The sequence below is a fragment of the Homarus americanus genome, unplaced genomic scaffold, assembly GCF_018991925.1.
Source record: "Homarus americanus isolate GMGI-L3 unplaced genomic scaffold, GMGI_Hamer_2.0 scaffold7626, whole genome shotgun sequence".
Classification (NCBI taxonomy): domain Eukaryota; kingdom Metazoa; phylum Arthropoda; class Malacostraca; order Decapoda; family Nephropidae; genus Homarus; species Homarus americanus.
The window spans coordinates 16,042,788-16,114,876 of NW_024718273.1; the positions used below are offsets into that span (position 1 = coordinate 16,042,788).

The 72,089-nt window shown below is 38.0% G+C and overlaps 1 protein-coding gene across 7 annotated transcripts; it reads right to left on the reverse strand.

Annotated features, from left to right (window-relative positions):
- Positions 1-4,920: 4,920 nt before the first annotated feature.
- Positions 4,921-56,804, reverse strand: LOC121859458 (arf-GAP with SH3 domain, ANK repeat and PH domain-containing protein 1-like). 7 transcript variants are annotated; one of them, XM_042356279.1, is made up of 21 exons: positions 56,704-56,804; positions 50,838-50,983; positions 50,200-50,355; positions 49,633-49,731; positions 49,390-49,475; positions 48,708-48,873; positions 47,819-47,915; positions 46,229-46,390; positions 45,963-46,043; positions 45,188-45,331; positions 44,768-44,880; positions 40,940-41,043; positions 38,830-38,859; positions 36,144-36,291; positions 35,499-35,795; positions 26,641-26,658; positions 25,685-25,795; positions 23,783-23,999; positions 15,939-15,976; positions 12,033-12,178; positions 4,921-5,812 (listed from the first exon to the last, which is right to left on the reverse strand). In XM_042356279.1, exons 1-21 carry the CDS (start codon positions 56,747-56,749, stop codon positions 5,740-5,742), a joined length of 2,478 nt encoding a protein of 825 aa, XP_042212213.1. In that variant the 5' UTR covers positions 56,750-56,804; the 3' UTR covers positions 4,921-5,739. The 7 variants fall into 7 exon arrangements, with proteins under 7 accessions (XP_042212213.1, XP_042212211.1, XP_042212210.1 ...); XM_042356277.1 differs by having other exon boundaries at positions 15,920-15,976; XM_042356276.1 differs by lacking the exon at positions 15,939-15,976 and adding an exon at positions 16,699-16,932.
- Between the last annotated feature and the right edge of the window lie 15,285 nt (positions 56,805-72,089).

The following is a 72,089-nucleotide window of genomic DNA, read 5'->3' on the forward strand; positions in this document are numbered from 1 at the left end:
CCTTCTAAATTCCCTCTGAGACTTTATATGTACAATTAATGGTAATACTTATAATACAAGGATGGTACATAAAACCTGGCAATCCTTTAAGAGGCAGGATGACTTAATTAAAACTGGGCACTAACACTGTTCCTTACCTCTACTGGAATATAGTAAGAGAATACATTACAAGATAATTATTTGTCTTCATCAAATAGAACTTTAGTACAGTAATTCTATACATCATTTTCTTAAGTTCACTAAATGGTCCTTAAAGTCATTTCTTTTTAATAACCTTTAATACACTAATGATACTGGAACACTGGTATCAGTTATAAATAAATTGTTAAAATAAAGATATCTGATCACGAGAAATGTGTTGGTTTCATTACTGTCACCTATATTCACACTGTACTAATGCTATGGTAAAAAATAACAATTGATTATATGTAAAATCATATAATTTGCATATGAGGTCAAATGGATCTCATAAGACTGTTAATCAATGTGATTTATTAATTTCCATTAAATAACTTTTAAATGTTAAAATTTTTGCCCATCGAACATTTAATGACAAGAAGATTAATAAAACATGAAATTTGTTTATTTCACTTCCTGCTCAATAGATAAGTTGTTACACACTCCTTATTATACACTGGATCTATTATCAAGGATGAATGCCATTCACCTTCAATGATAATTTTCTCAAATAAAAAATTGTGTAACATTCTCCTGGTGGGGTAACATCTGGTTCCACCATGGAGGGCCAGGTTGAGACATTTATTTTTGCCTCTCTGACATATAATTGCAGAGCCATCCTGCTGTATACAGTACCAGAAAAATCTTAAAAGGGTATAGATATATAGATAGAAAATCTCCTCTAATGAACAACAAATTACAACATCACTAATACAGTATCTAATTTGGCGTCAGGATTGAGCTCTGCATTCTCAACTCAAGGAGACGGGTAAAAATCCTAGAGTGTGGCAGAGCTAAGAAGTCATTAACTGCTGCAGCACATTCAAGTTGGATTACTATGTTTTGTCACATGTAGCCAACAAATTGTCACTTGGAGAGGCTGCCACCCTATGATAGAATATAACAGGGTATGCTAATTTGTCTCATATTATACGTGCACACACACACACTCAAGTCCCCCCTCCCTAGACTCGCACCTACCTAAGGCACACTCTGATTTATACCTCTGATTCCTAATACAACCACATTAACATGTCTATATAACTAAATACAGACATCTCTTAAGTCCATTGATTCATACCCAGATATTGTATACAGGTATTAACTTTTTAAACAGGCATGCCCATATTTTTTTATATTTAAATACTTGGATACCATAATACTGCACAGACTCCATACATTCATTTGCATCACCAATGTACATTTGCACTCAAAGAATAACATTCATATATATTGACCAATGTAATTTGCAGCCTCTGATTTGGCTTCCTGGACAAACTATTATCCATTTTCACTAAAGTAAATATGTAAGGTAAAGTATTTTGCCCCAAATAAATTACCTTGACAAGGGCTTGAACTCATCCTAGGAATTATAGTACAATATTGTACCTTAACTATTCTTATGATTTGTTCAAAAACACCAACACCACACACACACACACACACAAATGCATATATCCTAACACAAACAAAAATATTCTTCCACAATACACACATAAAAAAACAGAAAGCGCAGGTACACAAACTCATTTGGAAACAATGCATCAAGATCAGCAATGTAAGTTGCTAAATTTGCCATTGTGTCCATAGTCTGTATTTTGGGTAATAGAATAAAATGGGAATATTAGTCTTTAAAGCAGAATCATAATTAATATCAAGTACGTATAGTATTCAGTTATTTCCCTACCAAATCAATCACATCCTATGCCACTGATGTTATCACCATGTTGTATTAACTTTGAAAGGTTCCTTAACTGCAAATATTCATAGAATCAGATATAGAGTACAGTGGTGTCTCATTTTGCCAGGGTATATCGTACTGGTACACGTCCGCGCATCGGAAATCCGCGCATGCAATGCCTTTAACATGTGTTAAAATGGCTATATTGTACAACTTTGGGTAACCCACTTAATCTTTCAAAAAGGATACACAATGTCATATAAACTGCATCTACATTATTAAATAAATATTTTAAGAAATCCCCAAAGTTAATTATGCGATAACCACTGTTTCCACCGAATAGTGGAGGTGTGCAAAGCTCTGGGAGATGATGGGGGTCCGAAACAGGGGGTGAAAGTTAGTCAGATTCAAAGCCTTCAAAATCAAGTGCAGACACTTGTAAAGTGACTTCACCTTCATCACCAATCTCCAGAGTGGCAGGGTCATCGTCACTGGATTCCTCTTGAATTGTTGAGGCATAAAATAGGCAGTGATGAGAGCTTGGCGGTGCCATTAATCCCAGTAATGTTGCCTGTAGGGTCCCTTGATCTGCTCTGGTACCACCACACCACCAACACTGATTTAGCTTGTCATATTATTTATGATGAAACACACAGCATAATAGGCTAATCATACGAGAATATAATAATGAATACATAAAAACACTGGTGAATGAGTCAATAGCCAGGCGCATACACTCGGTCACAAGGAGGAAAGGACAAGAGACCCTTGTGGGGGAGGGGGATATCAACCCTCCATCCCGTCACCACACCCTGCCTCTACCACTCTACTCCACCTTCCACCTACTATCTATACCCTCTATACAGTAATTGTTTAAGTATATAAGAACAAGAATATGAGATAAGGTATGAGAAATTATGTTCAGAAATTAAAAGAAAAATAGAGAAAGAAATAGAGCAATTATAGAATAAATAGAAAACCGAGATAAGAAAGAAACATTGTCCGTGGGAAAAAAGTAAATTTCTCATTCTCTCATGCTACTGACCTCATACGATATCAGGTCACCCATTGTATATAAACTCTTCTCTCATTTGTGGTGAAGATGGAGTGAGGGATTAGTGGTCTCATATTACTGACTTGATGCATTGTCAGGTCACCCATTGTCCGGGTGTAGAATTAGGGAGTTTCATGACCTGAAGACATCTTGAATAAAGACAAAAGTAATATACAGTACACTGTGACCTTGTTAATTCAGATTTTGGCTTAATTCTTATGTTTGTTTGTTTGTTTTTTTAATACGGCTTTGAAATGTTGATTATTATTTCATATAGGAATATACAGTATTACGAAAAAGATTAAGATTAATGACTTTTATGAATTATATTAAGATACAAAACTACGTTTGGGTGCGTTGTTGGTGGGGGGTGGTGGAAGAGGGAGGAGGGAACAACTCACCACCTGCACTCGTCATCCCGTGATCCCTCTACAACGACTGCATGCAATTTCACCATAATTCCCATATTACATGTATTTAGTTTCATTTGGTGCGAGGTTAATAAAACATTATCAAAAAATAATTAATCCCCCAAAAAAAATTCAATACCCAATCCCAGATAAGTTATTACAGTCTCTTGTTTACAGTACACAGCGGTATCAGCTGATTGTTCCTGCTCTCCCAAACAATGTTGCCAGCATTCACCATCTTTCAAGCACCAGATTTTTCAGTAATTTGAGTGACCCAGAGCCCATTTTTTGTTGAATTAATCTAAATAAGCAAAAGATCACTAAATTAATTCTATACCATTACCCGTGCTACCCTTGGCTTTCTGTATAAGCTACAACTATGGTCACATTTCAACCGATCGCGAAGGCGATAACCTCGCACGTGAGATCCACGTAAAATGAGACTCCACTGTACAGTTAATTATTCATTATTCAACAGCATGAATGTGCTGTTAAATGTTGCTCCAATGGCTGTTTAACCTCAGGTTGTCCCATCATCACCTCTCACATTAGGACTTGCTATGCTCTACTGTCTCCAGCTTTTCTGATGTGATAATCTGCATATCTATTGACTCTGCAATCACTTTTTAACATTAATGTTTTTTATCGTAACTGAAAATAACTTTTATTTGAACACTGATTAATATCATCTTGATATAGTACAAGAACAGAATCTAACAGCCTGTCTTATGTATATGAAGATAGTAAACTCTATCTACATGGGCATAAAGAGAAGGAACTAGACAAAATTTGTCTTCATTGCAAATTAATAGTCACAAAGGAAAATTCAATGAAACCTAATAGCAGTTTCCAAGACCTTCATAAGCATACATATTAAGATACAATACAAACACACAAGCAAACACAATCACACCGACAGACTTTTCTAAATCATCACATGAGACTATGATACATTTGTACATTGCTTCCTGTTTACTCAAGTTCAGGAATGACAAAACAACAGGAAATGCAGTTTAATAATAAATTGGAATGTGAGGGGGATGGACATCCATGGGGTGATGAATAATGTGTGTCAGTGACCAGAGTGTGTGTCATTGAGTAATTTTGGGGGATGTATATGTTGCTGATAGGCGGTGATAGGTTGTGTCAAGCAAAAGGTATATTTGGAACCTTGTTATGGAAGGGGAATACCATTGTAGATCACTCTATTACTGTAGTGAGAATAAATGACAGCAAATGAGAGAAGCGTCTATTCTTCCTCTTGATTCTGGCCACCCAACATAATAGTAAGTAAGGAGTTGAAAGAGAGAAGAAAATAAGTTGGAATGTCCTTTTACCCTTACAAGAAGTCATGTCTGACAATATACACAAAGAAATTTCATCAAGTTTACCATAGCAACTTGCAGTAATTAGGACTTATGAGAGAATGATTTGAATAGCAGAGTATAATGAGCTTATAAATTAACTACACGAACACACATCCAAATGAGAACTAGAAAATGCACACGAGGAATAAGGAGGGAGGAAACAAGCCCCATTTGAAATTCAATCATAGTCCAAGCATAGCTTGATGCATATTTCTCCTTTCTGTTAATTGCTATTATTATTTTTTTTTTTTAATTTGACCCTATTTAGATACAGTGTTAAGCTTTTTCATGGGAGATACACTTCTCCATGAGCTCTACCTATGAATATACCTTTATTTAAGTTTGCTTTTTAAATAGTTGTTTTGTATTTCCACCATCTGACTAAACTGACAACTTGGGATATCTGAAGGTGGAATGGGTTGAGTCAGGTCAGGTTAATAATGTAATTGAATTCCATATGAGTCCTGATCAACTCCACCCTAATGAGGAACTTAGTTTGACTAATCATTCCACTTTAAGAGGCAATCTGTAGTATCATATACATTCCACCCAATTGCTCTTCATCACTTAATAAATTAAGTGGTAATCTTGATTTTCCATTTACTGTACTGTATATGACTTTCAATAATACAAAAATTTAATGTATCTAAAATAACATACGATGATTCAACTGGATAGTCATGAATTAACTGGTGATATCAACATCAGCTCCATGAAACACATGAAGATTATCATGCTGATAAACATATGATTGTATCAATTGAACACTAGTAAAAGAAAACACTGTTTACAGCAGCAGCAACTGGATGCACTGTAAATGATATTAAAAGATGTTTTATTATCATATTACTCACAAGTTGGTCTATAAATTGAGCCAGCTACTTTTTTGTTATACTAAGTCTTGAGCTTCCTGTTAGTCAGATAACATGTGGACAAAATTTATTGGGATTTTGCCTCGACGTTCTGGATGTCCTTCAATCATTCCCTCCATCCAGTCCCCATCTTCTGTCTCTGCTTTCAGTACAATAATTATTTCCCCCTCGGTGAAACTCAATTCGTCATCCAAGTCAGCATCACAGTCATATAATGCTTGGCATCTTCGCTGACGAACTGATCCCATTCTCTGTTGAAGATACAAATATAATCTAAATTTTATACAAAGATTAACGGAGGCCTAAAAAACACAAAAACAGCAGTGGTACAGTCACAGTCAAAAGAATTATCCATCCCTCATACTACCATATCCATGAGCTCAAGACGTTTCTACACGACGGGTCACAAGCGGGTGGGGGAGGAATTGGTGGGGGGAGATGTAGGGGTGGCAGATCCAGCTAAGGTTGGAGGGTGCAAGCCACATAAATAGAGAGTGTGTATGTGGTCTTATATATATCCTTAACAACTGAAGAAGGTGTTAAGGTTGGTGGATGTAACTTGATGATGATGACCTTAATGACCTTGGCAGTTGATGGGCCTAAAAGCCTAAACAACCCAACCAACCAGGAGGGCGGGTGTTGGGGAAGTGTCATATGGATTTAACTTTCCCTTAGTTATCTTTGTCTTTACTTGAGATTCTGGGGAGGAATGCAAGTGAGATTTTGTCAGGTAATGTATCATTAGAGTTGATAAAGTGTCTGGCTTTTGTGAAGGAAAGCCCCTGATATGAAGGAAAGCCCCTGATATGACAACATAAGAGAGGAGGGATGTGGCTTGCTCACCACCAGTAACACTAAACTAGCCTGTTACTTGATCACTTCCACCTCCCACCACTTCCGTTCTTGAAAAAAAAAATACCACTAATTGATAAAAAAAAAAAAAAAATTAATTATTGGATAGAATGTGACTTGGCCACTCTTGTGTCCTCTGTCCCAAGAAGACTCCAGGAGGTTATAGAAAAGGGAGGCCAATGGATGGGTTACTTTCTGTATGACCTGTGTTGGTAAATATTAAAAATAAATGTGACTTCCACCTTCATTTTCAACATTTCCCCTCATATCAACGTTATCGTAAATATACCTAAGGAGTGTTAGTTACAAGACTAGCGAGGTTATTCTAAAATTATATCTTGCACTTGTGAGACCTCACTTGGATTAGGCAGTTCAGTTCTGGTCACCGTACTACAGAATGGATAGAGAATCCATTGAAAGAATTCAGAGGAGAATGACAAGACTAATCTCGGACATTAGGAACATTGAGTACAGAGACAGGTTAAAGCATCTTAATTTACACTCCCTCGAGAGGCGTAGAGTGAGGGGTGATATGATCGAGGTGTATAAATGGAAGTCAGGGCTAAACAAAGGGGATATAACAAAAGTACTCAAACTATCCAACCAGGAGCGAACTCGTAGCAATGGTTTTAAATTAGAAAAATTTAGATTTAGGTGCGAGGTAGGTAAACATTGGTTTGGAAATAGAGTAGTGGATGAGTGGAACAAATTACCAAACATCATCATTAATTCAAATACACTGGATAGCTTCAAACATAGGTTGGGTGGATATATGAGCAATAGGGGTTGGGTGTAAACGGGACTGCCCAGTATGGACCAATAGGCCCACTGCAGTTTCCTACATTCTTATGTTCTTAACACCCTGAAAAAAAAACAATAAATAAAGAAATGGATGGTACATTATAATAATCATAAAACAAGGGTCCTCATCTATGACTTTGAAGCATGTAAACCTAAGACAATATAGTAGAACCTCGATAAATTGGACTAATTGGGTAATTGGGGCAGACCCTAGTCCGAAAATTGTGAAAGTCTGGAAAAAGCAACGAGGAGTGGGGGGGTTGTTGTGGTTTGGAAATAACACTGCTTATCTGGACTTTTACTTTTTAAAGACATTCAGTTGTTGTTATAATGTTATCACTGCGCTCCAACCACTAAGGTCTTAAGTGCATAACAAGGTTATTAAAACACTATTACATTGACAATAATAAAAAATATGAAACAGAACTCTCTGGGTTGAAAATTAGACACAAGTTTGGTTGCCGCCAACTGTTTTCACCGAGATGATTCTTACGTATTGTAAAGTGTTATATGTAGTATGTGACTACAGAATTTGTCTTACAAATAATGAGAAAACTGTATACTGTACAGTACCGTAGAGATAAAAATTAGAAAAAATAATTGTAGGGGTATATTGTGTGTGGATGATGAGGGTTATCTGGGAGCAGCAGATGGGGGCACAGGTTCAACTTTCCTGAAAAAAGAATCCCACACTAACACCATGAGTCGTTTGTTTACAAAGGGGAAACAATGGCTTAGCTCTTTCACCACTCATGCTTACCACAACATCTGTCTTCAGCACTTAGTAAATTAGTACAATACTGTAGTGTATTTATCATCACAAAGTAAATTATGTTGAAGTGTATTTATCAGCACTCAATAAGTAATATTGTAGTGTACAGTACAGTGTTATGCATCTGCATATACGGTACCCTGGTTTATTCATTAATCAGTTGTCTAGGTGTACAAGTAGCCAAATTGAGCCATCATGTATCACTCAAAGGTAATAAATAATGTTGTTATGAAGATACCTTCATATCAAATACTAAAGACCCTGTTGCAAGCTGATTTGCTTACACCACCACTTAAAATATGTACTGTACAGCACTTACATAAACTTAACCCATTTCTTAAAACCCTCTCATACTGTATCTTCATTAAAGATATTATGTACTCTACAAAAAAAAAAGGTCATGTAAATGAGTGTAGGTAGCGAAGTGCAGCACACTGATACTATACATATGAAGGCAGGACACAGACTGAGACTTAGAATCTGAGACAGTGAGACATCCACGCACAGATGTTCAACCGCATGTACGAACACACAAACCGTTCAGACCGATATTGTATTTTCCACTTTAAAAAAAAATATTTCTGGTGAATAGAAGAGCAACCCAGTGCACCTCAGAGTCAGAAAAAAGTGAATTCCAATACAGTACAGTGAACCTCAAAGATTCGGACCCAGTAAATCCGGATTTCAGAAGATTCAGACAAAATTTGGGGGATCCAGGGGCTAAGAAGACTCCATAAGAAGCATTCCCAAAACAAGGCAAAGATCATCTTAGGCCCGTGTAACTAAGATGTCAGCGTGTGGGACACAGGTGCCCGAGAGTTATCAATTGATGTTTGTGGGAATATTATTTCATTCACTCTAATAATGATACAATGTTTTTTATTATGTTATCGTAGGTAAATGTATGGTTTATATAATTCGTTAATCACTGTGCCCATCACCGTTTCCAAATTAGACTACAAGATATGTATTTCTCTCATACACACTTCGATCATACACCTGGCAACGGGAGCAATTAAGGGGAATGAGTGACCGCTAGTTAGCTTGCTATCTGCTGTTGCAACTCGCCTCGCTCCCTGCCATATTTCATTGGATTTACTGTTATTATTAGTGTTTACAGATATATTAGTGCTTAATAGTGATTAATCATGGCATTATTAGACTTGTCACTGTAACCACCAGGCTACTGGGCCTAGGTGCGAGGTGTTATGGTTGGTTTTCAACTCGTATTTTCAGGTAGATAGACGTAATTTCTTCATTTTTTTTTACTCAGTTACAGACACACACCATCCTACATACATATTGTGAAAAAACTAAAAAAGAAATAATTAACTAAGGGCAAACACAAAAGGGGAATATACATTTCTTTGCACAAAAGTTAGCTGGATCAGTGAGGGAGTGGGAGGAGGGCTCAGAGTGTAGGGTATGGGGAGCGTTACAAGGAAGTCGGTGTCCCAGATGGTATCTGTTGCTATGAAGAAGCAGGGAGTGTATGCAAATGGCAACTGTATTAAACTTTCATTTGGTTTTTATTTACTGGTTTGACAATACAGTATTTTTTGTTATAACTTATTTATTGGTATTATATTTATTTATTCCTCACATTTCCTAGTACTATATATATATTATTTTAAGAAAACTATGGCTACAGGAGGAAAATACACACAAAAGTTTTTCCAAAATACTCCCTGCTAAAATGGGGGTTGCATCTTATATGCCATAAAATACAGTACTGTATTTTTGGTGTTTTATATACAGTAATATATATCAAATCTGAAGATATTCTAATGGGATCCATCCATTTTGCTTATGATATCAAGAGCATCTGGTTTCTGGTGCCAATCTCCCTCTTAAAAGTCTCCAGCCTGAAAAGACATACTCACATCTTATCTGTAAATATTGTTTCTACATCTGGTCATTGACTCCTAAATTTAGCTCTAAATATCAGCTATGTCATTACCGAACAGCTTAGGGCACTTGATACTTTAGATGGGGGTGGGTATAGTGGACATACGAGTGAAAAAATGGGCGAGTTCAACTCTCATGTGATTAAAATCACCACACTGATTACACATGGTCCTTACGAACCTGATAAACTGGATTATCATCATTCGTTCTTCAATATAAATAGGTAGAAATATCTTCAACATTCCTGCCATCATTATTTTGACTTCCTATTGGCAAAATTTCATGATAAATCTCCTAATAACTTTTGTTTCAGCCATAATTTGACTCACTTAAGCTTTATTAGGTTTTTAGTAATTTTATAGGAAATAAACTTATACAGTTAACCCTCACTTTACGCGGTTAATGTAACCCGGAGGGTACCGCGGAAAGCGAGAAACGCGTAAAGTGAATAACATAACATATGGGATTAATTGAAATGGAGTCCAGGCCGATCCCCAAACTCCACTTTTTGACGACACATAACTATGTTGTAGTAAAAATAACATCTTAATTTTATGATGGTACATGCACACAATTAATACTTAAGAGAAATAGAGAAATACAGTCGCCAAGTTAATGTCCATTCAAATAATGGACACGACTCCCTCCCCCTTCTCACACTACACTGCCGGCTCTTCCCTCTCTGAGAAATTTTGGGGGAAAACCAGGTATAGTAATAAATAATACCTCAAACTAAAGTTAGGATAATATAATTGACATTGCTGGATTCCTTGTAAGACCAGGAATATTTTGAATATAAATGTCATATATTTTTCACAAAAGATAACATACTTACTCAGATTAAACATTTTATCTAAAAATTTTATGTCTAATGCAAAATATATGATGTTTATATTCAAAATGATCACCAAATTGTAAGAATTCCAGCAATGTAAATTATATTCTGGCCGGGTAATTTGTATGAATTTTATGAGCTAAAATAAAAATCTTCAGTTAATAAAAAAAAAAATATTCTTCACACAGTAACAGATGGTCGGTCGCCGGTCCCTCCCTCCCTCCCCCCCACCCCCCACCAACGTCCCTACTAGATAAATGTGTGGGAATACCAGACTGTTTACCTTTTTAGTAATAAATAATAAATCAGACTAAAGTTAGGATAATATAATTGACATTGCTGGATTCCTTGTAAGACCAGGAATATTTTGAATATAAATATCATATATTTTGCACAAAAGATAACATATTTACTCAAGAGTAAACATTATATCTAAAATTTGTATGTCTAATGCAAAATCTATGATGTTTATATTCAAAATGATCATCAAATTGTAAGAATTCCAGCAATGTAAATTATATTCTGGCCGGATAATTTGTATGAATTTTATGAGCTAAATTAAAAAAAATTATACTTCACCGTGTAAAGGGGTACACCCACCGCGGAATGTGAGCATCCTGGGTTCTGGCAGGGCACCGCGTAAACGTGGAAACGCGGAATGTGGGACCGCGTAAAGTGAGGGTTGACTGTATTTGATTTTAATTACAATCAATATCTAAATCACTTCTAAATTAGTCAATGGCCACAAAAAGTAGTTACTAACACTAGGTTTTGGTACCTGGCCATACAGGCAGTTATTTGGCTCCTTCAACACCCAAAATTTTCTCGGATGAATTTATAACAAACTAATTTTCAATATAATTGTGATTTATATACATTTAATTGCCAAGATGTCTGAATATCTGTTGGATATATTAACGCAGGCAAAGGAATTAGGATTACGGTAAGTGCTGAGGGAAATCACAAATTAATAGATGACAGTAATGCACGAGATGAACGTGAAGATGAATGTGAAGAGCATAATACGAGTTAAAATTATTAGAATTACAAAGTAAAGAGGTGAGAATGTGAAATCACTCCAGCCCAAATTAAATCACAATCCACTAACAATGTAATTAAACTACCACACTTGTCAGTGCCTAAACTTGATGGAGAGCCCATGCAGTGGACGGGGTTCTGGGACGTGCATAGTGATCTACATAACAGATATTTTCTAAACTCATGTCTGACCCAAGGAACTCATGTCTATTCCTACAAATTCTGTAAAGACAAACCAAGTAAACCCCTTGCAAATTTCCCTCACCCTTCTAGGAGGTGGCCGAGGATCATCAGACACCAGAGAAGACAGAGACTCAGTTGATCGGCCATTAATGAAGGTGTTGGGAGATTCTTGGGGAGACGATGATGGTGAAGTGTCAGTGTCCAGAGGTCTTCCATCACTTGTACTACCTGGAATATTATTAGTTGTAAAACGTTTACATTCACATAATGAAAAAAAAAAGTTATTACTTCATTTATGATCACACTTATAAAAAAAAAAAAAGTAAACTTTACATAATTCTCATAATTTCTTTAACAGGTACACTACCACAATAATGTTACATAATAACATTTACTAAAATTATAACTGAAGAAATCAAACTGTATACAATATTATACTTATCAGTTTATACTTTGTTGCAATCCAAGTTCAAGACTATTCTTCAAATTCATGTAATACATAATACATATGTAGAAAACGTATAGGGTAAGGGCATGCATTGACAATCGATGCATTAATAGTAAGCGCACAAATATAAAAGCATTTTTAAAATATTAAGGAGTTACAGAATCAGTGACGCAAGTATCACAAGTGTTGACACTTCTGATGAGTTAAGAAAGGCAGCGTTCTGAGGAGACTACTCTAGAATAAGTTAGATGATGTGACAGAATAATATATAAGTATGAAGAAAAGTGAGGTATAAAGTGATAGGTCCGAGTGGAATTCCAGAGTAGTGCCGATTTTAAAACAAATTTTAGTTTTGTTATAACAACTGTAGTGGTTAATTCATTCACAATTATTTATATCTAAAGTTGTAATTCTTATAAAAAAATGGAAAGCTGAGCATCACCATTGTGCCAGCATGGCTCATTTGACATAAAATATGGCATCACTAGAAAATAAAGTAAGCTTGAGCCTTTGTTGAGGATAATATTCGTTATAGTTCTCTATTTGTTTGTCCTCACCTATATGATGAAGAAAGTGTAGCCAGGTATTTGATATTGCATATACTCATATACTGTATGCATGTATCTCTTTATCAACAAAATTGTTGAGGATTTTCTGATCTCACCAGAAGCATAATTGCCACTTGGCAAAGTCATCATAGCTATATATTTTATTAATCTTCTTTGTAGTTTAACTTATCTATTCCACTTTGCCTTTAATTTCGTCTTTGTTCTCCCCATCAGTGTCAAGCACTCCGATTCATAAATAAAAAAGACTACTCCTGTAGTGAGAGTTAGTTACCAACAAGGTGAGTGAGTGGAACTCTGCATTTACCAACTCAACATATCTTGGCTATCGCTTTAACAGTATTATACAGAAGACGTTATGACCTATCCTAAGAATTTAAATGATTATGATGTACAGTACAGACACTCCTCAACTTACATAAGCGTTATGTTTCCGGAACCATTATGTAACTCAAACTTTAAGTAAATCCGACTTTACTCAGTATAGTTTGGACCTCGCTAATCCGGGAAGCTTGGGACCAGACCGGTTACGGATTAGTGAAAATTCCGAACCATCGAAGCCCAGGTTAAAAAAGGTAAATTAATGCATAAATGTACTATTACTGGTACCAATACAACTTACATCAGAACAAATTTAGCCCAGACTTACTGACCCTCTTTATGACAGAGTACTGTGACACAGAAGTAAGTAGATTAGCAGAAAAAGCAAAGAGAAAATTGCATATTATAGGCCTTGGAATCTAAAGACAGCCAGATTCAAACACCGTCCCGAACCATCGAAACTGCAGGACTATCAAATCCTAGATTAGCGGGGTCCAACCTGTAACATTAAGTGGGTAGCCTGCCTACTGAACATATTATGTTCTGTATATGTTGAATTGAAATAAAATAAACTACTGTATCAAGAAATGATTAAATGATCAATTAGAGTACAGTACTGTACTTGCTAATTTGAAAGGACGGCAGAGGTAGCATGTTACAATACTACATGACCACAACTAATACCGGAGTTTGCCCAAACGTAACACAATGTAGAAAACCAATGAATGTCAGACATTTTCATTACAGTAAAAAACCCCATATTCGAAATAATACGGGTTCTAGCCCTTATGAATTATAAGATTTTACAAAATATGAGAGACACCTACTGAGGTGGGAAAAAACTGGTACTTTTCCCTTAATTGCCCCAATCAAAATTGGATGCTTAGGCTCTTGTATTTGCCTCTTGACTTGACAGCTTTTTCTGAGAGGCTCATTTTGAGGTGCTTGGTTCAGGGTTATCAGACACAATGGCTCAAACACTAAGCAATGATGGAAAAACAAGTGGAAAAGCTTGCGTGGTAGACCGTAGATGTGCACTCCACAACTGACCAATGTGAAATGACCCTGACTGACAGGTCCGACACATGTATACTGTACTAGTTTACACTGTGGCGAGTGGTTGCATCCCATGGTGACATGTGCATCATACATATTTGTAAATGTCTATCATAATCTGAAATTTTACCAAATATTATGAAAAATTTAATATAATATATATTATATATAACGTAATATTTTGAAATGTTTCATATTTCGAAATTTGACCAAAATACAGGTACATGTATCATGAAATTTGTAATATCTATTTCGTAAAAGCAAAACATTACGAATTATGGGGGATTTTGAATTTGAGGCGTACAAATTATGTTTTTTTTTACTGTATTTTCAATGGGACTTACCGGTCAAATTTACATATGTTGAATGTTACATAAACTGAGGAATGCCTGTACAGTACTTAGCATCACAAGCACTGCCATCTCATATCCTATTAAAAGTGGTTTTGAGCATTAATTTTTTACTACACTTTGGCTAAAAAATGCTAAAGAGGTTCTTTATCAATATCTTGTCAGACCTCATTCCCTCAACTCTCCTCAAGGGTGCAGCCACATGTAAAGTCTTCCCAAACTTCTCAACATGCGAGTTAAAAATTTTCTAAGCCTCTCAACTAGTGGCTAAAATATTCCTTAATCATTTTCCCTGAACATATATAGCAACTCATAATTAAAACCTTCCCCAAACAATTTAGTTAAGAGACTAAAATCTTTCCTGAACTTTTATCTAACAACAAAACCTTCCTCAAACATTTCAGTGAGTGACTAAAGTCTTACTTGTACAGTATTTATATCTATGAACTTCTTTTCTAAACACTTTCCTACATATTTCAGCTAATGACTAAAATTGATCCTAAAGAAGTTCACCTCATGACAAAAAGTGTTCTTCAAACTTTTTTTGTCTAACTATTTTCTTATTTCATGATTTTACTAAGTTCAAGACTTTTAATTGGAAGTAAGAATGGAGAGTGAATTTATATTACCAAGAACTAATAGGGAGCGAGTTTATACTACACAATAATGAGTGAATCTATACAACATAGAACTAATAGCAAGTAAATTTACACAACAGAATTAATTGGGAGTGAATTATAGAACATTATTAATTTTGAACAAATTTATACTACAAAGAAATAAGAGTGAGTAAACTCATTTCATGTAGAAGTAATGGTGAGTGAATTAATATTCTGAAGAAATAAAATTGAGTGAATTTATACTACAGAGAATTTATGGTGAGAGAAGTGATACTAAACAGCGTGTTTTAAAAGGCACAATCTAGGGAGCTACAAAGAAACATAAATCAGTATTTAAGAATTTCATACGAGACAAAATCCCTTTTAGATAATTTGGCATAAAATAAATGGTGCTCAAAGATTTTGGCGTGAGCGCTGTTAAAGGGGGAAAACAGAAGGCGAAGGAACATCATCTCTGACTGAAGTCTTGCAGTAATTTAGATTAAGGACTATGCAGTAACCTGGTTAAGTCTAGTAAATGCTTTTACTGCACCAGGATAGCAGTCAAAGTAACATTTTAACCAACAATTGAACACTTATCATTCTTGCTACAGGTAACATACAAAAACCTTTTTTGCCATATCCTACATCTGTAGGCCAGCATCCTCCAAGGCAGGATGAGTGATCTGCAACAGCAACATGAAATACTGGCAGTGTGTGCACAGCATACTCAAGATCACTCAGCCAACCCCCCTACCACCAGGATCTAACCTAGTTCTCATGGGCAGTGGAATGTAGAATGTTACCCCTGTGTCATTACTTGTGATCTGTATGTAGCATGATTGTTATGATACTTTCATATTTACAACTGGTATGAAGTGAAACTTATAGTCTTGTTATGTATGGCAATGCAATGACCTTATTTTTGATAGGTTATCAACAATATGTTTACTGTTGAGACTGTAAGGAAAAAAGAACACTTGCAAGCTTCAATTTCTCCTTCATAACCAGTCTGCATATGGTTCAGTTTTTTCCATAGAGGTTCTGGTAGTCTCCTGCAAGTTGATATCTATATAGGAGGGTTATAATTCTTTTCAGTACAATATATGATTGTTAAATATCTTCAGTAAAGATGTGTTCACTGTGGTACTTCTATAATACTCTATCTCCTAAAGATGTTGCAAGAAGTAAACTAAGAAAGGCTATATTTTCAATTAAGAAAGCATAACTACAAGCAGCTAAGAAGATAAGAGGCAGTAGAAGCGAGAGGGAAGCAAGAGGCACCCGATCCCCTCACCTGACGTAGCCTCAGGGGGCAAGTTATGTGTGAGAGAGAAGCGTGTAGTCCCAGAAGAAGTAGTGGTGTTGTTGGAAGAAGAAGAAGGTTGAGGGTAGAACACACTATTACTAGAATCTGTTGATGGGCTCCTCTTGTGGCCCATCCCTCCAAGGCTACCACCCCCACCACCACCATTGTTGTTGTTGTGTGCCAGACTTGGGTGGTAGGCTGGGGGTCCCAGCATGGGGTCAGAAGGCGTGCGGGAATGACTCGAATAATGTGGGAGGTAGAAGGAAGTGTTGTGGGAAACACCAGCAGGGGGTTTAGGTGCTGGTCTCTTCTCTGTCATATTACGAAGTGGCACTAGGGGTCACAAGAAGGTAAATGACACTTAGTTATTAATCAACACTTTAAAAAGCAAAATTATTAATTTGTCGGTATACACAATAGAACCTTTTCATTCTTGGTCACTAAGGTATGATCATTCCTAAGAAAAAATTAATTTACAATATTTCTGATTTGCAAGTTAACTTCCTGTTTATGTTTATTATCGGCTGATAGTTTCTGTATACTGTGACATCAATGGTTAAAAGAAGGTGTTAGACAAGCTCAGAGTAGACTATTAAAATAATTTCAAGGGATGTTTTTTTGTGGAGTTAAGAAATTTATGGGATGAAAAATAATGAAATTCTCAAATAAACATAAAAAAATGGGAATCCAGAACAAAAGTCTGTGAATAATGAACACAGTATAGAGGGATTGGATAATAATAATGTAAGACATGTAATGATATTGTATAAGAAACCAAGATAATACCCAGTAAGTAGGTGGAGCATCAATGAGAAAGGTATAAGGGACCAAAATAATAAGACAAAAGATAAAAGAACAAGTAAAGAAAATACAAGTGACCATTGGATAATAAAAGTAGGTAGACTATAACTGAAGAAGGTATAATAAGGGGCAGTGGATAATACAAGGAATAGGTTGAGTATAACTAAAGAAGGTATTGGGAATCCAAAGATAGATATACAGTTGATTTACGGGGTTCTCGTTTACGCGTTTGGTCATTTACGCATTTACGCGGTACCTTGCCAGAACCGGGATGCCTGATTTACACGGTGAATTTACTCATTTACGCGGTTGAAGTATAATTTGTTTATTTACTGAAGATATATATGTTTTTAGCTCATAAATATATAATTTACATTGCTGGAATCCTTACAAGATGGTGATCATTTTAAATATAAACATCTTAACATTTGCATTAGACATACAAATTTTAGATGTAATTTAAGGAGATCATGAAAATAAGCAAATATTTTATCTTTTGTGCAAAATATATGAAGTTCATATTCAAAATATTCCCTGACCTGCAAGGAATCCAGAAATGTCAATTATATTATCCTAACTTTAGTCTGAGGTATTATTTATTACGAAAAATGTAAATATACTGTTTTCTCCCAAACATTTCTCTGGTAGGGAGGGAAGGTGGGGGGTGGGGGGTAGGGAGGGAGGGAGGGACCCAGCGAGCGTGGGAAGAGGGGGTGGGAGCAGAGGTGGGGTATTTTGATTGACAGATAGTGTCTGGGTGAATAATAATTTGTTTATTTACTGAAGATATTTGTTTTAGCTCATAAAATTCATACAAATTTCCCAGCCAGAATATAATTTACATTGTTGGAATTCTTATAAGATTTTGATTATTTTAAATATAAACATCATGGAATTTGCATTAGACATACAAATTTTAGATCTAATTTAAGAATTTTGATTACAAAGCCAAAATTTTATCTTTTGTGCAAAATATATGACGTTTATATTCAAAATATTCCTGGCCTTGCAAGGAATCCAGCAATGTCAATTATATTATCCTAACTTTAGTCTGAGGTATTATTTATTACTAAACGTTAAAATCTAGTGTTTTCACCCAAACATTTCTCAGAGAGGTAGGAGCTAGTGAGCTGGGAAGAGGGGGGGGGGGAGTTGAGTCCATTATTTGAATGGACATTAACATGACGACTGTATTTCTCTTAAATATTAATTGTGTGTGCATACCAACATAAAATTAAGATGTTATTTTTACTACAACTAGGTATTATGTCAGTTTTGTGTCGGAAAAAGTGGAGTTTGGGAGTCGGCCCAGTCTCGATTTCAATTAATCCCATATGTTCTGTTATTCCATTTACGTGTTTCTCGTTTTACGTGCTACTCTGTGGGTTCAATTGACCGCGTAAATCTGGGTATTACTGTATATGCCTAAGTGAAAGCTGCGAGTACAAGTGAGTAAGTGTAACTGTTAGAGAAGAACATAAAACATTATTTCTGTAAAATGTTTGCAGTTGACCTTCAGCATAAAGTTAGCTATGTACATTTACTTAAAAAAAATCCCTATCATCTCACAATAGCCATATAATAGATGCCTACATATAAATAAAGGGCGAATCCAGGAGGATCCACACCCCCCTCTTCACCAGAAAATTCCAATACTTTTTCTTTAAATCAGTATTGTACGCAGGCATTTTGGTATAGTAAGAGCTAATTACTTTTGACTTCAGAATATCTCCTAATATCATGTGCACATGGCTTCAAATTGGCCTCAAAATACCCATGATATTGGTCACATCTCCCAAAAAATTATGGGGGGCTTACAGAGCCAGCCCCCCCCCCCCACAGAAAAAAAATAAATAAAATAAATCCCTTATTTGGATGGGCTTGCTGTGCTTGCTAAATTCCCCCACCTCCACAACTTCTTGGACCCCCTGACCCCTTTTGATATTCCTGGATCTGCTCCAGAAATACATTTAGTTTTACAGATTGGATGTGTCTTCTAACTTATTGATAATTTGCTAAAGTATGAATCCCCTTCCATTCACTAATATGCCTATTTAAAAAAAATAAAAATGTACAGGTTATTTCTTATTCAAGTTACAACCTATGAAATTAATGAAAAATTATCTCTTGCTTCTAAAATCACCTACAGTATAATATATATATATATATATCATGTAAATCCACAATGACAACGATAAGATAAATCTTGATAAAATCACACGTTGTTTCCATCTTATTATATATATATATATATATATATATATATATATATATATATATATATATATATATATATATATATATATATATATATATATATATATATATATATATATATATATATATATATATATATATATATATATATATATATATATATATGAAGAGTCTTATCTAATAAAGGGAATAGTCCCTTCCTTTTCTGATCTTATTCTTTTTCATCACATATCACTGCACCGCCCACTGCCTAAGAAGGTTTTGTCTAAGATGGTGGCCACACCAAAAAAGCTTCTAGACTGCTGCCTTACTAAATATTCTTCATCTTTGACCTTACTTAAAATTGAAGCTCCTGTGCTGTGCTAGTGTGTGTGTGTGTGTAAGTCAGCAGATATGCATGAGTTGAGTCCATTTTATACATTTTCCTGGAAATGCATTTGGAAGAGGCCTAGAATGTATCAGTAGTTATGTTTGGGAGAAAATCAAATTAAACTAAATATTTTTCATACTTCAGAATTCTTTTCTTTTGATTATAAGAAAGAAATCATCCAAATTAATTTATTCATCAACAGGCAGATTTATTTATGTCTATGAACAAACTCATTTGTCACAGTATGTATTGTAAGATGAAGTTCTTACGGCAGCCGTCTTAATAACTCAAGAGAGAGTCAACCCATTTATGCACTGATAACCCAAAATAACCAGTTTATGATCTGGCATTAAATCTACAAAACTTAATTACATATCTACAAATATTTTTAGAAAGGTTCTATTGCAAGAACAGATAACACCAACACACCCAGATATTGTAAGAAGTAAATAGACATTAGAATCCTTGGGAATGCATGTGACCACAAGAATGGGGGAGTTACTGACTCACACAGGAGGAGTAACTGACTCACACAAGGAGGAGTTACTGACTCACACAAGGAGGAGTTACTGACTCACACAAGGAGGAGTTACTGACTCACACAAGGAGGAGTTACTGACTCACACAAGGAGGAGTTACTGACTCACATAGGAGGAGTTACTGACTCACATAGGAGGAGTTACTGACTCAAACAAGGAGGAGTTGCTGACTCACACAGGAGGAGTAACTGACTCACACAAGGAGGAGTTACTGACTCACACAAGGAGGAGTTACTGACTCACATAGGAGGAGTTACTGACTCACATAGGAGGAGTTACTGACTCACAACAAGGAGAGGAGAAAGAGTTACTGACTCACACAAGAAAGAGTTACTGACTCACATGGAGGTTACTGACTCATGGAGGAGTGACTCACACATGGAGGAGTTACTGACTCACAAGGAGTTACTGATTCATATGTGGAGGAGTTACTGACTCTCACAAGGAAGAGTAACTGATTCATATGGAGGAGCTACTGATTCATATGTGGAGGGAGTTACTGACTCACACACAGGAAGTTTGACTCACACATGGGAGGAGCATTGACTCACTGAGGAGGAGTTACTGACTCACACATGGAGGGTTACTGACTCTCACAAGGAGGAGTTACTGACTCACACACATGGAGGAGTTACTGACTCACACACTGACTCACACAAGGAGGACTCACACAAGGAGTTACTAACTCACACATGGAGGAGTTACTGACTCACAAGGAGGAGTTACTGACTCACACATGGAGGAGTTACTGACTCTCACAAGGAGGAGTTACTGACTCACACATGGAGGAGTTACTGACTCACACATGGAGGAGTTACTGACTCACACAAGGAGGAGTTACTGACTCACACAAGGAGTTACTAACTCACACATGGAGGAGTTACTGACTCACACATGGAGGAGTTACTGACTCACACAAGGAGTTACTAACTCACACATGGAGGAGTTACTGACTCACACAAGGAGGAGTTACTGACTCACACAAGAAAGAGTTACTGACTCACATGGAGGAGTTACTGACTCACATGGAGGAGTTACTGACTCACATGGAGGAGTTACTGACTCACATGGAGGAGTTACTGACTCACACATGGAAGGTTGATCATCTCACAAGTAGAGGATTTAATGACTTACAGTACGATCAATTCTGACACTTAATTTTAGTCATGCATTTTGGGGTCATCCAGTTTAAAACATAATTTAGGTTTGATTTTGAGAACTCTGGTTGATAAGGAAAAAGAGCACAGGAAACTCACACAATCCCCTCCATAACATATTGCTGAATATTCCTCCAGAGGCATACCCCTGTACTTCTTTTGTACATTATAAAGTGCCTCCTCAGTGTGTCATTTCAGTTTATTTTTGGTCTTCCTCTACCTCTGTTTTTGTTTACATGATGTATGACTTTATATTCATTTACGACATGTGTTTAAGTAATATCGGTCTTAAACACCTGCCTTACTGCATGGTTGAGTTGACATTTGTACCACAACAGTAATACCTCATTGAATGAATTATTAGGACATAAAAGAAAAGGTTAATCTCTTACCATCCATATTCTCCACATTATAAATTTCAGTACTTAAGCCTCTAAAATAATCCATTCCTGTTGACCTACACTTTTAAGGTAAAGATTTCATTCACACACGTGACATTCCACAAATCCTCTTATTATTCTCTTTACACAACTTGAAGTATCTTAATCTCTTCTACCTTCTCCCTAATATTGTAAATATAACTCTAATTAAGGGAATACATTTAATGTAGCAGGCATTCTTTATGCTTCCAAGAAACTACATCTTGATAAAATCTCTTATCTGTCTCTTTATATCATGCCAGTTTTTTCAAACAATCACAATACCGTACTTTTACCCCAAAATTCAATTGTCCATCAACTTCACTCTAGTGTCAAAGCTCAACAATGTTCGCAACATTGTGAAGGATTCTGCATGCCAGTGTGGCAATCAAGGCTCACGAAACTGGCATCATCTGCAGGAGCTAAAACTCATGTGAAACACTATGCCACTACACAGGGCTGTGGCAGAGTCATGACAATCAACAATGAAAGGTCAATAACCTTGACTTTCGACAGACTGACCAATATATTAATAGATAACTTCTCTAAGACAAACCTGTATACTGTACCAAGTTTCGTTGAGATTCATCCTTTATGACAGAAGATATCCCAAAGAAATGAAACTGTGACAGATGGACAGACAGACAGTTACATAACAGGAAAGGAAAATAATACTGTATGTCATGGTAACTGTTTGTTGCAATGGCATGATGAAAATGTGAAGAAAAAAAAGTAATGAGTCAGCATTGTACAGGAGGGAAAGTATAAGGTGGTTAATTATATTTATGAGAACTCTAGGGATGAAGGGGGAAACAGTAATAAAGAAATGTCAAAACAGCAATGTCCCTGTGACTAAGAAGTAATCACTTGACCTGAGCCAAGGTATTTCATCCAAGGAGAAACAAAACTAATTGGTGTAGCACATGCCATACAAATATGTCTGTCATAGGAGGGGGGAGGCACACATCTTATGGCATGGGGAGGGACTGACTGCATAAAACTGTAGAATCGAATAGATCCCGGGTGGAGCCACATTACCAATGCCACTTCCCCCTCCCATCTGCTTCAGTACCTATACAATACCTGCATGATAAATCCTACAATACACGTTTGTTGCTATTTGTTTAAACTTAGTGAAGAAGAATAAGAGAAGGTTTAAATGCAGTTTCCTTTTTTTTTTTACACCAAAACTGAATTTGCTGTCTTACTTTTAGATATTCCAAATGTACCCACTGCCTTACACACCAGCATTGCAGCAACACAACACTTTATACATGTTACTGCAATGTTTAATCACTTAAAAATGCAAGACATCCAAGTTTCCCCCTCCTGATATTATGAACACAGTATTAAAAAATTAATCAAAGTTCCTGTGATAAAAGTATTAAACAAGTCTCATAATTTACAAAACCTCTTGCTTCATCATATCTCATTAAGTAAGGACATTTTATCTTCTAATGCTTAAATAACACTGGCCGTTACTCTTTTAAAATACCAGTCAACATGATTAGCCAATTACCTGCATTTCAGCAGAATACCAATATAAATCAATATAATTTATGAAGGTACAGTCGTCACAAAAAAAACAAAACACAAATTATATAATGTCTGAAAAAGGATATTATTTACACAAGTGATCACACAAACACGAGCATCATCAGAGATGGTACAGTCACTTACAAGCAGGTTTGCTCGTTACTGGTGGGGGAGGAGGCGGCTGGCCTCTAGGCCAACGTGTAGAAGAACTGCGATGTTCACTGCCTCGGTATTCTCCCAAACCTCGTTCATCAGTTGAGCTGTGGTGTTCAGCACTGCGCTGGCACACTGGTGAGCTAGATCCTGGTAAGCTGACAGGACGACTTCTGCCTACTTTCTCAGGCGTAGAAATGCCATTTGGCTGAAGTGGGAAGAGGGAAACGGTTAATAACATTAAAACAACTCGTCCACTCTCGACCTCGCCTATAGGCTGTGTTGTTGTGATGTGGGCTGGCAGGACCATGTGGTCCATATCGTGTCACTCCATAACAATAACAAATGACCCGCAAGGATATTTTTCTCAAATTTTGTAAAAAAAATTTCAATGATTTGCATCATTATTCAGACAACTTCTAATCCAGCCATGGTCACCTAGCCAGCTGGCTGGTGAACCGTTCATTGTATGTAACATTTTTCACATCTTTGCTGACATTTCTTTTTTTGAACCATTTTAAAACACGTTATCCAGGCACTTTGTTCACAGACTGTCTTTGATACTGTTTTTACAGTTTCCATTTTTTTTTTAATGTTATCATTTTATGTTTCCTTTTACTGCTGTTAAACTCAGGTGTATCACATTTGTGTCTGTTTGGGGGCATTGTGAACGTAAAACAAGATCAACATTGAACGAGAATACAGAGTACACGAGGTAGGAACCAGGACTCCTTGAAGTCTGTCATTACACTACAGTACTCAAGAGTCTGTGACTGCAGCATTCATACCATGAAAATAAAGGATGAAGCATGTTTTTTTTTGTAAAAAAATGTATCTAATTATATAATGGGAGTCAGCGGGAAAATGTGCATCAGATTACAAAAAAAAAGAAATTAAAGGTTTTTCAGGAATGTAACTGTCTCTTAAATTGGGGTCTGCATGTGTGAACACACATACACACACAAATCAATAATCAATTCCTATTATTTGATTATTTGCATTAACAACTCACCAACTGGTAGTGTCTTAAGCCCTTTTTTTCAAGTAATAATCAATAAATCTTGAAAATAAAATAAACATTTATTACTGATTTCCCATTCCCTATAGCATGTACCAAGTCAATTTCCTTTCCACCTATTTCTATAATTAATTATTCTTATGTTTATATACTTCCATTTCCATTTACTATCAAAAAGTTTTAATCTTAATCAAACCCTTTGAAATAGTTCATCCTTGATTGCTGAAGAAGGCCACAGCTCTAAACTTACTTGTGCTAGCAATAAGTTTTACACAAAAATTAAAATCAATCCACAGTCTATGGTAAGTTGCTAAATGCAAACCAAATTTTACACTGATGAATGGAGGGACAGAATCACTGGTGTGTTCCTCAAAACTCTTGTATGGAAAAAATAAAAAGCTTTGTGACAGAATTAATAAGTATAGGTAGTGAGCAAGAATTAATCCACATGAAAATAATAATATTTTTTCAACGTACTACATTATACTTCAAATATGGCAGACATACCACTGTTGTTGACTAAGTACAGTATACACATTATATCAACACAAAGTGTTGCGATTCAGTGTGAAAGCTAACGATTCTCTATGTATACTGAGTGTGCAATAGGTAGGAGGAAGCAGATACTGAACTGTATCTATGTATTTATAAACACTATCTTAGCTCCTTCCTGTCATTATCTGCAGTACACTATGGTACATATTCATGTTACACTCTCTTCTTTCTTTAAAGGTTTCTGCATCACTTTATGTACCCCACATAAGAATGGGAGAGAAATACATTTTATATATAGATAATATTAATAAACAGATTAAAGTTCAACTTAAATATTAATATGTAAGCATCAAATAATGTTGTTGTTTTTTTAAACTAACCTTGAAAATTTCATCATCATCTGACATATCAGTCAGGTTATCATCAGAGAGGTTCCATTCATACTCCACATTCTCAAACATGGACTTCTTTTGTTGCTGTGCTTGACTCAGCTGAAAAAAAAAACAAAAAAAAAACAAGGTTAGTCAGAGAGAACTTAACAATTCATATAACTTCATATAACCGGGATTTTTTTTTCACTTAACAAGGTTTTTCACCAACTATCTTAAATCCAGAATACAATAAAATCGAATTAAAACTTTTAAGAAAGAAAGATTTTTTGGAAAATTAATTTGCCCATGACCCAATTGGGACATCACCCCATGCTTGGGAAAAGACTGCTAATGCAATTATAAATAAGTGCATGAGCCTTGGAAGTGATGCTGGTGCAACTGCATTTATGGGTGTACAACATAGATACTGTACAGGTATATGCAATGTCTGACAAAGTAGTGTGAAATATATGAGGGTTTACAAACTTGAGCACTATCACAATATCACAATGAAAAGCAAATTTATGGAAATGTGGTAACCAACAATGGGGAAAATATCGGTGGTTTAAAAAAATTAAAGATGGAAAAACACTGACCCCACCATCCCTCTCCACTTGCATTTCCTTTAAACTCTTTATTAACAAAAGTCTTCATTTTGTATGAATTTTGAAAATTAGGCTATCACTGAAGGAGATGTATGCCACCCCAAAGGTTTCTATATCAAGGCAGACAAAATCAGATTAATGGCAACAACACAGACATTATTGATATGAAGCTGCATACCACATTTCACTTCCATCTGCCAAGCATTTTTCAAGCAACTGAATGTAGATGAATGTTGTTCGTTCGGACAAATAGATGGACAAAAGTAACACTAAATGCTCACCATTTTATATGGCAGGGACCAAAAATTATAGTGCAAACTATTTGGAAAGTACATGCGTATATATCAAAGTGTAACATACCCATACCCATACTTCTCCCTAAAAGGTGGAAGCAGCTTAATAAATTACTCAACAAACTTTATAATTCAATAAAATATTAAATTAATTAAAAGAAATTTAAAAACTCCTTTGCATATCATTTATATGCCTAGGAAGCAAAGGATACTGTATTACACTTACACAAATACTGCACACCTTGAGAACAAAGTTTGCTATTTCTGTAATACTGTACAAGTACATGATTGTAGAGCAGAACCAGGAATTTTCCGTGGAAGGGATGAATATGTATACAAGGGCATCTAATGTGAGGCTGAAAAGTTTTCTGTATATGTGTACCAACACCACTGTAATAGGTTTCTACTGCCAAAAGTAAATTCCAGCAAGAAAAATATACAGTACAGTACAAACAAGACACGGAATATTATGCACTGAAGGCACTGTACTACCGAGTCACTATTCCAGGCTACCATAATCAGTAATAATAATTCATAGATTTACTGGTTTTGTCAAGGGCAAATCCATAAGATAGTAAGGTTTGTGCGGAAGAGTGAAAGACTGATGATGGGCAAAAGGGGGATAAGAGGAATGGAAAAGGCCGAATAAAAATATAAATAATTAACCTTTGCAACTGTGAAAAATGGCCGTAAAATGGTGGTGATGATGAATCTGAACACATATTTTCTCCTATTAATTGTAGAGTTTTGGTTTTTCTACTTGGAAATGGAGCAGAATGCTATAAAATTCAGGCAACAAATATGAGTTCCCAGAAGGCTGATCTAGGAGTTTCCAAAATGGACAGGGTAAGAAGCAGTGAAGTGTATGGAGTGTTTAGAACAGCAATGAAGATAGTGGGTTGATTGATTGTGTAAAATATCTGGCATTGCAGCCTGTGCCCATTTGACACAAAAATGAAACTTAAAGTTTAAAATCATGATATTAATAAAATAAAATCCTATTAAGTTTCAATAAAAAAATGTAAATATAAAATCCTGTATTTATTTTACATTATAAGCAGCTAAGTACCTTTATTGCAAATAAAATTTTAAAAGTCCACCATCAGGTGCTTAACTTCTCTCAATGAACACCTTTGAGATGGAGAAGGAACCATCCTCCTGCCGGCACTCGGCCAGAAAACAACTCAAGTCCCCATGACTGGGACACACTACCAGCAGCAAGTGTTTCACAGTCAGTGGCACCAGGCAGTCATCACAATTGGGCCATAAGGACAGTATGGGTGAAGTGAGTGTGTCAAATACGTAGACGAGTGAGGGCAGTATCACAGCGGCGGAGCATCCAAAGATATTCCCACGGATAGATCTTTTATGTAATCTCTCGCATCTTGTTGGAAACATAAATTGTCCCATTGTAGTTACCTGTAGGTCTGGATGGCTGACCTGACTGCTGGGAAGAAATCTCCGTGAGGAAGGGAGCATAAAGGGGCATGACAAGAGGCAGCAGACTTGACCACCTTGTCAGCCCTCTCGTTACCTCATATAGACACACGGGCAGGAACCCAACAGAAATCCACATTATGGACCTGCCAACAGAGGACCATTAGCCGGTTAAAAATATGTAAATTGAGAGGGTGGATGGGTTTAGAAATTCCAGAGAAGACAGTGCTGCTTTGGAATCACTAAAATTAGTAAAATGCCCATCTTTATCTAAGATACTATAGGACTAGGCGTGTGTCTGTTTGTGTGTGTGTGTGTGTGTCTGTTCTGGGCAGCCGAAACGGCACAATCGTTTTTCATCAAACTTGGTGGAAAAATCGCAAAAAAATTCGTAGAGTGGAACAAACCTAGTCCCATGTCGATAGTTTCTTTAGGAAGGCATTAGTTAACAATTTTATTTACGATGGAAAACGATGCAAGTCTATGGACTTGGCGCACTCTAATTAACCATGCAAGTCTACGGACTTGGCACATCCTCATTCGCTGTACGCTGTCACGAGCGTTCAAACTCTCACAAGGGCACGAACGTGCCTGCTATCACTTGTGTGTGCCGATTTATTTAAGGGGTAGAGGTATAGCAGAGAGCTCTGCAGTAAAAATACCTGTAGATGCAAAGGTGGGAAGTGCTCCACTGCAGCTAAAATCAGGGAAGATGGCTCCAAACCCAACACCAGTGTTGGATTTGGAGTCACCTGTATAAACATGTACTAAGCCATCATGCCGAGTTGCATGTTCCTGGATATACATCCTGGCCATCACCTCATTAACATCAGCCTTGCTCCCTGAAAAGTATCCACAGAAGTGCACCTCTGGTAGGTCCCAAGGGGCCACAGTCGGCACTTTCACTGTTGAGACAAGGAGTTGGGGAAGTGATAATCAGTTAACCAGCTCTCACACACGAAAGTCAAAGGATCAGGGAATGTGGGGGTGAAGGGTAAACCTACAATCCATGGGTCTATCAGATATGGCCTCCCATGTTGGAGATCAAGGGAGATGTTGTACCTGGTACCAGCAGCGAGCCATTAGAGCCTGCCAATGCATATCCACCAGAAGACTTGTTATTGGGGAGGATCTAAAGGTGCCTATGGCTAAATGGATGCCAGAGTGATGTATTGTATCAATGGCTGAAGAGTACAGCTCACATCCATGTACCAGCTTTGACCCCATGATAGCATGGTACAGTACAGTCTTAACAGGGTGTACGTGTTAAAATTCCATCAACCTCTTTCTTGATTTTCTCTACCTTTATTACCACTTGATCCACAAACTCCTGCTGGAGGGTTTCTTCCGAGTATAGGAGTAGCCGAGTACTATACACCACACCTCAGGTCTGGTTCATGCTGCTGTATGGGGAGCAAGACACTGTAGCTCAATCAATACATTCAAGAGTCTTAAGCTTATTACTCATCTTGATGATAACACCTCCACCAAAAGGCCCCCATTTGCTTGGGGCACAACTTTTGGTGAAGACCCACATACTGCACTTGTACAATATCTCAGTATGTCTGAAAAATATTCTGGTCTTTTAAATTAATCTTAATTGAAAATAAGACTAAATATTTATCGTAAGAGTCAGGTAGAAAGATATCAGGTAGGATTTCTCTCATGACAGCAATCTGCCGAGAAGGACGTCCTTCATACTGGCGAGAATGTCACCCACCACTGAACACAAAAGGCTCCAGAGTAGCCACCAAAGAGGGCATTCCAGGAGACTGATCCTTTGATGAGCCAGGGTCATTAGGGTTGGAGTCTGGCTGAGAATTTAGATGAATGGATGCCATAATAATTATTACTAGGCTTTCACCTCCCCACCCCACCATGGAGCTCAAAAAGGGGAGGCCACACAATAGCCCCAGGGGTAGTGGAGAAGTATACGCAGGTTACCACTAAGTCTGATGACACACCTGGGACCAAATGGGGTGTCGACTTTGTGGCGCCTGCTTGACCCTAGCCAAATGACTGGCCTAGAGGCCAGACATATTAACCAGCCAATTGACTTGACTGGGCCGCAAGTCAAGCCTCCCGACTTGCTAGAATAAGGGACCAAAAAGGTGTATTGCTAGCCACAGGGCGCAGCATGGAGCATTGCTTTACCTCCAGGATTCCCGTCTCCCAGCCTTATGCGTCGCCATATGGGAGAGCTACTCTCCAACCCTTGCAGACTGGGCCAGAGTAAAGGTGCCACTAGCCAGCTCTCAAGGCTAGCAGCTCAAGAAAACCATTTGGTCTCATCCCTCCCTGATGACCCTTTCAGTTTGGGAAGCTCTTTCCTACTTGAGGAGGAAGGAGACCCCCCCCCCCCACATGGCAGTTCCCACTAGGAGAGAGACAGTGGGTGTAAACTGTGGAGTTGTAGAATGAATAAGAATGGCCCACTGAGATTTTATGGATACATGCGAAGGGTGCAGGAGGAGAACCTAATATAGAGCATGTGTATGAACAACTTAGCAAGCGCATTGCGTATAAGGTGACCACCTACAATTCAGGGCTGTGCAAACTGCAGTCCTCGAAGTCTTTCAATTCTGAAATTACCATGAACCCTGTCTGCAGGCCACACACCCAAGGGGGTAGATTATCCACAACTTTCTGCTCACACAGAAATGTTGTACTTGCTGCATTGTACAAAGTCACCCATCCCATTAACATCTCATTTCACAGTCAACAAACACAGTAAGAAAGCATTTTGAGTTTTTGGGCTTTAAATTTATCATTAATTTTTAACTTTAAAAAGCAATATTATGAGTGTGTGGGCCATCATGCATCAGATGATTTTATTGTGGTCCTCTATGGAAAATGTTTGCATGCCCCTGACCTACATAAAGAGAAGAAAAGGTGGAACAATCCATTAAAGAGAGACCAGGTGAAGAGATAAGATTAATTGAGGTATGTAGAGACACTGGCAAAGAGGCTCTGCTGTCATGATCACCCATTCAGAGGAGAGCTACCTGGAGGAGTGAGGTACCAAGAGTAAGATGAACAGCAGTATTTTGGTTTTATCATGTTAATTGTAGAGTTTCCTCCATTAATTGTGAATTTTACACATACAAAACTCTGAGAATTCACAATTTTTACAAGTAAAATATACCCTAATAAATGTGGTACTTAAAGCAAGAAATATAAAGTGAGGATGTGTTGGACAGGGTAGGGAATTGAGGGATGGTTAGCAGGGTAGGAGGTTGGCAGTGAGGGATGGTGAATAGGGCTGGAAGTGGACAGTAAGGGGGTGGTATGTATGGTAGTATGAATACAATGAGGGTAGCGGACAGTGAAAGATAGTGAGCAGGGCAGGGCAGGGCAGGGCAGTGCTGGGTAATGCAAGGTGGTAAACAAGCAGGTTGATTTTATAAGCTATTTTGCAAAACAAGAAGAAATTTTTATTGGAGGGGTAAGATAACCACTTTTCTCAAAGGGAAAGTGTACATTGCCCTTCAAATCCGCCCCCCATCCTCTTGGAACCACCTATAACAAAGAGCACATGCAGCCATACAGTGTGCAGACTAACATACTGACACTTTAGTACAGCTATAAGTGAGGACCACTGGAACATGGACTTTGGCAATTTCATGGACAAGTGATGACCACAGTACTAAGGGGACATGCAGAATATCAATATCGGCTTTTCACATTATCAAAGCCATTGGTAAGAGGTCAAACATGGTCACCGACAAGTGTCAATTGCAGGGGTGGCACTTGACAAGGGGAATCAGAGGCCCATCTGAAGAGGGGGAAGGAGGTCAAGGGTGCCTTGGAAGGGCAAATTCAAGCATGGTGAAGAGCTCTTAGGAGACAACAGATACTTTTGCTTCATCTTCACTGGAATACAATGAGAGGCATCTCCAGACCACCCTAAACCAAGTGGGGAAAAGATTGCAAGTGTGGAGGAAAGGGAAGAAAAGCTAGACTGATTATGAGCAAATAAAGTTTTCCCTAATTCACTTTGAGGAGGATATAGGAGCAAATACTGCTGAACAATACACAATAATCCTTATTATTTGCATATTTCATATTCATCTCTTTGACTATTCTCAAGAGGTAATAAAATGTTAAATATTAATACTTGTACTGTACAGTAACCTGTTGGTAGTAGGGAACCATGAAATGGAGATACTACCGCCTGGAAAGATATTGGAAGCATTATGCGTTGTCTAATGGTAGACCCTGCTGCCATAAGGCATTAAAAAAATTGTGACCAAATCCCAGGTTGCTGATCTGATTGACTTTCTGCCTTATTTACACAACTGCAGGATCTCAATTGTTTTTCTTATTTTGACAACGCAACATATAGTATACTGCATATCATTTCCCACCATTTGAAAACTGCAGGAAGCTATTGTGGCAGTTATTGTTTAGTCATACGAGTTTAGTAACTTTAGTCACTTACATTTGACGATTTGATTCTTAAAATTTTCAATGTAAAATCACCCACACTTGATTATGGCTCCAAAGCAAAAGTTAGTGAAAATAAAGTGTGTGGCACAAAATTTCAAAGAAAAAAGAAAGGAATGACATCAGAGAAGATAACTGAGTTATTAGACAGGCTGATAGGAGGAAAAAATGCTTCTGGTGTCAATGAGTCAATGGTATATCCATTATGTCTTGAGAGTAACTGAGCCAGAACACATGATACGGCCATAGCGTCCATGTGTCAGCTGGCGAATAATCTAAAAAAAATTCTATAAAACTTTAAGGTCAGTTTTATTTATGAAAAAATTTCATTTAATTTAAATTCATAGTATTATGCATAATCTCTGTACATAAACACAACACTTTTTCTCACTGATGTCATGCTAGAGCAGCGTGGTGCTGGGCCTGGAATTTCTGCTAACAGACAATGTGCCAGCTCATGAGGGCAGGGAAACTGTTTTCATCAGCATATCAATTCTCTTTGTTTGATATTTATTTAGTAAACTATTACAAACGTATTTAATGAAAAATATAACATAAAAAATTTCTAAGGTGTCTCTTAAGAAAAATGACCAGTGAGAAAAAGAAGAATTTCAAAACATTAAATAAAATATTTCAATTCAATTCAATTCAATACATGTTTACTATACACGATGCATTATCGTCCATCCATAATGTCTTGAAAATAACCAAGTCAAAAACACGTGATATGGCCTGTGTCCACGTGATCAGCTGGTGAATATTCTCATCAATTTTCTATAAAAATTGGCCAGTTATTGACATTATTAGTGTTGCAGTAAAATATTAACCTCTTAAAGTTTAAAAATAAATTAGCTAGGTTGTAGTGGTGTTGGACTGTACTGAGTGATATCAAAGAGCAGATGGCCCACGTGTCATGGTTGCTGAATACAGTACTGTATAAGTAATTACGATAATTGCAATTGCAGAATTTTATATTTGCAGCCATACTGAAAGAACATCCCTACAAATACCCAGAAAAGGGTGTAATAATTATGGATGAAAACAGAATGATAGATTAACAAAAAGGATAACAGAAAAAGGAATAATGTCAGTAACTTCTTCTGTTTCCATACTTATACAATCTGTCTCACTTTAAAAGGCTAGTTTTCCGGCATCTTCGTGGTGTAAATAAACACAGTATGTATAACCTTTTGCTTCTCTATTTTTAATTTCTTGCTGTTCTTATTTTTTTGCCCACTCGGCCCCCTTGTGGGCCGTTCGACCTGTACCTGGGTGGGCTAATTCCCGTAAAAAAAAAAAAAAAAAAAAAAAAATCACACATAGATTCTTCCATTACAGGCATCCCTCTTCAAGTGATAAATTCATTTGATGTTCATTCGGTTAGCAACACAAAAATTTTGATACCCTTTCACACTTAATGTTACATCAAAATTTTATTTTGCGATAGCTCGACTCCCTGGGAATGGGAAAAAAAATGGGGATGAGGTGGCCTGCGAGATGGTATGTTCCCAAAGTTACATGTAATGAAACTATAAAAGTTGAGTGCTGCATAAGGTGAGGTGGTGTAATGGGGTTACTGGGAGACATACCAAGTCCTAATGTTTTTTGCAATCAGGCTGAGCTTTTCTCCCGCATCAAACTCCAAAAACATTAAGTTTTATATCCAACATAATTCCTTTACAAGCTCTTTTAGCACTACTGCTTTCATTTGCACTTGATGGCCTTTTTCCACTCATTTTCAATTAGGGTAATAGAATGGACAGTTTTGAATAATATATGCATATAAGTGTTAAATCTAAGAGCTCGGGGTCGAGAGTTCAAGCGTACAAGCTGGGTGATATAAACAAACTGAGTCCAAATGCGTGGGTGTGCTGCATACTCATGCTTGGTGGTAACAAACAGCAAGAAATTCACACCAAATAAATAATAATATTAGCGAATTATTCTTTTTTTTGTATGTAGCGTTTTTTTGTGTTGACATTTTTCAAAATTTACTCCATTTCCGTAAGGTTGAATTTACGGGCTGTATCCCGAATACTGTATACTGTAGTGGTCAGAATTTACAAATTCCGTATGGGCAAATTTCCACAACCTGAGTTTTTATAATGTGGGGATTACCTCTACTCAACTGTGGCTTAGAAATAAAGAAAACATATTATAAGATTATAAAATAAAGAGTATGGGCAGGTGTGTAAGTGAAGTGAACATATGTGTGGAGGCAGTAGGCTGTAACTGTGTCGCTGACTTGCCAGCCAGCCACGGTCCCTTCCCCCGATATGGTTGGCTGGCATGCGCATGCACACACACACACACGTCTCAGAGTCAGCTGGGTGACTGCCCAGCTGAGCTGTGTCATGTCACCCAGAGGATGGTTTAAGTGTGGAAGGAGCTATTTTTTGTACATAAACTATGTGCTACGAATTGTATTTAATGATAAGCTATGTATCCATTTTAGTGTTCATAATAGCAATTTTTTTAATTTTCGACGTATGCAATTTGAAATTAGGCTCATTTTGCTCACTTAATCATTTAACTCTGAACCATATCATTTATATAGAAGTTTGGTGTTAATAAATCAATTGTTTACTTCTCAACTATTTATAACGAACTCGTCTATTATTATTATTATTACTGTATTTGGGAGTACAGTACTGTACTCAGAGTTTACAACCTTGTCGTTTGAACCTGTTGTTTACCTCTGTGATTTGCTGTTACCCCTTGATCGGTAATAATTTCGTTTAATATTAGGGTTTTCAGGCATGCAACCCTATCGTTAAACAAGGGATACCTGTACGTTGTTAATATTACCACTTAATAAAATGGAGCTATCCTATGAAAGTTCGGGTCAAGCAGACCATGAAATCAAAATGACACTAGTAATAAAATAAAAGTAATCAACTCTACCCAAGAGGTTAAATAATGTAAACATATATTATTAAAGTTTGCAGGAAACACAAGAATGGTTGTTTTCCCACTGAAAATTAAAGTAGTAGCAGGGGAAAAAATTAAGCAATAATTTGAAGGCTAAGGAAATTAGCATACCATATCTTCCAAGAGCCTGCAATTTCGTTCATTTGCAATGTCCAAAGGAGTCTTGCCATTGTTATTGTCTATGCTGGGGTTGGCACCCACTCTGAGCAATAACCTCATGCACTCTGGCTTGTTGGAGATGACACAATAGTGCAGAGGTGTGTTGCCCTCCAGGGTCTGGCGGTCCAGTGAGTGACTGTTTTGAACCAAGAAGTCCACCAGTGGAAGTGAGGCACCATTCTCTTGATAGATTGCTACATGAAGTGCACATTCTCCAAGAGGTGTTAACGGTAGCCCTAAATCTCCACCCTAAAAGGAAAAGGAAAAGGACAAAGTGAGGGGTAAAGTTTTGAAAGAGCCAAATAAAAAAGTGATATTCACTTCAGTTTTATTGAAGTCATTCATATTATTCCTCTCACTTTAACCTCCCAATGTCAATAGAAAATTTTAATATAATATACAGTATGTTCTATTTCAAGATTCTAATATTCTTATGTTTCATTTCATGATGGGATACAAACATATCCAATTAAATTTTACTGGTATTGTGCCCTGATGTGATCCTATTCTTTCAGACACAAACTTACTAGACAGAGTCATATCATAACATGTTCATTCTTTCATAAACAGCATGAAACATGGATACAAAGCACTTGCCTGGAAGTAGACACGAAGCAGTCCATATAGATCATTATTATTAATGACTTCACGCAGCTGGATCTGGAGTTCTTCTGGTGCTGCTGCTGTTGGTTGAACGAAAGCCCTTCGAACATACTTTGACTGAATGAATTCTCTCCTTTCATCCCTGGAATTTAAAAGCAAAAAATTCTATATAACTCCTTCTTTCTGAGCCATACTAACACACCATCTCAAGTTGAAGATGTACGGTATAGCTGATTTTTTAAAGTCAAAATATTAAGTACAGTAATGTCTACTATTCAAATCTAAATACAGGTGAACATAGAAATTATACTCCAAGTCAGGTATCATATAACATTTTACTATGATAATAGAAAACTAAGAACATGTGATATTATAAGGTGAAATACTTCATGCTGGTTTTAATTTGACAGACAAATACAGGTAACTGATTTTGATTTTGAAGCTGCCCAGCCCAGTTGTCTATAACAGATATAACATTACTGGAAACAAGACAAACATTTATAGTAGAGTCATTAAGTTTGCAAATCCAGTAAAGCTCACAGTAAAATATCTCTCTATTTTCTACTTTTTTTTATCCTCATAAATATACAGGATATTTTTCCTAACTCCTGAATGATTTGAGAAATACTATACTGTAATAAAAAAAATAAATCTTATCTTCTCTGCAATACTTCACTCCCTGGGGAGCTCCCTCTGGGGATGGTGCCATGAAAACAAAATATCAGATACATACAATATTCATTATGTAGAAAATAGTTGAGATGTACATCTACAGTAGTTCATAAAGGCTTGTAATAAGAAATGGGAGATTTATTTATCTTAAAGTAGTATTTAATAGTAGAAAAATAAATGATTAAATAAAGAAGTCAAGCAGTAGGGCAGCCACACATTCTAAAATAATTCACTGTGTTGGATGTGACAATTATAACCAATTAATTTAATCTATTCTAAATTAGAAATGTTCCTAAAAGTGACATTTGCACCTGAGGTCATTTACTAACATGCAAAATGTGCTTTTCTACATTAAATAATATGGCAATCTGCAAAGTTAATATGCAGTGGACCCTCCATTAACGAGCGGTTCAAATTACGAGACTTCAGTTAACGAGTTACCTCCCGTAAGGACTTTCAGTTCTATTAGCGATTACAAATTCTATTAATGACAGCCTTACGATAAACACGTTTTGGTGCGTGCATCAGCTGATCGACTCGTCTGCCAATAATCGGTTCTGTTTACCTTTGTTTCCAGTGGAGTAAACATTGAGAAAGTTGTGCTCTTGAATATTTTTTTTTTATTTTTACATTAAAATTATTGGTAATTCCAAAATTAGTTGACAAGTTAATAATATACAGTGCAGTGTTGGTTTAAATAAAAAAATCTGGAATTAGTTAAATAGATTGTTGTGAACTTAAAATTTTATTGGTGAAATTATCAAGCCTGGGTCCGAAGAAATCTCGGAAGGTGATTTTAATTAAAGTAAAACAAGAAATTATTAAGAAATACGAAGGCATCAGAACCAATGCACTCTGTAACGAATATGGCGTGTCGTCATCGACTGTGTCTACAATCAGATGTTTGCGATGTCGCTATATAAACAAAGCCGCCGGGAATTCTACATACACATCTCAAATTAAGTGTTAAAATATTTTATTGTTTTTTATTTATTATTGTACAGTATATTGTACAGTACTGTATTTTGTTTATACTGTATTTAATGTTTTGTTAATTCTATTACCGGCATACAGTACTTTGTATGTACCTTTAAATTCATTTTAAGGGAATTCTGTGAGTTGGAACCAATTACCCAATATCCCATTGAAATAATAGACTCAGTTAACGAGATTTTCAGTTAACGAGTGACTCTGTGGAACCAATTGTACTCGTTAATGGAGGGACCACTGTACAGCTACTGAGCTACTGTGCATGTAGTAATCTCAGCTGGACCAATGTACACCATGCCCTATATACATTACATATATTGTGACGAAAACAATAATAAAGCAATTTCTACAGCATAAACAAACACTAAATAAATATCCACAATAAACCCAAAAATACAACAAGTGTTCAGAGATAAAGAGTGCTTTTATGATTTTGATATATTGAATTATCTCTATGGTCACTGGTCACACTGGCAAAAAATTCTGCTAAAAACAAAAATAACTCAACATTCACATTCATCAGCTGCTAAATTTGTCAGTCCAATTGATTTCTTTCTATTGAACAAATATTTTTCATGCCACATCTGCAATGCTCGGCCGTCCCATAATGACCACTGCCACACTAACACAGCAGATAAACTGGCATCAGAAGCAGATTATTTACCAGATCACAAAATAAAGATGTCAAATCATATACTGAATCACAACTGTACTTGAATATTTTGGCTTTAACATTTTTTTTTTAACATATAGAATATGATGTAATGTGATGTTTGTCTAATTAGTTCCCAAACTTGACAGATGCTTTTAAAAAATATGCATACAGCATCAAAACTAAAAATTGCAACCACTGTAAGAGGCTCATTTATACTGACAGGAACATGTTTAAATTACTCCATTTGATGTTAAATTTCAAAAATAATGTTTGGAGCATAATGATGCTGTTAAAACAAAAAAGTCTGCTTTCTGATTCCTGCTGCTGCCTAGAGACACGGCTAAGAGTGAGAGCCGTACTCACCACCTTCTTAGCCAGTCTTCTCGTGAGTCACTGAGTAAAAGAAGTTGCATATGGTCAAATGAATATTTATGGGCAAAAATTGTAATAATTTCTTTAAGGTGACCAAGATCTTCAGTAATAAAAAACTGAATAATATTACTCTTGAGTATTGTGACCTAGTTGTTTCTTGGCCAAGTAAATGCACAAAATGACCAGCATATAAAACAAGAAAACAATAATGAGACAAGTTATAGTCAGAGTCCACAGGAAAACAGTTTGAAGAAAGAAAGACTTGTTCCTTTCTCTCTAAAGCATCAAGTTCCAGTTATAACAAGTGCTCAAAAGTGCACTCATGGGTCACTGGCTGGACACATTCTATAAAAATGAAAGAAATACAGGAGGCAGAGACGGGACATGCTTCCTACCAGCACCAAGCACACACAATGAGTCACTCAAGCTTACAGAATTCAGACCATTCCCTTCCCCTCTGTCAGTTAGTCAACTTGAGTACTGCTAAACAGACTATCTGACAGAAGGCCTGAAAGAATTCTCCTCTCATGGGAGGATCATACATGAAAGATGTATGAATGTCTAACCATGACAAGACTAACAGAAAGGAAAGTTCCTCAAGAAGAGAGATCTACCCAAACCATGCAAGTAATACTTGTCCAACCACATAAGTCTAGGAACAAATACTGTACATGTAACCTGAAAGGTAACATAAAGGCATGGCAGAAAGAAAATATGGCATGAGATCTAATTATAGCAAAAACTACAAAATAAGACTGAATCTATGAAAACTTTTTAAAGGACCTTTCTTTGCTAAAACCAATTTCAAGATCCATCAACAAATTTATGATTAGGTCTGGAAAAATGGAGGTGGGAAATAAAGAACTGTACATAAACATGAAAAACTGAATGAAGATGAAGTCTTACAGATAAATAAGTCATCATAAATGAATAAAATGTGTATTATTCAGACACTGAGGTAGGTTTGCCTTCAAATCTGACTCAAAGTGAGTTTGGGATGAATGTAAATCATATATGTATTCCAGGAATTTTTTGATGGTACAGATACAATATACAGGGTATAATGTATTTCTCTTATGACGCCTATTGGACCTATTCTGCCTCAATTACTTGAAAAATACGGGTTAAAAAGATGAAACATTATTCCATCCAGTCTGGTTGGAAATGAAATACATGTACAGAAATAAGTTTGTCAGCTGATACTAACAGTAAGTCATAGTTATATGAAGAAACATCAAGTGCAGAAACTTATCCATTGGGAACAAACTAACTATCAGTTTAACAATTCAATCTATTAGTTGCAAAACATATTTCTCATTGTTGACCCTCAAATTTTACTCAGTTGATTGGGGGAGGCGTGAGGAAGAGAGATGATAGATTCTAGTTCAAAGACATGCGATTACACAACTGAGAGCCATCAGGAGTTTACATGGACAGTTGTAAGTTAGGTGAAATATGTCAAGACAGGCCCCAAGCAAACTTAACCATTAGTATTGGGGTCCAATAGGACTAGGCCCTAATGCTACTGATTAGGTTATATTGGAGATCTATTTGGAGGTAGGACTCTTAGAAATGGCACCAATCTGAACAGCCACTCCATGGAGATTTGGACATGCAAACTTGCAACATCATCGATGACCCACAAAAAGCTTAAGCATGTCCTTTTCACTGAGATTAAGTCATGTACCATTACACAACTTGTTATCCAATTTCTTGTCCAATGAAGCAAGCTTCAGTATCCATGCTTTCTGCCTGAAGTGGATACAAGTTGATGTTGGTACTTTTGTGCTTGAGTGACTCAGTGCTATTAGGAAGAATGTGATGTCATTGCCTTACCATATTTTCTTTTCTAATGAGTCAGTATGTCTAGCAAGTGAACCAGGAGGACAGAGGGGTCTGTCTTAAGCACTTGTCATAACTGTATCTTCTTGCAAAAAAAAAAAAAAAGGGGAAAACAAAGACAAGAAAAATTTTACATTTCTGACTGGTTTAAATTTACAATCGTTCATATCTAAGCTGTTAGACATGGATCAAGGAAGTCACAGACGGAATATTGATAAAACATTTAAAAATTGCCGCTATCAATTATCTTGAGACTTACATTGTACTGGTGGGTTCAGGCTTTCTTGGTGAAGTAGCCTCTGTTACCTCATTGAAGGACTTGTTGGTCATGTGTCGGGCCAGAAGCAACTGTGCAGTTCCCACCTTTAAAAACCCAGAAATTTTTAATAGAATTATTTAATTTAATAATATTCTTAATCTACATTACAAAAAGTATTTAAAAAATCTTGCACTGGTAACTTACACACTGTACACTAAGTAAAAAAAGTATCTTATAGGATGGGTCCGATGAATTTTAACTGAACAATCCAGTTGTCTCGCAGGGTTGGTAGGCATGATTGTGATACATTTCCTACCTACAGGTTGACAACCCTTTATCCGAAATTCCGAAAACCGAAAAGCTCTAAAAACCGAAAGTTTTTTGAGGGGCATTTTTTTTTTTTTTTTTTTAGACAGGGAATAGCCCACCCGGGCATAAATCACTGACTCACATCGCGGCTTGGTGGGCAAAAATGTAATAGTAATAATAATTATAATACTAATAATTATTCATAGTAAATTAAATTTTTAATTAAAATACTGTACACCAAAATAAAATAATACTGATAACAATAATAATAATAGTAATAATAAAATATAATAATAAAATCAATAATAATAATAATAACAATAATACTGTAATAAAATAATAATAATAATAATAATAATAATAATAATAATACTAATAATAAAGAAATACAAGAATGAAAAAAAAGATCAAAAGTGAGAAATGCGACATAGACCTATGAATTATTATTACATTACTGTATTATTATTATTATTATTATTATTATTATTATTATTATTATTATTATTATTATTATAATAATATTTTCACCCCTCCCAGGCCCCGATGTGGGTCAGTGATCTATGCCCGGGTGGGCTTATAGAAAAAAGAAAAAAAAAAAAAAAACCTAACCATTCTGAAAACCGAAAAATTCCGAAATCCGAAATGCCTCTGGCCCCAAGGATTTCGGATAAGGGAGTGTCAACCTGTATTATGGTAGGCCTAATTTAGTTATTTCATTCAAAATATAAAATTAGTTCATTGCAATATGATTGGTGAATAACAGTATGCCTCAAGGACCTTTATCAAAAACCTTCGTGCGTGGTGTCATTTTGTTTCGCACAAAAATGGTGAAGATAGTTTTTTACCAAGTGTACATGAAAACTTATTAATATGACTCATTAAATTAAAATGTAGCTAATACAATATGAAGATTTTGTTGTTAAAAATTCAATATTCATTATAAAATAATTTATTTTTTTCACACAGCACATTTGAGGAATCTTGCATGTTTTGTTGTGATATCAAAGGAAACTATTGTACTACAATATGCAAGGACTAGTACAGTAATTCATTTAATATAATAGCATAATTAGTCAAGCATTTATGTTAATATGAAGTACAGTACAATAAGCACCAAGGTTAACTACCTAACTTCAAACTGAAGTATCTATACACGTCAAACCAAAGAAGAAATTTCCACATTCTTGAGAACGATATCTAGGATGTGGTAATTATGATCATATCAAATGGAGATGAGGATTAAAGAAATATGATAACAGTACAGTATATAAAAATATAGCTGAATCTAAAGTTTTGTTTGTTCCAGATTATTTACTTGAAGATACTGTATGTGGGTTGTAAAGGTGGGTATGAGAATTTTTAAGAGTGTGGACTCCACTCCCAAACCTTAATCCAACTCCCATCAACACATTTGTTTTAGAGTGCAGTTGACAAGCAATACTTAGCCCTGTGTTCCATTAAACATGATGTTCATCAAATGGTTAAATTGTCTAATACCACTGCCATAAAAAGTAGGGAAATGTAATTCACCCCTGGACAGTGCAGCAGTTAGTGTTTTGCATTACATTTTCAATTCATTTGTATCATTAACTTGCTTTCAGATAATGACCAGTATACAGTATTGGTTCACTACTATTGCTTGGAACAGGGGTGAGGTGAAATGAGTCACTTTATACAAGTTAACAGATTCCTGCAGGCACCCCTCTCCAAATTCAGATTGGTCTTACTCCCCATTACTGTACCTGTACTAAAAAATCGAGAGTTTACTGTTCTTTCAACTTTCCATTGGTAATTTTATATGAGCAACATGACAGTAGGATGTCCCATCTGAAATCCAGATTTTATCCATCCAATATCTATTAATATCTAATGTAATAATTCAATTACCCTTATATTTTTAATACTATGACATAATGTGAACTCAAAAATTACAAGTATAAATATTTTTTACCCAATAAGATGGAACACTGAAAATACCACATACAGGTACAGTACTTGTTATACAACATCTGGACCTGAGTGAGAATGTCAGATATTCTTTGCAAAATGATTTGTGCATCTAGTTTGAAAATTTTACCCAGAAATCATGTAAGCCATGCACCTAGTGGGTGTTGCTATCTACTACTAATTCATGTGATTACAGTACAGTACAATACTGTACATCCTTCTCAACATTTCCATCCAAGATTTCAGTTTCCCTTTTTCCTGACTTCTCACACCACTGTCAACATGCCTTGTCATGTTTCTAAGTTATGAATAATTTTTCAGATACTGTATTCTTTTTACACATTTGTTTTTGTAATATAATTGTTCATTATACTGTACAATAAAAAAAATAATACTTTTTATGTACTAGTGACTGAATTAATAAAACTTGGTTTATTTATGGCTCATTGTCTCAATTTGCATTCATGTAAATCTCATATAATGGAATCTCAACTAATGCATTTTTGCTTAACAGCCAAGAATTTTTTTTTAAATTCAATAAATACATCAGTATCATTAAATAAAAAATATAAACAATAAAAGTGAAAGAAGTGATGAACATGACCACAGCAACCTTTATCTACATCCTCTCCAGCAATCAGCCATTGTTTTCATCAACAAGTCGAGCCTGACAAATCTTATGTTTTTTGTCTTAGTACAGTACAGTACTCTCTCCTGCAAGTGTTAAATGAAAAATTTAGTCCTATCATGTCTGGAAAAGGGCCTGCAAATCAGTGTTGGTAAAGCAGCCCAGGTGACCAAGAAAATACATACTGTACTGTATTATGGATGTGAAAATACCAATGATACAGAAGGCAAACATAGGTTGATCACTTGGCTTAGCTTTCTTTATCATTAAGGCAATACTGATAAAATTAACTGGTGATTGTTGATTAAATTTAGTTTTAGTCTATGTTGTTTACAGTACTGTAATGTTATTTATGTTAAACTCTTTGTTTTAACAAGTCATGGTGACATTTGCAGAGCTATTATTTAATGAACACTCCTCAGGAATATTTCTTGTCAATTACAAGAGGTCTGCCAGTATATTACATGTACTGTAACTTCAAAATATATACTGAAGATTCTACAGTGTAGAACCCTGTGGTTAAAATTGCAAATAATGTTCATATATTTTCAACATTAGAAAAGCCCATAAATATATCAATAATGACTTTAATGCCTGTACTGCTTTAAAAAATATAATGATGCTTTTAATAAAAGTATATATATATATATATATATATATATATATATATATATATATATATATATATATATATATATATATATATATATATATATATATATATATATATATATATATATATATATATATATACACACACAGTATATATGCAAGTAAATCACTGTAGGTGTGCATGATCTAGGTATATGCTGATAACCACAAGGAAACAAGAAAACACAAAGTTCCCAAGCGCTTTCGTGTAATTCATATCTTCAGGGGTAAGTACCAACATATTTTGCATTAAAAACCAAACAGAGAATTCAAATCATTATATAGAATCTTACCTTGTCCAAAGTTAAACTTTGTATTCTGGAAATGTGAACTCCAAGATCTCGGTGGATCCCTGAACACTCAATGCACACCATGACACCATAGTTGGTTGACAGCCAAGTTACATCTGCAACACACAAATATGGTCTTTATACCACAGATTTACCTGACATGGGTTTCTGAGGAGTCTTGCTACACTTCCAGCTCTCTCTACAACTGAGCCTCCTCAGAAATAACCTTGTGAACCAGCTGTTGCTGCCATAAATCCACATGTCAGTGTAACCCTAATGTCTATTAGAATTGATTTTGCCATCGATACTTATACTATTAGAGAATAAACGGAAAAAACTCTGCATCCTCTCCTTTGTGGAAAGAAAGGCAGACTCTCAATACTAACCTTAAATAAAGAACTTATTATTACCATAGACACTAACCATTAGTACCACCACAGTCACAACAGAGATTGTTGCCAGGTAAGCCTCGTACATATGAGATGATCCTCTGCTGTAATTCTCGGAAGCCAGAATCAGCAGGGGAAGGCCCAGGAGTATCATCACACAACGCTTTTTGTAAAGCACCTAAAATGAAGAAGGAAAAATATTTATAAAATTTCCAATTGTTTTTTCTAAGTCTCTTGTACAGTCTAACCACTTTGTTGTTTACCTCCTTGTTCCTCTACTGTTGGACCAGTTCTCCTAACACCTGCCAGTCCCCATACCCACAGTTCCCTACCTCACCACTTGCTGACAAGTACACCAAGTACAGTCTATCATCTTATCCACTACGTCTAGTTCTGAGCTGGGTATAACTGATGAAATCAACCTAAGAAGTACTAAGTTCATGAGTATAACATCACAGCCTAGACCACTAAAATTCCAAAATTATCTTTTGAATATTAATTCACATTGGCTGATGTTCCTCTAATACAGCACAATACTTGAAAATTAATATTCATTTATTCTACTATCTTCCACTGATGTCATTCATTCCATTCCCAGAATGGGCGGGGTGGGGCGGGATTGGGGGAGGATTGTGGTCAGTTTAAGTAAAATCTGGCTGAGCGGGGTCCGCCTTAATAAATATAAATATACTGTGCAGTACACGACGTATACAATATTTATATAGTATTAAATTTCTGAAAATTTACTTTGGCTAAAGTATATTTATTTTGTACTTAAAAAAAATACAAGAAATACTCATGTAACTCACCTTCTTTACTGTTGAGAAGGACAGACATCCACGCTGCAGCTTCCATTTCATCCTCCCCCATGAGGTGGTATGTTCGATTAACTATAAAAACACACATTTTGCATTAAATCAACATAGTAGCGATAATGAAATTACATAAGTATGCAGCTAAGTTCCAAGACACCAAAGAATATTTTTTTATTACTGTATGTGGAGCTCTTTTGTCTCCAGATAAATGGATGGATCATCTTGACTATGGTATTAAAACATAAAAATTGAATACTTACAAGATACAAGATCAAAACACTTGTGGTCATCCATGCTGGCTTTAACCTGGCACGTAAGCAATGGAACTGTGACTGGGGGCTTAGTTTCATCTGAGTGACGTATACAAAGAACACTGTCGCGTACTTCACACTTCCTCTTCTGCCATACTTTACGCATTTTGCCTATTAAAAAAAAAAGAGAACTTAATGAACCAATACAAAAATTAAAAAATCTCTAAACTTGAACTAATAACTATGGAGGCCCTGAAAGATCCATGTACAAATGGATATCTAATTATTTGATAATGTATTATAATAAACACATAAAAGCAAGACAAAATCATTCCACTAAACTCACGCCTATATCTAAACTTGGTTGTAAGATTTATAGACAATTACTATAATGTATCTGTATAATACAACAGAAAGAACCACCATGCAACCCGATAAAATAATGTAATAAAACCTCACAATACCAGAATATTGTTTATAACTGACACATTTGGAACTGCTCCAATTCATCTGCTTATAACAGAAAATCTCTACAATTTCCAGTACAGTATATCTAGATGGTAGTCTGTTATTATGAACAGTTGACATACTCCCATTGCTTGACTCTGTTAGTCTTGAACCTCTTTTGGTGTATAGTACAACAGCAGATTTTTAAATACTGTATTCAGATACATTCAAAACATTACTCTGGGTAGGTTAATAAGTTAACTAAATATATGTTTACGATAAGGTCACAGGTCACCAACATCACAGGTCACCAAGGGCAGGCTATGTCATCCAATTAGCAAACATGCCTTAATTTACTGTAAATTAATTGAAAATAAAGATCTGAAATGTCTGAGATCTACTAATTGGGTGTGCTACTGGGTGTCACATTCAAAGTATGATCAGTGACCTCACCTTACAATTAATGACCTGAAAATCAATTGAAATACCCTTATAAATGATTAAAATCCTGTGTTCAGTGTATGGTTGGAATCCATCCTCCGACAGAATATTGCATAGAATAAAAAATGTGATGGATGGACACACAGACACAAGGATGAACAAGGTAAACACTACCTGCTAGTATATGCATGGCACTTATTTATTTTGGTGACTTAATAATATTTTCAGATGAGTTACAGAAAAGAATACCACTTATCATCTTTCAAGCACAGGACATAATATAATGATCACTTGTAGAATCTTCTTTAAAAATAATTCATATAGCCATCAACACAACTCTGACTTTTTATGCTCATCAACAGCAGTCAATGCTGTTCGTGAACAATTTTACACACTGACTGGCATGCAGTACAGTACAGGTATATACATATTGTAGTTTGACGTATTTTGTGAAGCATTTACACATCATAATACTCTATGTGAAAAGAATTACTGTATTTGGTTATCATTTACAGGAAATTTACTTGAAAGACTTTTTAGGTGGTATCTAATAAATTTAAAAAATAACTGAATGTTATTATTTACAGAAAACTTGCAGATGAACCTCATCTAGTTGGAATTCATAAACATCATAAATGATCATCATCTGGTTACTCTTAAAATAAATACTGTATACATTTATAAGTGGAGCTAAACTCAAGTTCTCAATACCTTCAGACTTCTTATAGAGATAGCCACTCTTGGTTGTGCCATGGATCATGTTGCCTTGTGCTCGGTGAAGATGATACACAGGTGGTGCTACTCCACCCTGCAGGTATACACAATACACATAATTAAACCTACTGTCATGTGGAATATTCCAGTGGCAAGAGAGAACCTTCCAGTACAAGATGATTCTATAATAAACACTGTGACACACTTCAGCCCATTGACAGTACTGCTCTCCCTTTCAATAACCTTATAATGTGATATGATAATTCTTCTTATGAAGAATCCAACACTTACTTGATCCATCTATTTACTATATTAATTCCTCTCCTGCTTTTGTGTAGCGTGGCTCATGTGGTACAAAAGAATGGGGTGAAGTAATAAGAATAGTATGAGTGCTAAACAAGGGTATAAAAGAGACAAGAGAAGTAGGTAGGTATACATCTTACACTCTTCCTCATATCCTCAATTTTTACATACACAAAGTGAATCCTTATCTTTGACTCTAATTTATGCTTCATTACACTTTGTTATACATTACAGTATATACATTTCTACAGTTTTTATGTGCAGTACAATACTGTAGAGTACTTTAATTTCTATAATAATGTTCTTAACTCTTTATGGGTGGTTTTTCATAATCTCATTTGAAACATATACAGTACAGTATTCACTTCTCTTACATGTTTAATAATGAATTACTGTACATTGTTGTGAGCAATTAATACCATCTCATAAAACTGTAGGGTTACATATCACTTTAAAGGTATTTCAAATACCTTCAAAGTGACCTGTTTACACAAATTAAACTTGCTTTAAAGAAAAGATAATAAGACACACTACAGTATTGAACTAGAGGATCATACAGTATCTATTAAAAATTATAACTTACCTCTGGTCTTACTTCAGCGGAAAGAGAATTGCTTATCAGTTTTCTGGTGGCTAACAAATGACGTCGCTCTTCTTCCTGTCTGTGTCTCACATCACGCAGCTTCTCACTCAGCTCGCTGACATAAGATCCAAAGTGGGCCCATGTCTTCATGCCTTCCTCAAAGTACCTAGTTAAAATATATATATTAATTTATTTATTTAACAATTACTGTATATGTAAATCACCTTTTCTTACTTTTTGTAAACTGTGGCTAAAAAATTAACAGACAAAACTTATATAATCTGGCAACTATTACAAATACTGTAGAAATAAATCAAATCACTGTACATGTTAAGGGCATGTACTGTAAAGTACTGCACTGCAAACATCTTTGATTAACTGTGCAGCTGCTTAACACAACATGAGCATAAAAGATATGAAATTCACTGCTTGTTACTTGCCTATTGAAAAAGAAAACAAATATATTTTACTTAGTTCACAATTATTATATACAGTGTGTTAACCTAAAAGCAATTTTCATTAAAGATGTTTTGTATGTAACTAAAAAAAATATTATATAATACTTCTACCACATGCAAGTATACATACTACAGAATTTAATAATACATGTACAGTATCAGTATCATAATTGCAGATACAATTAAAAATAGCTTGTACAATAAATGTTTACATCTGAACTTACTTGCAATATGCATGATAATACTCCACAAGCTTTTGTAGAAATTCTACTCCCTTTTTAGTCTTGATTTCATTCACTTTTATCAAGTACTGGAAGAGAAACATGATATAACAGTACAGTACTGCATTATAAGTCACTGCATCAAGTACAGTATGTTTAAATTGTATTCGATATATAACATATGGTACAGTATTCATTAGTAGTAAGACACTATATACATTAGACATTATTCACTGTTGCACTAACATCGCACATCTGAAGCTGAAACATTTTACGCTCTTTGCTCATTTCTTCAGCAATCTCCGAAGCATTTACTTCTAATCTGAAGAACCCCGCTTCCTTGGCCTGTAAGAGTGCAAATTTTTCATACACTTATCATAATTCACAGTTTAACACAATAAGTGAGAATTATCTTCAAAAGAAGATAGAATTTAAAGTTTATCTAAAGTAATGGTACTGTTTTAGAAAATTGTATTACAATTAAAATACCTTAGAGGATGAGTGTGACAAAAGTATATTAAATGCAAATATAAGTGAGCCTCAACTATCACAACATAGCATGAAATTCTGCCATTTTTAGTATCACAGTATAATATAATGTTTTACTGAGGTATACAGGAGGATGAAATTTTCCAAATATAATATGGAAAATGATGTGTCTTTATGCTCTAGCAAATACTAATAAACTCAACATGCATTAGCTAATACATTAATGGGATCTTATTTCTAAACACATTTCAGATACATAATATTTACACTGCAGAGATGAAAAAATGTGAATCTAATACTGTACTGTATTCATTTATGACTTACTTGCTGTTTTACTTCCTTCTCAATCTTTGTAAATTTAGCATCATAAACTTTGGCAGCCTTCTCAAACGGCTGTTTAAGGTCACCCTTGACACCTTTCAGGTCACCCTTCAGCACACTGTCCAGTGGATGCAGTAAGTTGTTCCGTTGGTTTGTGATCTGCAAACAGAGCATATGTTACAGTACTTAGTAAATAAATAATTAACATAGTGTTTGTTACATGAATGGTGAAAAAAGTGAAAGTGGGTCCCATAGGCATGACTGCCAGTTAGGAACAGTGTGGGTACAGCACACTGTATACTAAGCCTTCGGTACACAAGGAGGCAGCATGGCCAGTACTGCTCCAGACCGCCTTCACTTCCCATTTATAGTTGAGTGAGCTGAGAACGCCCAGGAATCGAACACCGACCCCTGGAACAGGTTGCGAGAACTGTATCCATTTGGCTACCAGTCACCGCGCTCCTAACATGTATGGTAAGTCATTAAATAATGGTTTTCTGTTTAACTATACAAGTACAGTAATGGTTCAGTAAATTATACAGTGCTGTGTGTTTCCTATTTAAACACATGGAAATCAATGCTACATAAAGTACAGTTGAATACATTGGTATTAAACATAAAACAAAAAATATGGGAAATACCAGCTGTTGAAGTAGCTGTGAATGCTCCCGGATAACTACAGCAAACTTGTGGAAGGCTTCACTCAGTGCCTTGTCCTCTGGCCGTCCACCTGTGTCACCAAGCTTCCTCAGGGCATCACTCATGTCCACCTCAGACCCCACATAACCTGAAAATATGACAGAATGTTAATTTACAGAAGGTAACACATTCTGTACTGAGGAACAGGAAGGCAACATGTTCTGTACTAAGGAACAGGAAGGTAACATGTTCTATACTGAGGAACAGGAAGGTAACGTTCTATACTGAGGAACAGGAAGGTAACGTTCTGTAATGAGGAACAGGAAGGTAACATGTTCTGTACTGAGGAACAGGAAGGTAACATGTTCTGTACTGAGGAACAGGAAGGTAACATGTTCTGTACTGAGGAACAGGAAGGTAACATGTTCTGTACTGAGGAAGAGGAAGGTAACATGTTCTGTACTGAGGAACAGGAAGGTAACATGTTCTGTACTGAGGAACAGGAAGGTAACATGTTCTGTACTAAGGAACAGGAAGGTAACATGTTCTGTACTGAGGAACAGGAAGGTAACATGTTCTGTACTAAGGAACAGGAAGGTAACATGTTCTGTACTGAGAACAGGAAGGTAACATGTACTGAGGAACAGGAAGGTAACATGTTCTGTACTGAGGAACAGGAAGGTAACATGTTCTGTACTGAGGAACAGGAAGGTAACATGTTCTGTACTGAGGAACAGGAAGGTAACATGTTCTGTACTGAGGAACAGGAAGGTAACATGTTCTGTACTGAGGAACAGGAAGGTAACATGTTCTGTACTGAGGAACAGGAAGGTAACATGTTCTGTACTGAGGAACAGGAAGGTAACATGTTCTGTACTGAGGAACAGGAAGGTAACATGTTCTGTACTGAGGAACAGGAAGGTAACATGTTCTGTACTGAGGAACAGGAAGGTAACATGTTCTGTACTGAGGAACAGGAAGGTAACATGTTCTGTACTGAGGAACAGGAAGGTAACATGTTCTGTACTGAGGAACAGGAAGGTAACATGTTCTGTACTGAGGAACAGGAAGGTAACATGTTCTGTACTGAGGAACAGGAAGGTAACATGTTCTGTACTGAGGAACAGGAAGGTAACATGTTCTGTACTGAGGAACAGGAAGGTAACATGTTCTGTACTGAGGAACAGGAAGGTAACATGTTCTGTACTGAGGAACAGGAAGGTAACATGTTCTGTACTGAGGAACAGGAAGGTAACATGTTCTGTACTGAGGAACAGGAAGGTAACATGTTCTGTACTGAGGAACAGGAAGGTAACATGTTCTGTACTGAGGAACAGGAAGGTAACATGTTCTGTACTGAGGAACAGGAAGGTAACATGTTCTGTACTGAGGAAGAGGAAGGTAACATGTTCTGTACTGAGGAACAGGAAGGTAACATGTTCTGTACTGAGGAACAGGAAGGTAACATGTTCTGTACTGAGGAACAGGAAGGTTAACATGTTCTGTACTGAGGAAGAGGAAGGTAACATGTTCTGTATTGAGGAACAGGAAGGTAACATGTTCTGTACTGAGGAAGAGGAAGGTAACATGTTCTGTACTGAGGAACAGGAAGGTAACATGTTCTGTACTGAGGAACAGGAAGGTAACATGTTCTGTACTGAGGAACAGGAAGGTAACATGTTCTGTACTGAGGAACAGGAAGCGTCCCAGGAGTGGAAGGGCAAAGTGTATACAGTAAATGGGCTATGGATTATTTCCGCAACATAATCAAAGCAAAACCTAAAGCAAGATATATCTATCACTCAGTTCAAGAGGAAGCAGCTACTCCTGGACCCTCTCCTCTCACCATTTCTAGCACCTATACATGTTCACATTTCATCCCACAAAAGCTGCAAAATGACATCTATTTTTGAAAGTTGAATTATTTACACTAGCACAGCCTTACAAGTGATTCACACTTATTTTATAAGGAGCAGCAATTAAACACGTGGTTCACTTCTGGTCAAGTTTCCCACACACATGCTACAGCCAGATGTGTACAGCTCGTAATAAATGTTATATCCACCAACATCTGGTGGAGAGGTTGGTGATGATTCCGTGTCTCACCACCTCAGAGCGTCACTGTCAGCACTCTATGTGAAGCATTATGAAACTACAGATGATAGATATTGGTATATAGTTCAAGATAAGTATGAAATGTGTATTTATTTTGGCATAATTAATAAGATGTTCAATGACCAAATGTAGTAGGATTAGTATGCCATAGAGCTACGCATCCTAACCCTACCGGGACATCACGAGTTGCATGTAACATTTTGGAAGTCATCGGATCCATCCTGGCAGATACTTTTTTGAGATAGTGTACATCTGTACTGTATTACGTACATGCACAATCATCCGATAGGGTTATGATAACGAGGAGCAGATTACATGGCAGATTACCACGACAAGAGCATCAGGAAAAGTCGTATCTCTCCAAACATTACTTGGGCTAGCACCACGCCCAACATTTCTGCCCCCCAAAACTTGCCATGCTACAATTTGACACAAATATGAAAATGAATCCAGTGTCTCTATGATTGGAAACCGAATCTAACAAAGAGTGATGGCCAGCATAGTTATCCCTTGGACTTTGGTCATGGGGAGAAGGAAGAATTACACTTCATAAGTCAAGATTATCACAATGCAGTTACACATGACCAGCCTAGGAAATATGATTATGAAAACAATATGTTACATGTGTGATCAAAATGTTTTAAACAGTATTCGTAAATTGCTAAAAATAATTGGATACTTTTACTATATAGTACTCGAAATTCAATTTAGTGGTTGGTGAAATGGTACTCAAAGTTTGGGGACATGCATAGTTATTGAATTAGGACAATTCCTACCCTATGAATCTTGACCCAACATAAAGTGGGCAAGGCTTCGAAGCAATGGGAAAATGTGGGGGTAACACACATAAAATAAACAGTAAAACCAGTAAATATGCAGTAGTGACCAATTCACGGAAACTACTTTCAATTTATTTTTTGTTGTGTTTTTCACTGTTTCAGACGAATGTGACCTTCATTTACGGTGGAAACAATAGTACTGTACTGTGCAGTACCTTTGGAGATATGATCCCCCCTCCAATTACCAATAGTGTGAAGGTAAAAACATGCAAAAACGACTCTCAATTATCAGTATATTGTGCATGTATATCTTAAACTAACCAGAAGGACCTGACCTAACCTTATAATCTGGTACCCTCAGAGTGGGCAGAGCTTTGAAGCACAAGGAAAATATAGGGTTAATTAAATAAAACTAAAATATTCTCACACAATAAATTTAATAAAAAAATTACCCAATCAAACCAAATCTAACAACCTAAAATCCCCAAATCATAATTTTCATAACAAATTTGAAACGCAGTTAGGAATAATTCATTTATATTTAGAATATAATTTTTGTTATTTTTCTTAAAAAAATCTATAAATTTGACAACTACTAAATTCAAAACACTCCGGGAGGGGACTTACTTATTGTTGGGTGTATCTACAGATCCCCAAACCGTGGCCCCACTAAATCAAAGGAGCGTAAGAGCCTTAATAGACAACGCAGCGATGCAAGCGAGGTTAAGTCAAACCCAAAGGCGTTTTACCGCTATGTAAAGTCGAAATTAAAAACCCAAGTAGGAGTATCAGACCTGGGGCTTGAAGATGGTAGTTATGCAGATTCTGACCAGGATAAAGCTGAGGCATTAAACAGCTTCTTTTCCTCGGTGTTCACAAGAGAGGATGAGATTAACCTTCCTGCGTTTGAGGACAAATAGTTCGACACAGCACTGACCCACATTGTATTCACAGAAGAGGGTATTAGATATAAACTGTCAAAGCTAAAAGTCCATAAAAGTCCCGGCCCTGACCATGGTGCATCCCAGAGTGCTAAGAAAGTTGTGCAATGAGCTTGCTGAGCCCCTGAAGATACTGTTCTCTAAATGCCTGGATGAACAAAAGGTCCCCAGTGATTGGAAAGTGGCTTATGTGAGTCCTATCTTCAAGAAGGGCAATCGTCACTCCATGAACAACTATAGACCGGTGAGCCTGACCAGCAAAATATGTAAAGTACTTGAGAGTATTATCAGAGATGCCCCGATGGAACATCTACTACGAAGCAACCTTGTAAAGGATTGCCAACACGGTTTTATGCCGGGGCGCTCCTGCTTACGCAATTGCTCAAGGTATTGGATATTTGGACCCATATTCTGGAACTGGGTGGTAATATCGACAATATATACCTAGATTTTGCCAAGACTTTCGACAGTGTACTCCATGAAAGGCTGAAAATCAAACTGGAAGGGTACGGAATTCAGGGAAATGTCCTAGCATGGATAGAAGACTTTCTACATGACCGCAAGCAGTATGTGGTAATTAATAGCACGAAACCATCATCCGTACCTGTAACAAGTGGGGTACCGCAGGGCAGGGTATTGGGCCCACTTTTGTTTTGTTTGTGTCATAAATGACATGCCTGACGTTGTACACTCCTCCATACAAATGTTTGCCGATGACACTAAGTTATTTAGGGAAATCGAGAACCAAGCGGACTGTGAAGAGCTGCATAAGGATCTCTGTGGGCTCCAGGAATGGTCAAAGAAGTGGCTGCTGAGATTCAATGTCACGAAGTGTAAGAGGATGCACCTGGGGCGTACCAACGGTAAGGAGGCGTATCATATGTCCCAACGGGATGAAGAAACTGCACTATATGAGAATGAATGTGTGTATGTTGACAATGAGCTGAAGATTTTGGGCCATTGTGAAAAGAAGGTAAAGCAGGTAAAAAATTATTGGGTCTTATAAGAAGGTCGTTCAGATATCTAAACGGTCAGTCCCTCGTAACGATCTTCAAGAGTGAAGTGCTTCCCCATCTGGAGTAATGTCACCCCGTCTGGTCCCCGAGATATGCTAGGGACTGTCGATTGGTTGGAAATGGTCAAAGGAGGGCCACCAGACTGGTGCCTGCACTTCGGCACCTCAACTACCCTGAGAGATTGGAGCGCCTGAACTTGCCTAGCTTATACTACAGACAGGCAAGGGGGCGACCTAATTGAGGTGTATACCTAAGCATCTCAAGGGGCACTACTCAGTCGAGTGTCCTTACTTGGAGATGGTGGACGCTCACCCCACAAGGGGTCACAGCTCAAGATTGAAGAAGCCGCAAGTCCAAAAAACTGTGAGGGCAAACTTTTTCGGAGTGAGAGTTGTGAACTCTTGGAACAATCTGCCAAAAAGTGTTGTGACGGCACCGAGTGTAAGCTCTTTCAAGACCAGACTTGACCAACACTGGAGCAAGTTCAGGTACATTCAGGAGCCGGTGCATTAACAGAGAGCCAGTACATGACTAGTACTTGCTAACAGTGCATGACCGATCGCCCAAGCGGCTAACGAGTCGATCAGTGGTGAAGAGGACAAAAGTAAAGTAAAGTAAAAGTAAACCCTTTAAATAAGTAGCGTCCGTAGCAGGCTCAGTTCCGATCCGAATGGCCCACAAATTTTCTTTTAAAGGTACAATTATGAAATTAAGGCCCAGGAATGTACAGCAGTTAATAAGTCAGTGTACTGGTGAATGTCATGTCGAATCATAAAGTGTCAGTAAAGTTACAAATCGGTTCATGCACCATTAGATCTCTGATTACAATGTTCTAAACATCAATTAACAGGTTCAGGCCATAAATTAATTTCAGTAATAGTTATAAGATATAATTATAACACCTTCCTCACAATACCAACAAGGGCAAAGAAGTACAGTATATCTATGAGTAAACGGCAGTAAATTCAGTACAGTCCTGTATTGTAATCCACGAGGCAGAAAGAGCGACTCACTCACCTTGGCCTGTTGAATGCATCCCCTTCACCACCTTTTTCATCTTCATCAGCCCCTCGCGATCTCTGTCCAGCCCCTGATACAAAAGAAAAACACAAATTAGTAAAAAAAGAACAAGAGAGGTAAGCTGGAGAAAAAATGGATACATAAAATAAATAAAGTCAATAGGTTCCCTAATAGGTTGCGCCTACTACGTCACCATCTAAAGGTAATAACTGTTAAGACATAAAAGCAATAACACATTAAAATAGTTACATGTCAGAGCTATATAACACAAGGGTAATTAAGTTAATAGCAAAGGTTAATTACGTAACAGATGGAGAATGTGATAGCCTAATTACAGTATCCTTATAAGTCATCTCTAACATTGTCCTTCACCCGTCCGTGTGTGTGTATGTGTGTGTACTGACAAAAAGTTTAACATTCCCACCGTATTTACACAACACTTAGGTTTTGTACCAAAGTTAATAATGACGTGGGATGTAAGGACAAACGCCCAAAGAAGATGACACCAAAACCCTCCTAAAACACAAGCGTCTTGACACGGTGGGTAACGCTCACCGTTTTTATACAACACTTGTCGCTCCTCCCTGGGAAAGTGAACACCACTTTGTAAGAAATAACACGGTAGAGGAATCATCCCCAAAACACGCAACCTTTTCTTTGCTCTGAACATTTTCCCACACTCACTCATCACACACACTATACATAAAATAAAGTGTCGCAGCTGCATTACAACTTAAATATCAAGGGTTGTGATTTTACTGAACGGGGTGTAGATTTAAATGTACTACACGGTGTGTAGATTTAAGTGTACTACATGGTGTGTAGATTAAAGTGTACTACACTGTGTGTAGGTGTGAATGTACTACACGGTGTGTAGTGTGAGTGAAATATATTTCAACATTTACAAACAAACGTCTGGCAAATAAAGTAACGAATATACAAGCCTAAAATAAAAAAGCAAATAATATATTATAGTGTAATGGTATGTTGAAATATCATAACAGATCACATTTAGGAGATTTTATGTAAATAATGGAAGTCTATTTAAAAATGTACTTGCCTACATAATATACCCGTTTAATTCAAGAGTATGAAAAAAAAATTACATTTAAAATTTGAAGAAAAAAATTCCGACCATCTGGGCTCTAGTCTGATAACACAGTCTCTACATATACAGTAAATGTAAATGTCAAAAAAGCCACTTGGTCGGAATTTGTTTTCTAAATTACAAATGTTAAAATTAAATTTCATTATCTTATTTATTGCCAGGATGACAGAGGGTTACCCAATTTTGTTTAACATCGTACTGTAGATGTCCCACTAACATAATTTACGGAGTAATTTTCTGTGCACCTCATGCACACAATAAAATACCCCCTCAGCTGCTGTATAAGTTGAACTTTCACACAGACTTGAATTTGTAGTTTTGTAGTTTGTAGACTACAGCAGCACAAAAATTAATATCAAAATTATGTAATTTTACAAAAATATAAATATCAAAATTCATACGAACATAAAACGGACAAAAAATATATAACAAATATACGAAGAAATCTACCCCAAGGAAAATTAGTTATCCCTCCTCTACAGATGACGTCACACGCCACTCTCCGCCGTCCAAGTCTGATTTTTCCAGTTACTGGGGACGAGTAAACGCATCTACTTACAGTACTGTATAGATCGAGTCTCGGATCAATTTCAACGTCAAATTGGCCGGCATATCTGGATCGCTATGGTCTCATCAAGGTCTGATGCATTTTCAACAAGACGGATAAACATCTCACTTATGATTTCACTTACGGTAGAGTCTCAGTTTAATTTCGACACCATTTTGGCAGATACATTTGTGTTTTTGCTTAAACCAGCCGTTCAAATGTATTCTCACGTTTTCATGCAGGAGGAATATTTTCATATACAACCCATCCAAGCGTTCAGGGGCTATGGGCACGCTGGGCAGTTCCCCGGGGCCCCACGATTTTAGGGGCCCCGTGAATAGAGCACGCCATTACTAAATTAATGGCGAAGTCGATGATGCACCTAATGAAGTACAATGAGGTTGCTGGGCCTGTCGAAGTCCGCCACCGAATCTCAGAGGATAATCTAGATTTAAAACGTAGAGAAATTGAAGAACCTTGTATCCATTGGAAGAAAAATAGGAAATTTACTAAACCATTACAGAACAAATCACCATCGCTTTTGGGAATGGTGCATCCGGATTTAGCAAATTTATCGCCGTGCAAAATATTTCGATATTATTTTGATAATCAATTTTTTTCGCTGTATCGTTGATGGGTTGAGGAGCCGTGTTATATCACAGATTTAGGCTGAAAATCGAACCCAGTCTTATCTAATTAATCTGTTGATTAATTCTTGCTTTACCAATTAATTATATGTTTAAACGTTTGTGTTATTCAACGTACCAATTAATTATATGTTTAATTTTACTGAAAATTTTAGTTTTCATTTGAGTGGGTGGGTGGGTAGGGGCCCCAGGACATTGCTTTGCCCAGGGCCTACAATTCTGTTAAGACGGCCCTGATACAAAAGTGTTAATGTGAGTTCGGTCACCTGGTCCCTGAGTCGTTTCCACTCCACCATCCTCACGTCCAGGAATTTCTGAAGACTTTCGTTATCTGGGTGTGACGCGGAGATGATTTCTGGAAGCTCGATTCATTGACCAGAATACAGTGAAATAGTCTGAATCACAGATATAAAAAAAACGTCTTGAGGTATTACGACTTTTACAGGTACAGAAAGATATAAGTGCAGGTACAGGTAGATATAAGTACAAGTGCAGGTAGATACAAGTACAGGTAGATATAAATACAGGTACACGTAGATATAAGTACGGGAGGTACAAGTAGATACAAGTAGAAGAACAGGTAGATACGAATCACAGTTCTCTAAATCCCCACGTTACACAAAACAAACTCTCACAGTATCTCTCACCCCTTTCCTTCCTTTTCTCCACGTGTGAAATAAAAGCGTAAAACACGTTCTAAGATATTTTCCACGGTCACCACCACTGGGGCTGGTAACACCAACACACGCAACGGGGCCCCGTCCTGAGGGAGGAAGACGTCGGACTCACTGGGCCAGGTTTTCTTCGTCGGGGATTCTCGTGTTTACATTTTATGGGTCAGGAGTTCCTTTGTCAGTCTCCTGTGTTTGTATTCATCTCTTCGTGCTTCCCTGCTTACTAACCTGCCTGTTTTCCTCCTCGCATAAAATTCCTGCCTACCTGCTAGCCTTTATATGGTGATTTTCTTCAGATATGGCATAAAATAAGCGTGGTTTTTTTCTCACGTTATTCCCACGAGAGTCTGGCGTCCAGGAAACACACGAGGCTAGGCGGACAGTCACGACCTCAGCAGACGCCCGGGAAAACATCTCTCGTACCCGGCAGGAGATGGGCCAAGTTTCCTCCCCTTCTAACGATCCCTTCCTCACGATTACCTGACGCGACAGATCGTACCGGGCGAGATATATAGACGGAGAAGATAGAACAAGAGAGAAAAAAAATGTCAAGAAACTTATACAGTAGGAAATAATTTTGCCCATACAATTTAACCAAATGTGTGCCTGGACTGGTATTTATGCATCTTTAGTGAAATATAATAAAAATAATAATAATAATAATAATAATAATAATAACAATAATAATAATAATAATAATAATAATAATAATACAAATAATAATAATAAAATAACCAAAATAATAATACCTAGCGTCCATAAGAAGTAGATGCACACATCCACACCCTGCATGACGTAACACAGATGTTTAAACTCGTAACAAATCAAAACACGAACTTACAGAATAAAATACACAACACACACGAAAAAAAATCGACTGAAAGTACTGTAGGCGAGCAGTCAACGTTGACCCTTTCAAAGATAACTTAACCTGATGGTTTAATCCCTTGAATACGATGACTTCAATCCTAGAATACGATAACCTAGAACTGTAAATAAGACGAGTTAACCCCTTCAGTACTCAAAGGGTTATGTAATCTCAGCCAAGGGTTTAACCAGATAACAGCGTCACCAAGACCTTCATATAATCTGGACGAACGTTACACACACAGACTAAATCATTAGAATTATGTAAAAACCTGATGAAATGACACAATAAAGATCTGAGTGCGCCAGAGTACGTTAAGAGGGACCAAGGGACATGTTACAAAGCCAGTCTCCCTGTTGAGTAGTGATGGCATACGACGCTCAGTCCTGTGTCTTATGGGAGGAGGGGTAGGCTACCCCGGGTACCAGGAACAATTATGTACGTACGTATGTATGTATGTATGTATACAGTGTATGTATACAGTGTATGTATGTATGTATACAGTGTATGTATGTATGTATGTATACAGTGTATGCATGTATGTAAGTATACAGTGTATGTATGTATGTATGTATGTATGAATGTATGTATGTATGTATGTATACAGTATACTGTATATACAGGTATGTATGCATATATAATATGTATGTATGTATGTATGTATGTATGTATGTATGTATGTATGTATGTATGTATATGTGTGTGTGTGTGTGTGTGTGTGTATGTATGTATGGTTAGCCGGTGCAGTTGGCGAGTTGTCCGGTCTTCTCGGACTATTCCTTGACACTGGGTCATGCAACTCGTTAACTTAGGGTGTGGTTGTTGTGTTGGTGACAGCTTCTACACCTTAAACAAATTCACGCCGAAGTGGCCCTTGGGCCGGCCATCCTCGTTACAAGAGGGGCAACCATTATTATTATTATTATTATTATTATTATTATTATTATTATTATTATTATTATTATTATTATTATTATTATCATCATCATGTATGTGCTGGACCACACATGGACCGTGGGAGAATCACCCAGCACCAAAATGCCGTCCATACCTGCACGGTGCACCTCGATTCTGTCCCGGGGCTCGTCGTGGGTGCCTACCAAGCCTCTCTCTATCGACCCAACAATAACTCTCTCACGCCCACCACCATCACCACACGCCCACCACCCTGGGGAAATAATCATACGTTCTGGTATATCTACATGAACTGGGATAAACCGGTCTCGATTGGGTTAATGTTCCAATACGTCCACGTGTACGTGTGTGTGTGTGTGTGTGTGTGTGAAACCTTCCCTGGTGGGTGTCTGCATTACAAGGTCAAGCTCTAGGGAATGCAACCGGGTCGATACTGTGCTCTGAGGTCACCCCGTAACCTTCCAAACTCACCTCCACCGCCCCTCCCACACGCCCCCCTTTCCACTTCCCCCTCCCTTCAAGGTCACCATTAACTTTCCCCCAACACCCTTACCCCCACTTCAAGGTCATCCTCGACGTAACCCCAACCTGCACACACCACTCTTATCTCCCCTCCTACCACACCACAAGGTCACCCCTAACTTCACCTCCTCCTCCAACCCAGTATAAACACCCCTCCTCCTGTATGACTCCCTCCACATCCCCATCAACAGGTCACCCCCTCCCCGTCTTTCCCCATCACCAGGTCACCTCCTTCACCACCCCTTCCCCCATTACCCTGAGTTGTATTACATGTAAGCTTAAAACATTCTCCCCTCATTCCCTCGTTCCTTCTATTCTCTTCTGCTCGCTCTCTTTCTCTTAAGTCACTTGTCCTCTCCTGCATTCACTTCTCTTTCCATTGTTTTCCTCCTTTACTTTCTTTCTCTCTCTCTCCCATACGTACCTGCACAAGCAAGTACTCTCTCTCTCTCTCTCTCTCTCTCTCTCTCTCGTAGACCTAACAGGTGGCGGCAGGTAAGCCCACGGGAACATTAGCAGGAGGAAATCAATACAAGTCTAGACGGGCAGTGGGTAAACCAGGGCAGTCCAGACACCACCCCCGCCCACCTCGCACACCCACCCCTGCCCACATCACACACCCACCCCTGCCCACCTCACACACCCACCCCGCCCACATCACACACCCACCCCTGCCTACCCCACACACCCACCCCTGCCCACATCACACACCACCCCTGCCTACCTCACACACCCACCCCGCCCACCTCATACTCCAAACTAACACCTACTCACCTCACCTCATACACCCACCCACCTCATACGCCCACTCCACCTAACACCTACCCACCTCATACGCCCATCTAACACCTACTACCACACCTACCCATCCCGCCCACCCCACCCCACCGCCACCGCCCAAAAATGAGAAAACAAGACCCAAAAAATATTATTACGTTGAAAGGAGAATTTTTTTTAATCAAATCCTCAAAAAAAAAAAAATATATGAGAGATTTATTCTTTATGAAGTTACATGATACCAAAAATATACCAAAACTATTATTATTATTATTATTATTATTATTATTATTATTATTATTTATTAAGGGGGTTAATAGTAGCTCCTCCCTCCCAAATAGTCACGGGCACAATAAACTAAAACAAATTAACAACAGAACAGAAAGGTTTAACGGGGTGATTAATCTTTGGTTAAACCTTAAATCTAAACCTTGAAACGTGTTAACCCAATGATCTCTGGGGTTTAATGAGGTTTTAACAGGTTTACCGTCAGAAAATCTTGGGGGGGAGGGGGGAGAATAAAAAAATATAAAAAAAAACGTAAAATTAAAACAAATTGTACCTCTGTGTGAACTAACTAGACGAGAGTGTGGAGATTCTTTTTCGCCGTGTTGAGGAAGGAGGTAGGAGGAGGATGGAGAGGAGCGGGGGGGATGTTGGGGAGGAGAGGGGAGATGTGTTGGGGAGGGAGGGGAGAGGTGTTGGGGAAGGGGGATGGGAATAAGGAGAGAGGTGTTGGGGAAGGAGAGGGAAGAGCGAGACATCCTATAACACTAAACCTTTATGAACAAGTATCCTAGTGGGTCCTAATCATCATGTTAGGTTAGGGTTAGGTTAGGGTGCCACAAGGAGGGGTTTACTATAACAGGGACTAATTGACCTACTATACAGCCTCAAGTGAGAGAATGGAGGAGAAGGGGTGAAGGAGGGGGGTGAAGGAGGTGTAGGAGGATCACTGATGACCCCAGGAGTTGCAGCAGCTGTGGGGTTGAGGGGAGGTGGAGGGGGGAGGTGGGATGAGGGGGGTTAAGCACGATGATTTAAGATAGGGTAGGGGAGGAGGAGGAGGAGAAGAGAGGTATGAATAGGGAGGAGGGAAGTAGAGGACCAGTATGAGAGAGAGAGAGAGAGAGAGAGAGAGAGAGAGAGAGAGAGAGAGAGGATCAGGAAAATAGATAATGAGGGGGGAGAGGAGAGAGGCGTGACAGACGGATGGAAGGAGAAGGAATAGGAGGGAAGGGGGAAAGGAGGAAGGGGGAGGGGGGGAGGGGAGAGACAGGTGGAAAATACAGCCTCATCCGGTAAACACATCTGTTTCACTGTTTACAAAGTCGACCAAAATAGCTCGACCCTCTGAACAGGTGATTAAAGGGCGTGTGTGTGTGTGTGTGTGTGAGGCTTAATGACTGTGTGGCCAATACCGTCGTCTCACAGTTACCCAGATACGGATTCACGGTCGAATATGCTAAGGACGGACGGACGGACAAGAGTGGTACGATGATATTTACAACATGAAAACAACCTGACGTGTAGGGTGACGTAAGCTGTATGGATGACGTTTACATAGTGACGTAAGCTGTATGGATGACGTGTACATAGTGACGTAAGCTGTATGGATGACGTATACATAGTGACGTAAGCTGTATGGATGACGTGTACAGAGTGACGTAAGCTGTATGGATGACGTTTACATAGTGACGTAAGCTGTATGGATGACGTATACATAGTGACGTAAGCTGTATGGATGACGTGTACAGAGTGACGTAAGCTGTATGGATGACGTTTACATAGTGACGTAAGCTGTATGGATGACGTAGTGACGTAGGGAGGGGTGAGTACCGAGCGTGTACCTGGAGGGTGTTCAACTAGTGGTCATTAGTGTAGGGGATTAAGGGCGGGGCGCTGAGATTGCCAGGTAGGGTGTAAAGGGTTAATGGGTGTAGAACGAGTGTGGGTGTATTGAAGTGTACAGGGGTGTGGGGGTTGGTAGGTGGGGGGTGTGGGAGTTGGTCGGTGGGGGGTGTGGGGGTTGGTCGGTGTGTGGGGTTGGTCGGTGGGGGTGTGGGGTTGGTCGTGTGGTTGGTCGGTGGTGGGGTGTGTGGGGGTTGGTCGGTGGTGGGGTGTGTGGGGGTTGGTCGGTGGTGGGGTGTGTGGGGGTTGGTCGGTGGTGGGGTGTGTGGGGTTGGTCGGTGGTGGGGTGTGTGGGGTTGGTCGGTGGTGGTGTGTGGGGTTGGTCGGTGGTGGGTGTGTGGGGGTTGGTCGGTGGTGGGGTGTGTGGGGTTGGTCGGTGGTGGGGTGTGTGGGGGTTGGTCGGTTGGTCGTGTGGGGTTGGTCGGTGTGTGTGGGGTTGGTCGGTCGGTGGGGTGTGGGGGTTGGTCGGTGGGGGGTGTGGGGGTTGGTCGGTGGGGGGTGGGGTTGGTCGGTGGGGGTGGGGGTTGGTCGGTGGGGATGGGTTGAAGGGGAGGCTAAGGAAGGTACTGTGCCACTAGAGGAGGAGGAAGCTATAGTGCAGAGGTGAATTAACCGTGTGGTATTAAAAGCTATCACAATGCAAATGACACACACACACACACACACACACACACACACACACACACACACACACACACACACACACACACACACACACACACACACACACACACACACACACACACACACACACACACACACACACACACACACACACACACACACATTATAGCCTCCACGTCTGCTCACAATCCGCTCGTCCCCCTCCCTTGATCCAGGTAACAAAGTCCTCATCGATACCTCCACCAGCTTCTTCCCAGCCTCTACCACCACCTACACACGAGCACCTGTCTAGTAGTTCCTGGTTCTCCTTGTCTACACCAAAACAAAAGCCCCACGACCCTCTGCTCTGTCCAATGCTGTACTTAAAACATACAATACAAAACAATTGAACTCTGATCTAGAAGAACTGAGAAATGCAGAGAGACCTGGTAGTTGCAGCATTAGTAAATATGACAAATTTTGTGACAAGAGGTACCGGTATGGCCAGCATAAGGACAGAACCAGACAATGTGATGTAGTCGTGGCCAGAATTAGGCTAGGATACAGACACATCTGGTTAAGTTAGTGACCCATACCGGAATATTCGGCATGTAAAGTTTGTCACACTGTCAAAGACTTCACGCCACCTGGCTTATTGTATCATGAATTATTTAACTGCTACAATGAATCAAGAGTCTGTGAGGACATTCTTGCAGTCTAGCTTAAATTTGCTAGTCCACACTGACTAGTCTTCAAATATAATATAAGATTAATAAATTTGACCTATACTGCTATCCCCTTTGTGTATGAACCTCTGTCCTACGTGGCGGTGAAGTGAAAGCACCTTCAGTGTCAAGGCCTGACCGAACTACTCAGAACAGGCAAATTGTATTTTAAGTTTTGCCAATAAATTTGTAAAATAAAAAAACAAAACAATTGCACACGTCCCCGTCCCATCCTCACAGACCGAGCACCTGAACTTTAATCTATCAAAATAAATTGACCGAGTTACGTTACTTTCCTCGACAACGAACATCCACAATTCACAGCAATTTTCCCGAAGGATAAAACAATTGAGAGAGAGAGAGAGAGAGAGAATAACTGTTGGTGGGTGCAAGAGGTTCGCTATAACAAAGAGGAGGAGGTGGGCGGATCCTGTAGGATGCTGGGGCCTTGACGTCTACTGATTCATGTCCTTAACAACTGTAACTTCCGCCCTCCCTGGGGAGCTGGAGGAGGGGGAAGGGGAGGTAAGGAGGGGGAGAGGGGAGGGAGGGAGGGGGAAGCTGAGGGGGAGAATGGGGAGAAGGGAGAGGAGAGGAAGAGAGGGGAGAAGGGAGAGGGAAAGGAGGAGGGAAAGGAAAGGGGAGAGAGAATGGAAGAAGGGAGGAAAGAGGAAGGGAGGAAAGAGGAAGGGAGGGAAAGAATAGACGAAAGAGCAGCATGGTGATAAGGAGGAGGAGAAGAATGGCGGGTGAGAGGAAGAATGAAGGGGAGAGGAAAAGTGAGACAGAAAAACAGAGTGGAAAGAGAAATAAGAGAAGGAGAGAGACGATGGGAAATAGGGTGGAGAAATAAGAAGAGGGAGTGGAAGAGAAGGGGGAAGGTGGGGAGAGAGATGGGGACAGGTGAGGTGAGAGGTCAGGACAAAGCCAGGAGGGAAGAAGGGCTAGGTTGACCCTGTATATATGACGTCATCCACACACACACACACACACACACACACACACACACACACACACAAATATTATGAACCTGGTATGTGGGTCGTAAGGGGTGGAGGATGGTGGGGGAGGAGGGTATGTGTGCATGAGAGGGCGTGGGGGGATTTGGGCGTAGTTAAAACAATCGTGGTCATGTGGGTTATGTGGTGAGGGAGTGGCGGTATAGAATGTGGGCGTGGTTGAGAGATTCCTTTTAATTTTGCCACGTACAGCGGCTAGTTTATTGTGCACCCCATACTCATCCTGTGAGCGGTAACGTAAAAGGATTACAGAGTTCACAAAGGGTCTGTATAACTAACCCCAGAGGTCAGGATATTATGGCATTGAATGGTACAGAGTATTTCAAATACATTCTTTGTTTAGTTCTATACTACAGGAAGATCTAAACAAATTTTTCGAATGGTCTGAAAAATGGCAGATGAAATTCAACGTGGACAAATGTAAGGTACTCAGTATAGGAGATCTAAACAGGGAAAGCAGATACCAGATGAACAACGATGCCATAGAGAAATCCGACTGCGAGAGAGATTTGGGAGTAATGATAAGTAAGAACCTTAAGCCAAGTAAACAATGTGTTTTTGCTCGTAACAAGGCTAATAAAGTACTTGGGTTCATACAAAGGAGTGTTAGTTACAAGACTAGCGAGGTCACCCTAAAACTGTATCTTGCTCTTGTGAGACCACACCTGGATTACGCAGTTCAGTTCTGGTCACCGTATTACAGAATGGATATAGAATCCTTGGAAAGAATTCAGAGGAGAATGACAAGACTAATCCCGGGCATTAGGAACCTTGAGTATAGAGACAGGTTAAAGCATCTTAATTTGCACTCCCTCGAGAGACGCAGAGCGAGGGGCGACCTGATAGAGGTGTATAAGTGGAAGTCAGGGCTAAACAAAGGGGACGTTACAAAGGTACTCAAACTATCCAACCAGGAGCGAACTCGTGACAATGGTTTTAAATTAGACAAATTTAGATTTAGGCGTGAAATAGGTAAACACTGGTTTGGAAACAGAGTAGTGGATGAATGGAACAAGTTACCAAATATCATCATTAACACGAATACGCTGAATAGCTTCAAACATAAGTTGGATGCTTATATGAGCAATGGGGGTTGGGTGTAAACGGGACTGCCCAGTATGGGCCAATAGGCCCGCTGCAGTTTCCTCCATTCTTATGTTCTTATGTTCTTATGAGGGTAACTTATTGACAACTGCGTGAGTTATTGACAACTGAGTGAGTACAGGAGTGTGAGGCAGTATGTCTGGCCGCACACTCTGTTATTCACATTTGCGTGAGAGGTATTCAAGCACAGTGTGTGTTTGGTTCTATACTTGGGAAATAACTTAAGTACTGAGTAAAAAAAAAAGTGGATACAATCTTAATATGTCGGCTATCTTGCCATCAGAGATGAAATGTTGTGCCATTTCACACACAGTGTGCTTGGACCTGTCCCTAAAAGGTTCTATCTTCACACAGTCGAGGACGTAGTGGTGGAGTGTGTGGCCATATGTATGGCCACACACTTTACATATAGTCTTGTACACATCTGCTTGAGGAACATACAGTACTGCCAGAGGTACTTATACCCTAACCTTAGCCTAGCAGTTACAACATCTTGTAATCTAGTGATCTTGTTACTTGCTCCATATACATGTTTCACTTGATGCATCTCATCATGGTATATAATGGATCGACTCTTTCCTGTTTGCACTTGTCTGCTTGCGTCAAATTCATGAATAAGTTTTTTCCTAATTACAGTTTTAAGGGTTCTTTTTGCCAGACCCAGATTGTATTCGACGGTGTCTTTGTTAGACGCGAGTTTAGCGAGGGCATCAACTCTGTCATGTTCTTTGAGGCCTATGTGAGAGGGGATCCACAACAGTTTGATCTTGACACCCCCGTCAACAAGGTACTGGCTTCAAAGACAAGGGCGTGACAACTTAAGTTGAGGGTGTCAAGGGCAAGTAGAGAGGATAGAGAAACAGTGATGATGAGACTGTCAGTGACAGATGTCTCAATAAATTCAATAGCTGTGAGTATAGCAACTAATTCAGTTTGTATAGTGGATGCCCAGTTATTAATTCTAACTCCTTTCTCAATTGCATTACCGTTAGGTTGTGTCACAACGTAGCACTTCAAGCCCTCCCACAGGCGGTGTTAAGAGATCCATCAGTGTAGATGGTCTACTACGACTACTACTTTGCTGTCACTCGGAATCGAGTATGACGATCATCCAGCTGTGATACAATGATATGAGTTATTAGGGATGTCTCCTTCATTGGTGAGTTTTGAGGTGACTAAAGAGGCCGATATGGGACCGGCAGAGTCATTCACATAAGCTGCACATGTGGAGGACTACATCTAGTGCGGGAGGAGCGGTGGCAGCGTCTTTCCGGCGTTGACGTTTGTCTGCCTCGGTCTGCAGTCGGGATAACTCGAAAGTGTTGACACCTTCTCGTGTGGTGCTCCCCCAAGCGTTACGGTGTGGAGTAATCGTCTCCCAGGTGAGGTGGATCGATTTGGCACTTTTTCAGGTTTGTCTTAAGACTATCCTTATACCTTTTCAGTTGTCCGCCGGCGCTACGTTTATTATTCGTTTGGTGACTGTAAAGTAGCTGCTTTGGCAGTCTACTGTCGTTCATGCGGGTAACATGGCCAGTCCAGCGTAGTTGTTCATGGATAATGGTAGTAGCCTGGATGCTCCTACAGTTGGTGTCAGCAAGAATACTGGCAGATAATTCTCACCTACAGGGTATACCTCCTTTCCCTCACCTCTACCTCCATGAGTCCTCTTCCTCGACAAAGCCTCCCCACATCTTCACCCGCCCCCCAACAAAACCTCTTTCCAAATAATCCTCTTCTCCAGCAATCCTCAACCTTCATCTCTATCTCCCTTCCCCAGAATATTCCTCTTTTGCCTTCCCTTCCCCATCAATCCTCCCTCCTCTTCCCCACCAATCCTTCCGCCTCTTCCCCACCAATCCTCCCTCATCTTCCCCATCAATCCCCCCCATCTTCATCCCTTCCCCAGTAATCTTTTCCTCCCAGTACACCCTCACCTTCCCAGCCACCAGTGCCAGCCTCAGTGCCCCCCCCTGCTGTCCCTGAAGGTAGAGTGCCAGGGCAGTGTATGTGTAGCAGGTGCCGCGGTGTATCATGACTGACGTGATCAAGTGGTAGGCACGAGCTCTCCCTAGTATCCTCTTGTTATGATTACTGCTGTTCATATTGCTGTTTGTTATTGGTATTGATGTTATTGTTGTTATCCTTGTTAATGTTACTGTTATTGTTGTTAAAGTTACTGTTATTGCTGTTGTTATTGATGTTATTGCTGCTGTTATTGATGTTATTTTTGTTAAAGTTACTGTTATTGCTGTTGTTATTGATGTTATTGCTGCTGTTATTGATGTTATTGTTGTTAAAGTTACTGTTATTGCTGTTGTTATTGATGTTATTGTTGTTACTGTAATTGTTACGGCTGTTGCTGTTATGATTTACTGTTGCTTCTGCTATTATTGTCGTTAATGTTATTGTTATTGCTGTTTTTTGTTACTGCTATTACAAGGACCGAAAGCATCCACCAAGTAAGAGAAGGGACAAGGTTAGAGAGAGAGAATAACGCCTATCTCCCCTCTCAACCGAATTATCAAGACTATCCCGTCCACTACTACTTTTAACGAGGGGGGGGAGAGTGACAGACACGACGGGTGACCGCTACGATGCCCTCACAACCGCTGACAACTTTTAACAACACACCCTAAAACACACCACTAATAGCAACAGACAGACCGCTAACGACCACTAACTACCACCACCATCACCCCCAACGACTTCTGCTCACAAGAGACACCCCTCAACAAGGACAATAACGATAAATAATAACTATATCAATAATAACAAATAAAAACATTATTTACTATTAATAACAATAACAAGAGTACCAGATAATAATAATAATAATAATAATAATAATAATAATAATAATAATAATAATAATAATAATAATAATAATAATAATAATCTCCCCAACACGACTCCTTCACGACCACAACAACGTAGCTACTGTATACAATGTTCCGTGGCCTAAATGTTCCGTGGTCTGTACTCAACCCGGGTTTAATATGCTATGAACTCTACGTAATAGACAGCACTAACCAACAGCTGGCAAAACATCAACAAACTCTACGGTAACAGCACGACGAATTTCCTAATGTGTACAGTCTTTATGGGCCCCTTAGTCCTACCGTTTGGGGCCCTTTAAGGACTAGGGTCTGTTTGAACTGATACTCAATTCACCGATACTTTAAGTTTTTTCTTTCGTGTTTGTTGATGATTATAAGGGCATTTTATTTGATCACAGGTGTTAAGATTTGATTGTCATTAATTAGGAGAATACCGTAGAGGAGTAACAGGTACCGACAGATATAAAGTACCGAGGTATTGTCATGATAACAGTACACACACACACACACACACACACACACACACACACACACACACACAGGGCAGGGGTGACTGGTTTAGATATATTACCTGTTTATCTTTACTTAAGTCTTTGTGTATGTTGTAGTAGTCTGAGGAGCTTGAGGTAGTGAAGTGAGGGAGGTGAGGGGGTGAGGGGAGGTGAGGTGGGGGAGGTGAGGAGGAGGGTGCAGAGACAGAAACTGCCAGACCATGACTCATCCCTCTGCCTCGCTATCTTCTCCCTCCTCTTCCTCCTCCAACCAATAATGGTAAACCCAGAAGTATACCAGTAGAGTAAGACGAATAGTACACTACTACTACTACTACACGTTTGTTACGGTGTACCTACTCCAGTATACCAGCACAGCGGTATAACAAGTCTCTTTCACCCACGCGTAATTTTTTAATAATAGGAAAACTGGATTCCATTTTTTTTTTTTAGGTTGGGGGTCGTGACATTTAAGGGTTGTTAATTTAAAATGAATTGGACACAAACAACATCAACCAATCAAGGTACATAACACAACTTAATGCCTGGCTGAGGGTTGGCGACCATGGCCCTCCAATTCTGTCAAACATTTTCAGTCCCCTTTTATTATTATTATTATTATTATTATTATT

What these genes read in the sequence shown, in the direction of transcription:
- LOC121859458 (XM_042356273.1), bottom strand. Translation starts at nt 56,749, where the DNA reads ATGAAGATGAAAAAGGTGGTGAAGGGGATGCATTCAACAGGCCAAG. An exon ending in CACAGCTACTTCAACAGCTG is followed by an intron (nt 50,356 to 50,837) that starts GTATTTCCCATA and finishes CTCTGTTTGCAG; the next exon opens with ATCACAAACCAACGGAACAA. An exon ending in AAAGTTTAACTTTGGACAAG is followed by an intron (nt 41,044 to 44,767) that starts GTAAGATTCTAT and finishes GGGTTTTTAAAG; the next exon opens with GTGGGAACTGCACAGTTGCT.